The following is a 72,089-nucleotide window of genomic DNA, read 5'->3' on the forward strand; positions in this document are numbered from 1 at the left end:
TCTGTCCCACGAAAGCTCAACATCTAATAAATTATTTTGATAGTCTTTAAGGTGCTACATGACTGCTTTTTTGTTTTGTTAGGTGCTTGAGTCCCTCTGAGCAGCAAAGCTGAGTCCTTATTCCTCTCCTTAGTTTTTATTGTCAGCTAACTCAGTATGCTCACCTGTGTGAAACCCATTGTTGGGCACCTCTTCCCCCCCATGGGTTGTATACAGATGATGAGTGCTTAACCCAGGATAGTGTATTCCACTATTTGTAAGGCCTCTAAAATGTGCACTAACACTTAAACATAGGTACTGCAACATTTTATGAATACCAAAGAGCTAGCAGCTTTTTTAGTGGCTAATGATAATGGCTGCTGCATGATTGAGGTTGAGGACCAAATTCATTCACACAAGTGATGCTTCACTGAAGTCAATGTTACTGTGTCAGGGATGAACATGGACAGAGAGTCTGCATGATATCATGATATTGGGTTTTATGCCAGTTTTCAAAAGATGGTGAAGGATTCTGAGCTAATTATAAATTGGTACTTCTATACTGACTGATTATAGCTTATATTGTTTAATATTGAATCCATCTATTTACCTGGTTCTCTGATTTACATGATCAGATGAGTGTTGCAAACATAAGTGTGATAACCACATGTCCAAAATTAAGAGATCATGTAGTAAAAGAATGTCCCTAAAGTTAATTTTAGAACTGATATCAGCAGGTATAACTTTGTTAAAGTCAATTAAATTGCATTCACTTCCATCACATGTTTTGGATCCACTGACTTGATTATTGCTTTAATTTACATAGTGTTACACCACATCAGTACTTCTGTTCATTACAACAGCTCCACTGAATGCTAAGTTTACATTAAGAAATAAGACAATTTCAGATATGGAATTCTAGCTATGACATTTGCATACCAGAATTGAGGTATCAGAGCCAACTTACTTCCCTAGTGAAGTCTGAGCCTCTTTAGTCTTGCATCGCCGTCCCTTACTCAATGCGATAGCGTGGAATACAAGGGTTAACAAAGAAGCCCAGAGAGGTTGATTTTTCTGCGTCTTCACCAGATGCTCAAAATCAGGCCCTAGAAGATCACCCACAGCGCATCAATCTTCTGGTAAGCATAGATAGGCCCCCTAGGCAATAGAGAGTTGAAAGATAGGAAGCGTTTCCACTGATTTTAGCCATTTTCAAACACTTTTTGTTGTTGGTGGTGGTTTTTTTATTTTTTGTTTTTTAAGTTCTGCATCTCTGCTGTTAAGTATGAAACAAGCATTACATCTTTAGTGAAAATTGATGGACTGGCCACCCAGCTTGGTTAATTTTGTAATTATACAGTTGCTTTGTTGGAGGCTCTCATGGCCATTTTAACAGAGACTGTAAATAAGCTGAGAGAAAGTTCTACTAACAAAGTGCAGTTGGTGTTACTTGATAGAAGCACACTGCAGATTTATAAGCACTTACAAGAATACGTACCAAGGTATGTGTAAATATAACTTTGCAATTCTAAGTATCCATTTAGTAGCTATAAGGAGGTTGGGTCAGATTGTATTCCCTTTATGTTTGGTGGCAAAAAGTTAATTGTGCAAATGATCCCATTGATTTCAGTGGCACTATTCTTGGAACTGTTCATCATTGTCTCAACCATTAACAAAAGGAGAGTCAGAATCTGGCTCTTCGTAAACTGAGCAAATGGGTTTTTAAAATGCATTGTACAAAATGTCCAAGAAAAATGATCTGTTCCTCAATCTCTATTATAGCCCATTAGGACATAATTTATTTTTCACATCGGGATGAATAATAGATTGTTTTGGTTTACAGGAAATTTGAAAAATTTGGTTTAACCCAAAACAATTAAATTCTTTTTGATGAAGTGAAAGAAAATCAGTTTGGCTGAACAGAAGATATCTTTTAAATATGAGCACTTTTACTTTTATTTGGAAAAAGAAGTAAATAAAGGACATTTCTAAAGTCAGTTTTAATTGAAAAAAAATTGGTTTGCAAAATGTTAAAATATATTTTAGTGTTTCTAAATTTTATTTTAGGTTAGTTTTCCATATAAACTATTTAATTGAAAATACATAAATTCATAAATGTTTGAGTTGTATCTGAATTTTTCAGCTAAGAAGTTTTGGTTGAAATATTTCAATCAACTCTACGGATAAGTCTGCAGTGTCAATGGCAGAAATTTTTCCACTCCCGGTAGACATATGCATGCTAACTTTGATAGAAGTGTTGTGCTAAAAATAGAAGCATACCTTTTCACAGCCTGAGTGGTTGTTTGGACTAGTTGCCTGAGTACATACCCCAAGGTCAGACATGATATTGTAGCAGGACACCTTTCCATCCTGACAACTCTTCTGTAATGGCTGCACTTCTATATTTAGTGTGCTATCTTGATAAAGATTAGGACACCATCACTATGTCTACACTATCCCAAAACTTCAAAATAGCCATGCACCATTTCGAAGTTTACTAATGAAGCACTGAAATACATATTCAGCGCCTCATTAGAATGCTGGCGGCTGTGGCACTTGGAAATTGCCGTGGCTCATCGCTGTGTTCGAATCGTCCAGATGGTTCGAAATCCCCTTATTCCTATGGGGAATTATCTCTATGGAATAAGGGGATTTCGAAGTTGCAGGGGTCCTTTCGAAAAGGACCCCTATCTGGACGAGCCATGCAGTGGCGAACTGTGGCAATTTTGAAGTGCTGCAGCCGCCAACATTCTAATGAGGCGCTGAACATGTATTTCAGTGCTTCATTAGTAAACTGTGGTGTCCTAATTTTTATCAAGATAGCATGCTAAATATAGAAGTGTGATGGTGTCCTCATCTTTAGCATGCTAAATATAGAAGATAGTGATGGTGTCCTAATCTTTATCAAGACAGAATGCTAAATATACAAGTGCAGCCATTACAGAAGAGTTGTCAGGGTGGATAAGTATCCTGGTTCAATCTCATGTCTGACCTTGGGGTATCTGCTGATAGGAATAAGGGGATTTTGAAGTTGCCGGGGTCCTTTCGAAAAGGACCCCCATCTGGACAAGCCACGTGGCGGTGAGCCATAGCAATTTCGAAGTGCCATGGTCACCAGCATTCTAATGAGGCACTGAATATATACTTCAGCTCTTCATTAGTAAACTTCGAAATGGCCATTTGCATGGCCATTTTGAAGTTTTGGGTTAGTGTAGATAGGGCCACATGTCTAGCCAATCTGGAAGTTATACCTCCAACTTGAGATAAATTTGATTTTATTAAATTCAATTTTTTAATGCTGCATTCTAGAAATTCAGATTTGAGTATCCTCACCTCCCCACAAAGTCCCCACAAAGCACAAGCTGACTTAGTGCTAACACATTAAATTGCCAAAAAATGACTGTTGCACCAGTGCATCATGGGAACCTATCCCACAGTTCCCTCAGCCCTGTAGCATTCTGTGTTGTTGTTTTTTGTTGTTTTTTGCTGGCACAGTATGGTAAAAAATGCTGTGCAATTGGTTGTGGGAATATGACATCATCTTCCCACATTGCATTGCCCTCATTCCCCTCCTGTGGAAAGCAAGCAGCAGAGGGAAAGAAGGGAATCACAATGTGTACATACCCTGGGGTCACCCAGGTGACTATGCCATGTCAGATGGTCCCTCAGCTACTCTCCCCACCACAGTGAAACCACACTATGGTATGACCTTGTCTTGAAGAAGACATTTGATAAGGATTTTGTCAAAAGAAATGAAGATTGGAAAGAAAGCATCAACAAGTATCACCACATTAACTGAAATCTCTTGCTTTTGTAACTGAATTATCAAAGATTACACAAAAAGCAGATTCAACATTATCTCTGAAAATATTACAGGAACAGATTACAAGATTATAACTTGATATCTTTCTTCCATCATTTATTAAAGCTCTTGAGGAAAAGCAAGGGTGCTTATTTAAACACATCTTAGTTTCCTGAGAATTACTGGTTTAAAGAAAGTTATGGACTAACTGTGTTAATCTAACTTAAAATCCTATGCTGTTGACTCACTGGCTGAACTGCAAATAATAATTCAAATGATTTTGTGCACCGAAAACAACAAAGTTCTTTCTTCGAAGGGAGCCAAGTTTCTGAAGCTTGCTTTGGTACAATGGTTCATGCTACACTGCGGGGCAGAAGCTGACTTGTTGTTTTTGAAGATACAGACTAATTTGGCTACCCCTCTGCTACTAATACAGAAATCTATCCCTGCAACAAGCCCTCTTGCCAACTCTGTCCACACATCTACCCTAGTGACACCATCACAGAACCTAACAGCATCAGCTTTACTATCAAAAGGTCATTCATGCAGATATCTACGAATGAAATTTATGCCAACGATCCCACTCTGCCATATATATTGGACAAACTGGACTGTCTCTATGTAAAAGAATAAATGAACTCAGACCAGACATTAAGAATGGTAACATTTAAAAACCAGTTGGAGAACACTTTAACTTTCCTAGATACAAAATTTTGGATTTACAAATTGCAATTCTCAGGCCAATAAATAAATAAATAAATAAAACATGCTGCAATGAGAAACCACTGAGCTGGAATTTATATGCAAATTTGATGCTGTAAACCACGGACTAAACAGATACCTGGAAGGGTATTCACATTACAGTACTTCAAGGGTGGAGAACCTTTTTTCATGCTGCCTGGGGGGGCAGAGCTAGTACATTTTGTGGGCTGTCGAGGCTCTAGGGCTGGAATGGGGGCTTCAGTGTGGAAGGTGTGTGTCAGGAAGTGTGTTTGGATTGTGGGGCCTGGGCTGGAGGGAGGGTGCAGGAGTGGGCCAGGGTGGGTGATCTTGGCAGGAGTGGAGTGCAGGACTGGGCTGGGGTGCAGGAACCTGACTAAGAGGGAATGCATCAGAAGGGTGGATGCCTGGGTGGGAGAGGGTGCAGAAGTGGGTTGGAGGTGCAGGGTCTGTGTGAGAGACAGAGTGCAGGAGAGAGTTTGGGGTGTGGGGTCTAGAAGGGAAGGGTCTAGGAGGGAGAGTGGAAGAGGAGGGGGAGGAGTCAGGGTGGGAGTGAGGGTGCAGGAAGTGGGCAGGAGTGGGGATCTGGGCAAAGAGGGAGGGTGCAGGAAGGGGATGGGAGTGGGGATTTGGGTGCGAGGGGGATGCAAGAGCCATCCCAATAACAGGGGTTCAGCTAATGTAAGCAGAGTCCCAGGATGTACATGACACTGCATCCCCTCCCCCTACTCTCAGGCACCACTGTCCACTGCTCCAATTGTCCAGAATTTAGGCAGTGCTACCACTCCTGCTCCCAAATACTGGAGCTGGAGGGAATGGTAGTGAGCAGTAATGATGCTGGGCATATCCACTTCCTGCCACCCTGCTCCCCGGAAGAGCCCATAGGCCAGATTCAGCACCTGATCCAGCATGTGAAGCTTGGGCTCCACACCCTCAACCTGCTGGATGCTGGGCATGGGAGATCCGAGTTTCAGGGCTGCATCCAGACAAGCCACAGTCCACATCCGGAAGGCAATCTGGGGGTTCCACACTCCTGGAACAGGTGATTCCCCATCCAGGTTGTTCCACTTTCTCATCTCTTTTCCTTCTTGTATCTCTGTTGGTGATGAGACACATCCACTCTGGCTTTATTAGTACTGATATCAAACTCCCATCTTTATAGCCCTGTTTTCTGTTCAGCACCTGAAGAAGTGGGTTGTAGCTCACAAAAGCTTATTCCCTAACACCCTAAAAAATGTGTTACTTTTGAAAAAGGCACCAGAAGCCTTATTGTTTTTGCTGAAACAGACTAACATGTCTCTGCATCTGAAATGTCTCATTTCAGCATGTTTACATATACTTAGTCCTCTGTGTCAATTTTTACAAACCACTGTTCTCAACATTTAATTATTTGCGCATCATTTTTGAAGGGAAAAAAAACCCTATATTTTTATGGGCAATAGAATGCTATTATAAAGATGTATATTTTAGGGCTATAAAATTTCAAAGTATATTTTCCTGTGGTTCATAAAAATAACTACAAAAATATTAAATTCTACCATTTTATGGAGAAAATGCCAAAATACAGTATCTTCAAAGATTTTTGTAGGGTAACTAAAAATTATAATTTTATGAAAATTCTACAATAAAACAATCTTCACAGTTCAATCTATTGAGAGGTCACAGCTTCATAAATTTGCCTGACATCTACATGCTTGCTCTCTGTGATGTTGTGGAGTGCACAGCAGGCCAGGACCACCGCAGGGACATTGGGGAGGCTGACGTTTAGGTGCATTTTCAAACAATGAAAGTGCTCCCTTCAAGCGCCCAAAAGCCTGCTCTACAGTATTGCGGGTGTGGTATAGGTGCTCATTAAAAACATCCTGGCTGCAGGTGGTGTGTCCCATGTATGGGCGCATCAGCCATGGCCGCAGGGTGTATACAGCATCTGCCATGATGCAGGGTAGCATTGTGATGGCTCCCATGGGGAGCACCCAGGCAGGGATGTAGGTGTCCTCCTCCACTGGGTACCCCAGCCAGGAGTTCCAGAAGACCTGGACATCGTGGGCTCATCCAGACCCGCCTATGCAGATGGCATCAATGAAGGACTGCAGCATTACAGAGTGGTACCCCTTCCTGTTGAGATATTGCCCCGCTCTGTGGTCCAGTGCCCAGATTGCAATATGGGTTCTGTTGCAGGCACTGAAGCAGTTTGGGAACCCAAGGGAGCAGCTGGCTGTGAGCTCTGGAAGGGCTTGTCAGCCCTGCAACCCCATCTGTGGGGTTTTCTGACTCAGTCTTTCAAAAGGGAGTGAATTTGTCTGGATGCTCCCTTTTGAAAGAACAGGACAATCTTTCCAAAGAGCAGATTGTAATTATGATCTGCTTTGTGCATGTAGACACGATCTTTTGAGATATTCTCCTTTGATCCCCAAATTTGGACATTCTAACTTTTGAAATTTGGGTGTAGTGTAAACATAGCCTGTGTGTGTAGATGTTTGGCAGGTTCTTTTGGAAAAGAGCCTGCTTTTCTGAAAGAACTTGTTAGTGTAGACCTAGGCTAAGTATTTCAAAATAACTAAGTGCTATTTCAAAATAAATGTTTGTGTGTAGCAGCCCTATTTCAAAATAACTCTTTAGGAATAGCTATTTCAGAATAGTCTATTTCAAAATATGGCTGCTGTGTAGAGGTACTTTAGACTAAGCCTCACTTTTTAGCTTAACTCCTTTTCTGTTTCTCCCCTATACTTAGCATATCCCTGCAGGACACATTACCCACTTCTCAGTTAGAGCAGGTTGCTCCTTGAAAACCTCATAGTGACTTTGTGTCAGGTTTGGCACATAACATCCTCTTTTAGCGTCAATGGTGCACTACAAATCCCAGGTGGATTGCTTGAAACTGTGGATTTCCAATGCCTGAGTTTCTCTGCAAATAAAATATTTCATGAAACTTTATGATTTAGATCTCTTAAATAAAGGTGAAATAATGATTGATTTTAATTTTGAATTTTCGAGGGGGGGGTGGATTTTTCTGACGAAATGTTACCAAAATCAATGCAATATTGGTTTGAGGCCTTTTAGTAAAAAACTGAGGCTTGTTTGGCTGAATGTACTTCAGCATGCTAGCAAGGCAACTAGAGTACACAAGTAAGAACAAAAAGCAGTCAAGTAGCACTTTAAAGACTAGCAAAAAAGTTTATTAGGTGAGCTTTCATGGGACAGACCCACTTCTTCAGGCCATAGCCAGACCAGAACAGACTCAATATTTAAGGCACTTAGAACCAAAAACAGTAAGCAAGGAGGACAAATCAGAAAAAGATAATCAAGGTGAGCAAATCAGAGAGTGGAGGGGTGGGGGGGAAGGTCAAGAATTAGATTGAGCCAAGTATGCAGACAAGCCCCTATAAGCTGTGTCTACACGTGCACGCTACTTCGAAGTAGCGGCACTAACTTCGAAATAGCGCCCGTCGCGGCTACACGCGTCGGGCGCTATTTTGAAGTTAACTTCGACGTTAGGCGGCGAGACGTCGAAGTTGCTAACCTCATGAGGGGATTGGAATAGCGCCCTACTTCCACGTTCAACGTCAAAGTAGGGACCGTGTAGACGATCCGCGTCCCGCAACGTCGAAATTGCCGGGTTCTCCATGGCGGCCATCAGCTGGGGGGTTGAGAGATGCTCTCTCTCCAGCCCCTGCGGGGCTCTATGGTCACCGTGGGCAGCAGCCCTTAGCCCAGGGCTTCTGGCTGCTGCTGCGGCAGCTGGGGATCCGTGCTGCAGGCACAGGGTCTGCAACCAGTTGTTGGCTCTGTGTATCTTGTGTTGTTTAGTGCAACTGTGTCTGGGAGGGGCCCTTTAAGGGAGCGGCTTGCTGTTGAGTCCGCCCTGTGACCCTGTCTGCAGCTGTGCCTGGCACCCTTATTTCGATGTGTGCTACTTTGGCGTGTAGACGTACCCTCACAGCGCCTATTTCGATGTGGTGCCGTGCAACGTCGAAGTTGAACATCGACGTTGCCAGCCCTGGAGGACGTGTAGACGTTATTCATCGAAATAGCCTATTTCGATGTTGGCTTCACGTGTAGACATAGCCATAGTGACTCAGAAAGTTCCCATCACAATTTAAACCATGTGTTAATGTGCCAAATTTGAATATAAAAGCCAGCTCAGATGTTTCTCTTTCCAAAATGGTGCGATAATTCCTTTTCAGTAACACACATACCTTTAGGTCATTGACAGAATGCCCCATTAAAATGTTGACTAACTGGTTTGTGGATCTGGAGTGTTTTGATGTCTGTTTTGTGCCCGTTGACCCTTTGTCTAAGGGAGTTAGAAGTCTGTCCAATATACAAAGCATTTGGGCATTGTTGGCACATGATGGCATATATGATGTTAGTGGAGGAGCATGAGAAAGTGCCCGTGATTCTGTGAGTAACCTGGTTAGGTCCAGTGATGGTATTTCCAGAGAAGATATGTGGACAAAGCTGGCAGCGGGCTTTGTTGCAGGGAAAGGTTCCGGGACTGGTATTCCTGGGGTATAGACTGTGGCTGTTAGTGAGGATCCTCACGAGGTTGGGAGGTTGTCTGTAGGAGAGAACAGGCATGTCACCCAGGGCCTTCTGGAGTGTGGCATCCTGATTAAGGATAGGTTGTAGGTCTTTAATAATTCACTGCAGTGGTCTGTGTTGGGGGCTGTAGGTGATAACCGGTGGTGGTCTGTTCTTGGCTTTTTTGGGCCGATCTTGGAGTAGCTGGTCTCTGGGTATTCATCTGGCCCTGTTGATTTGTTTTTTTTAACTTCTCCTGGTGGGTAATTCAGGTTTATGAATATTTGGTAAAGTTCTTGTAGTTTTTGGTCTCTGTCAGTTGGATCAAAGCAAATGTGATTGTACCTAAGAGCTTGACTGTAAACAATGGATCTAGTCACGTGTGCAGGATGGAAACTAGAAGGGTGTAGATAAGTATAGCGATCAGTAGGTTTTCGGTACAGTGTGGTACTGATCAGGCCATCCTTGATTAGTACTGTAGTGTCCAGGAAATGTATCTCTTGCATGTTGTAATCGAGGCATAAGTTGATGGTGGGGTTTTATTTTTCTATGTTATGTTCAGAGAAAGGCCTTTGATTTTATAAAGTTCCCAGGGAATTAGAATCCAGTTGCATTACCATGTCAGGATGGACCTTCCAGAATTCTTTGCAGAGGGAAATGTCACCTTTGTAAATAATAAAAATAAGTTCAAACCTATGAAAAAATAAAGGAACTGACCTTTAAATGTTCCAAATAGCTTTGGTTTTATGGCAGTACAATTTATTTAACCTTTATGAGTGTTCATTTAAGTCACTCCAGCTTTATTTTTTTAAGTGTTAGAAAATGAGTTATGTCGTAAAAATTGTGCTTTATTCTTATTGCATAACTGATTTCATGTGCATACTGAGTGTGGACTTTTTATTATAGTTTCTTTATCAGATGTGAATATGTCATTCTCTGAAGAAATCCTACTTTTTTTTCCATGCTACTCTTTTCAAGGCTCTGTTAATGCTTCCTATAAAATCTTTCAACACTGCCCCATGACCTTGCCTTTCCAGTACCCCATTGTAGAAGCTTGGGTTTATTTGTAAGAACATCTTACTTAGCTTCTGGGTCCTGTACATGTAGCAGATAACTTCTTTCCAGAGTCTTCATCCCTTACAATGTAAGTATAATCTTCAGAGCTCTTGGTGGCGTAGGTGTAAGAAGAAACATAAGATGCACCTGTAGTTCAGCTTTCTGGCTTTTTCTTCTACAGATGCTTTCTCTCTGATCCACTAGGGATCTTCATTTTAATGGCAATCACCTTCTTATCAATATTCCATTCAAAGAGGAGTTGGGTCTATACTTTCTTCCAGCCTACATTGCTAGGTTTGTGAGGGCAGCCCATTGCTCAAAGTCCACATTGTTTATACTTTTTTATTTTTTAAAACCTTGTAAAAACACAGGATCTGAAGGGTGGCTTGGAGAAATAGTTTCAATAATTGGGTAAATTCAACACTGTTTCTCCTTCACTCTGATATCTCTGTTGTGAATTCTGTTTGCCCAGTGCATGGTACCTGGATTTATTTTGTGAAGAGTAGCTTTAATGGATCTCTCTTTAGCATAATCACAAACAATGTTACACAAATTATTGTATAATTTTGGAGATGCGAAAAATGTGATCCTCCTGGGTCAGTTCAGAGCCATGGGACCACTCTATTCCTTTTATCATGGCTTTGGGAAAAAGATTATACCTATTTTTGTCTGGCTTCGAGTCCCAGACTGCTTGTGAATAATGTCTATACAGTCTAGTTCTTCAAAACCATTTTCTTCTACATTGTCAAACAGGATTTGAAACTAGACCAAAAGACTATTTATCAATCTATTATGGACCTTTTAAAGTAGTGTACACACTCCTCAATAGGGGAGATTCCAGAGAACAATACAGTATAATTACTTCAGACCATTAAAGGAGAGGGAAGTTTCTGAAGTGTGTTCTCTGATGTAGGTCTCTGGTCTGGAAGTTGTGATTTGACTACAGAATCTAGTGTAATGTTTGAGGTAGGGGGTAATGTAACTGTCGTATTGTTTAACAAGTCCTAATAAAATTTCTAGAAAGTTGAAGGTAACACTTTAGTTTGGCATTAAGTTCAATCTTTTCCTAGGTAGTAATATTTACACTATTGGTCCAGACGCAACTTTTGGGGTTTTTGCTTTGGTTGGTATAATAATAATGTATTTTCATCTTAATGGTAATCCTCATTCTGCTCATTTCTGTCACCTGCTGATTGAAATAAACTAACAAATTTATTGGAGCATAAACTCTCATGGGGAAAAGCCCATTCCATCAGATGAATGTAGTCCACATCTGACAAAGTGGGTCTTTGTTCACAAAAGCTTATGCTCAAATAATTTTTTTAGTCTGTAAGGTGCCATGGAACTTCGTTATTTTTGCAGATGAAGACTAAGATGCCTACCCCACTGATACCTCCTGACTCAAGTGTAGAAAACTTGCAGTATTTCTAAAACTGAAGAAAACGGTTACTACATTTTGCCTGTTCAATGGGTATGAATGATTCGTTGCAGTATTTATGTTAAGTGCAATATAAGACTCTTAATGCTCCAGGGAGTGGGCTCTGTTCCTTTCACCTGCATTTGATGCTTGCCCAGATTAATTAAGACATCTATCCACTCTAGCCTAGCCAGTAGAGAAATGTTCTAGACCTTAGCTTCATGCCAGATATAAATCAATGCTCATATCATTTTATATTTTCTGAGTATTTCCAAGCTAAGAGACATTCATCAAGAATAACAACATGGTTGAATGCCTGGATGATAACAATTTTATTTTGTAGTCCCAAAGAAGGAACAACAAGAATGCAATTGGACCATATAGTACTTGTTCAGCATCTGTAAAACAAAACCAACAATACATCTTTCACTGCATAGTCTATCTCAGAAAAGTAAAACTTTCTTGCAGCAAACTTTGCAGATTTACCTATATGTTACTCCGCTTTACTACACCACTGTTCCCTATTTTCAGGTATCATACTGGAAATAGCCCATAAGGTTGAATAAAACTTCTTTAAGAAATTTCTGCATCAGATAAAAGGTTATTTTCTTTGTCAGTTTAACTGCTGTGGTTCTAGATATGTTTATTGCTAGCTTGCCTTGCATACATCTTAAAAATTGTTTTTCTAACTGACTGACTTGCCTTATCTTCATTATACCACATTAAAAGGTAATATATGTATCTCAGTTTAAAATAGTTATATAACAACTGACAGGGAGGATGACCCAGGACTAGAGAAGACAGGTGGCTGGGAAAGGTTGAAGGGGAAAGGCAGAAGTGTGTCTGACCCATCTTTGGAGACCACAATTCTCAGTCGCACTATTCTTTAACTGTCAGACAAATACTTGTAATATCTACCAGTTATCTTCCAGTGGTGGCAATCTATTGCTGTTGTTTAGTCCATTGGGTCAAGTGGCAGAAATCCATGTAGCGGACATAAAGGGTTCAGCTCTGCTTATCGTAGAATCCTAGGGCTAGAACAGACCTCAAGAAGTAATAGAATCTAGCCCCCTGGTCAAAGCAGGACCAATCCCAAATAATAATCCCAGTCAGGGCTTTGTCCAGCTAGGATTTACAAACCTCTAAGTATGGCGATCCCACCATCTCTGTAGGTAACCTATTCCAGTGCTTCACTTCCTCCTTAGCTGTGTCTACACTAGCCGGCTATTTCGAAGTAGCCGTGCCAACTTTGAAATAGCGTCCGCTGCGTCTACACACGCCGAGTGCTATTTCGAAGGTGAAATTGACGTAAGGTGGCGAGACGTCGAAGTCGCTGTCCTCATGAGGAGATGGGAATAGCGCCCTATTTCAATGTTGAACGTCAAAGTAGGGCACGTGTAGACGATCCGCGTCCTGCAACATTGAAATAGTGGGGTCCTCCATGGTGGCCATCAGCTGAGGGGTTGAGAGATGCTCTCTCCAGCCCCTGAGCTCTATGGTCGCCGCGTGCAGAAGCCCCTTAAAGCTCCCCGCCCCCTTATTTCCTGTGCAGGAAGCTGAGAGCTCATGCAGGCAGCAGCACTGCCATGTGTACAGCCTGCACGGACCTCAGCAGCCCCAGCGTGCACCCTGAACCTCATGGCAGGCAGGCAGCCAGCCCCCCAAGCGCCCACAGGCCACACCCCCCAAGGGGACCCAGGGCTCCCAGCCTGCCAGCCCGAGGGGGAAGAGGCAGAGGGGCCCCTCCTGGACAGAGGCCAAGATCCGGGACCTGCTGGGGCTCTGGGGCAAGGAGGAGGTGCTCCAGGTAATGGGGAGCAAGAGGCGGAACGCGGATGCGTTTGCTCGGCTGGCCAAGGGCCTGGCTGCCCGGGGTCACCCTGCCCGCACTCCTGACCACGTCAGGAGTAAGGTGAAGGAGCTGCGGCAGGGTTATGCCCAGGCCCGGGATGCGGCCAGCCGATCTGGGGCCGCCTCTGCCACTTGCCCCTTTTACAGGGAGCTCAGGTCCATCCTGGGCCCCCGGCACACCACCTCCCCACCGGCCACTCTTGACACATTGGCTGACAAGCCCCAGCAGGCCCCAGAGATGGAGTCCACCCTGGAGGCAGGCCCTGTACCCCAGGTGCCCCTCCAGGAGCCCACCCCTGGGACGCCGGAGGAGGAGGGGGAGTCCTCCAGCGACAGGGGGGTCCACATCGCCCTCCCGTCCCGCAGCTCCAATGGGTGTCCCCCAAACGTGGGAGTGGAACGTCAGGTATGTACAACACCCCAGGTGCACACCCCCGGGGTTAAGGGGCGGGGACAAGAGACATGACCAGGGCCCTCCACACGCCCAGATGACCATGGCCCCAAGGACAGCAGTGGCATGTCCCTCAGAAGAGTGCATCAGCCCCTGCTCCCCAGCAGGACAGCGCCATGGCCCATCCCTGGGGATGGGGGGAGTGGAACCTAGGGTCCCCTGTGGCGGGAGGGGGCACCCATCAGCAGCAGCAGCAGCATCTCCGGGGGACGGGGATGGGGAACCAGCAGCAGAGGGGTGGGGGGACAAAGGCCACAGGTCAGGGCTCACACTAACGGCTGTCTCCACTCTTGTTCCCCCGTGTTCCGCAGCTGCACCATCGGAGGGCCTGGAGAGTGCCAGCGAGGTGTCTGTGGTCCCGGAGAGCCCACCGGGGCCACCTCAGAAGGCCAGCCCCTCGGCGGAGCACAGACAAGCCCCAGGACAAGGCCGATAGAAGGGGAGCCACCCACGGATGGCCACGGACCCCCAGCTGCTTGCGACCCTCCGCCGTCAGCTGGAGGTGTGGGAGTGGTGCCTGCGGGTGGAGAAGTGGCGGCTAGAGCTCCAGAAGCGAGCGCTGGCCTGGCACCAGGAGGCTTGGGGGGCACTTCATGTGCACATTCCACCAGATTGTGCAGCACCTGGCCCCCCCACTGTTCCACCCGCCGCTCCACCTGCCGTCCTTCCACCGTCTGCCACCCTGGGGCCTGCCGCTGAGGGGGACCATGGACCTGCGGACACCGGCTGGCCCTATTTGCCAGTTCTCCCAGCCCTCACCCAGCCTCGACCAGGGCTCCGGCCGAGATGTGGGTCGTGCCCCCCAACACCGGGCGCTGGACAATAGGGTGCGGGGACGAGGACATTGCCCCCACCTTTGTACATATTCCCCCCATGTTTGTAAATAGTTTTGTTCTGCACCCCCCCATGTACTTAGTTCCCCCCTTCCTTCTGTTAATAATAACATTGCACTGTTTTGTTTCAAACAACATTTCCATTTATTTCAAAGTGTGGGTGTGTGTGTGCTCTCGGGTGCTCTGTGGTGTGGGTGTGTGGGCAGGGAGTGTTGTGGAGGATGGGAGGGTGCAGTGGGTGGCTCACCAGAAGCTGGCCCTGCCAGCGTTCACTACGCAGCCTGGTCAAAATTGGCCAGCAGGGCCTCCCGGACCCAGATCCCCTCAGGGTCGACCTGGCAACTGGAGGCAGTGGGTGGCTGGATGTCAGCCCTGCCAGCCTCCACAGCCCAGCCCTGGAAGAAGGCCTCTCCCTTGCTCTCCACCAGGTTGTGGAGTGTGCTGCACGCACCCACAACCTGGGGGATGTTGGTGAGCCCTGCATCCACGTGGGTGAGGAGGCAAATCCAGCACCCTTTGAGGTAGCCAAAAGTCCGCTCGACCTCCTGGCGTGCATGATTCAAGCACGTGTTGAACCACTCCTGGCTGGCTGTGACGTGGCCCGTGTAGGGGTGCATGAGCCAGGGCCGGAGGGGGTACGCCACGTCTGCGACGACACAGAGGGGCAGTGTGATGTCCCCCACAGGGATCTCCTGCTGGGGGATGTAGGTCCCTGCCTCCAGCCGGTGGCACAGGCCCGAATTTCTGAAGACCCGGGCATCGTGGGTGCTGCCAGGCCAGCCGACATAAATGTCCAAGAGGCAGCCCCGGCTGTCCACCAAGGACTGCAGGACCACGGAATGGTATCCCTTCCTATTGAGGAAGCGTCCTTCTCTGTGCTCCGGGGCACGGATGGGGATATGGGTCCCATCCAGAGCACCAAAGCAATTTGGGAAGCCCAGGCTGGCAAACCCCGCGATGGTGGCATCTGGGTCCCCAAGCCACGTGAGCCTGTGGAGCAGCAGGGCATTGATTGCGCGGACGACCTGCAGAGGAAGGACATGAGAGAGCACCAGTGAGGGGTGTGCAGGGTATGTCCGGCCCTCCCCACAGGGCTCTCCCTGTCCCCACAGGGCTCCCCCACATCCCCCTTGGTCCTCTTATCTCCATGAGGACAGCTCTGACGGTGGCCTTGCTTAAGCTGAACTGCTGCCCTACGGATCGGTAGCTGTCTGGAGTGGCCAGCTTCCAGACAGCGATGCCGACCCGTTTCTCTACTGTCAGGGCACGTCACATGGGGGTGTTCTGGTGCCATAAGGCAGGGGTGAGCCACTGGCAGAGCTCCAGAAATGTCTGTCAGCTCATCCGGAAGTTCCGGAGCCAGCGGTCGTTGTCCCACTCGCCAAGCACCAGCTGCTCCCACCAGTCTGTGCTCGTGGGGTATTTCCACAGCCGGCAGCGTGTGCGGCAGGGGGGGGCTGGGAGGGCAGCCAGGTCTGGGGCTGCTTCCTCATCCCCTGAGGACAGCTCATCTTCCTGAAATAAAAGATGGTCATCTGCCTCCTGCATAGCACTGAGCAGGGCAGCCACTGGTCCTGCAGGGGCAGGTGTGGTGGCCGCTGGTGGCGGCGGCTGCTGCTGCTGCTGGGGGTCCATGCTGCTTCCACGGGGTGTGCGGGCTTGTGGCTCTGCAGACCGCGTGCTGTGCAGGCTGAGTGTATCTGGGAGGGGCTCTTTAAGGGAGCGGCTAGCTGTTGCCCTGGAAGTGCTAGTCTGCCCTGTGACCCTGTCTGCAGCTGTTCCTGGTACCCTTATTTCGATTTGGGCCACTTTGGTATGTAGACGCTCCCGTGCAGCGCCTACTTTGATGTAGTGCTGCCCAACATCGATGGCACCAGCCCTGGAGGATGTATAGACGCTATTCATCGAAATAGCTTATTTCGATTTCGCTACATCGAAATAAGCTATTTCGATGTAGCATCCCAGTGTAGACGTAGCTTTTGTGAAATAACTTTTCTTACTATCTATGCTAGACCTCCCCCACTGTAACTTGAGACCATTGCTTCTTGTTGTGCCATCCCTCATTACCCCCACTTCAGGAAGTTGAGGGCTGCTATCAAGTTGTCCCTCACTCTTCTCTTCTGCAAACTAAATAGGCTCAGATCCCTCAACCTGTCCTCATAGGTTATATGCTCCAGCCCCCTAAGCATTTTGGTTGCCCTCCACCAGACCCTCTCCAATATTTATAATTCATGTCAATCTCATAATAATGCCGCATAATGGCATTTGTTTCAGTTTTCTTAAACAAAAATACTCAGGAAATTATACAAGCAAACTATACTAAAATATCATGATCAACATGGGAACTGTGGCAGAGTCAGAGATAGAATCTACTTTGCTCCCTCCTTACAAATACAAGACACAGGATTTAACCCTACTGCCAAATCACCACCAATCCCCAAATAATGCTAAATTTGTATATAATGAAATATAAATAGTTGGCTGGGTTATCAAAAGTGTTAAATAGCAGACTTGGAAATGATTTAGTATAGCACAGGGCCAATACATTTGTGTAAGATCTTGATCATGTGATCTCTTTAGGCATTGGTAGTGAAGATGGAAAACAACTATGTTGCACAGAGTACAGTATTTAGAATACCCTCTAGTCATGTTGACAAAATAATCTTTAGTTTTAAACTTGCACAAGAGGGGAAGGTAGGAACACTTCAGTTTCTGAACTCAGGTCCATATGCTGGTATTTTGCATGTATAAAATCCACCCTTAAAATCCTTCTCTTCTAGAAATAAAATGCAAGAACATTTCTGTGCTCGCATAATTTTGAATTAATATTCAGAAATAAAGGCAGTCAGAAACTCATACAGACTAAATTTTTTAATTAACAGGATCAGGATCAAGGATCCTGTATGGAAAAAAAAAAAGATTTAACTAACATCTAAGCTACATCTACATGTGAATGCTACATCGAAGTAGCTTATTTCGATGTAGCGACATCGAAATAGGCTATTTCAATGAATAACGTCTACACGTCCTCCAGGGCTGGCAACGTCGAAGTTGCGCAGCACCACATCGAAATAGGCGCTGCGAGGGAACGTCTAGACGCCAAAGTAGCACACATCGAAATAAGGGTGCCAGGAACAGCTGCAGACAGGGTCACAGGGCGGACTCAACAGCAAGCCGCTCCTTTAAAGGCCCCTCCCAGACACAGCTGCACTAAACAACACAAGATCCACAGAGCCGACAACTGGTTGCAGACCCTGTGCATGCAGCATGGATCCCCAGCTGCTGCAGCAGCAGCCAGAAGCCCTGGGCTAAGGGCTGCTGCACACGGTGACCATACAGCCCTGCAGGGGCTGGAGAGAGAGCGTCTCTCAACCCCTCAGCTGATGGCCGCCATGGCGGACCCTGCTATTTCGATGTTGCGGGATTCGGATCGTCTACATCTGCCCTACTTCGACGTTCACCTTCGAAGTAGGGCGCTATTCCCATCCCCCCATGGGGTTAGCGACTTCGACGTCTTGCTGCCTAACGTCGATTTCAACTTCGAAATAGTGCCCAACACGTGTAGCTGTGACGGGCACTATTTCTAAGTTGGCGCCGCTACTTCGAAGTAGCGTGCATGTGTAGACGTGGCCCTACTGATTTATTTCACAACTGGTGCTCAAAGTATGCAGTTCATTATGTACTCAGTCTGAAATTTGTTTCCATAACTAGTTTGAAACCTCACCCCCCAAAAAAATCTAAATCCAAAAAATTCAAAGTCTGTTTATGAACAGTTTTGTTCAGAAAAAGATGCCATCAGATTTATTTGCAGATAGTAATTTGAAAAAAAGCTCAAATCAAAACCAAAAAAATAGGTCACATCTACACTACAATTATCTTTCAAAAGATGATCTTCTGGAAGAGATCTTCTGGAAGATCTTCTTTCAAATGAGCACGTCCACACACACAAAAAAGGAGCTCAAAAGAGCAATCTGCTCTTTGAAAGACAGAGTCCACATAGCCCCTACTCTTTTGAAAGAATGGGCCATGAATCGAAAAATTCAGCACCAGGCTTCTTTTCTTTTTCTTTTTCTTTTCCCCAAAAGAATCTTTTAATGAAAGGCTCTCTTCCTCATTTGTAAGAGGAAGCGGGCCTCCAGAAGAAGCGCCACATTCTATTGAAAATAATTCAAAAGAGAGCATTTTGTGTGTGGACACTCTCCTTGCTCTTTCAGAAGAGGACCTGATTTTCTGAAAGAACTTGCACTTGCTAAGCCTGTGAATTGATGCCAAATACATACTAGTAAGTTTGGACTTCTTCTCTTTTCTCACTTTGGCATGACACTGGGCTGGGATAAAATTTGAAACTGAATGCTTCATTTTGTTCTTGCTTTGGGGGATTTTGTTTTTGCTTTGTTTTTTTACCAGATGTTGAGATCAAATCCTGCAGCTCCTTACTTTCAAGGAATGGAGAAGCATAAGTCATGACATTAGCAAGGAGAAACCACTCTCTATGGAGCTTCAAACCAAGTGCTCAGCTCAGACCTATCTCTAAAGTGATGTCTACACTAAAAGATAAAGTCAGATTTTTTCAAATTCGACTGTGTAACACTGGTTTTATAAATTTGAAGATGGGTATCCTCACCTCCCCAGTCACCATAAAGTCGACTTTAGTGTTTCCCCACTAAATGGCTAAATATTAACTGTTGCAGCATTGCATTGTGGGAACCTAACCCACAGATCCCTCAGCGTCATATCATTCTGGGTTTTTTCCACTGGTGCAGTATGGGGAAAAATACAATGCAAGTGGTTGTGGGTATGTGATATTATCATCCCACGTTGCATTGCCCTTATTCCCCTCCCTGTTAAAGGCAAATGGCCATTTTTTCAGAAGAAAAGTAGGAAATCTCAGGTGAAAGAAAACTAAATAGGCTGGCTTCAAAAGATGACTGAGCCATGTAAACTGGTTGCTCAGCTACTTCCCCCTCCCCCCTTGAAAGAACACCTTACATGTGAATTAAAGGCAAGTATTCTCTTTAGGTATGATTTGTACCTAATCAATCAAATAGCATGTCAAGGAGCTGTCAAACTCATGTACCACAATGTGTATGTGCCCTGGAAACACCCAGGTAACTGTGCCATGTCAACTGGTACCTCGGCTATTTTTTCCCCTTCTACGATAATTATACAGCAGAGACTGTAGGTCCCCCGAGCCACACGCTTTGGGAAGGGAGAGTACAGGAGCAGCATGCAGGTTTATTTTTAATGGGGGCCAGCCCCAAAAATCATCTGCGGCGAGGGCTGCCCCCACCACAGAAATTGATCAGGTCAAGCTGAGGGAACAGAGCAGATAAGATTCCTATGAGCAGATAGGAATAAGGGGACTTCAAAGCAGCCGGGGTCCTTTCGAAAAGGAACCCCATCTGGATGAGCTGTGCAGCAGTGAGCCTTGTCAATTTCGAAGTGCCGTGTCTGCCCGCATGCTAATGAGGCATTGAATATGTATTTCAGTGCTTCATTAGTAAACTTTAAAATGGCCATTTGCATGGCCATTTCAAAGTTTTTGGCTCGTGTAGACATGGCCTGTGGGAGCCAGCCCTCTGGCACTTGATGAGTCCCCACAAACAGAACCCTTCAAAACATGCACAGGCCAGGCCATGCTGCTGTCTACAAGCCTTGTCTGCACTGCACTGCTATCATATGTTGTGGTGGGGAGGGGGCTAGTTATATGGTACAAGTTGCAGGCTCTAGCCTGTCATCTGGGTGGTACTCATGGGGGAGGGCTGGGCTGCTCTGTAGCAGTATGAATTGAAGAAAAAGAGTTTCTCAGCCTCTCTTGCTACATATCCTGCACTACCCTCACAACCCAGCCTCCATCTGGTGTGATGGGCTGACCTGGCAGCTGAATGGTGCCAGGAAGTTGGGGAGGGAAGCCACAAGGTCCGGGGGGCGGACTAGAGCTTGTCTAATGTCATCATCCCAGAGTGCGAAGTATCCCACCACCCCGCCACTAGGGGAAAAAAAAAGGCCAATCCAAGGAATTTTGCACTTATAGCCATTGCACTGGGCGTAATGGCCACTACTTGATCTGTCATGCAGCATTTTATTGTTGAAACTGAGTAGGATGATATTATGGATGTAGATGTAATGATATGGAGGAACTGGAGAACAGGAAGGCAGAGTTACTGGCTGCCCAGGCTGTGTTACTTACAGTGGAGTGCTTTTTCTGGATATGTGAAACCAGCAGCACACCATATCATTTTAGAGGTACATGACGACAAACAATGGCTACAGAACTTCTACATTTGCAAGGCCACTTTCATGGAACTTTGAGACTTGAAGTCCCCTGCCATGAAGCACAGTGATACAAGAATGAGACCTGCTTTGACAGTTCACAAGCGAGTGGCCTTTGTTCTGTGGAAGTTTGCAATGCCCGACAGCTACCAGTCAGTGGGAAATCAATTTGGGTTTGGCAGATCTACTGGGGAAGCTGCCCCTGCAGGTAGCCAATCCACAGCAGGTGGTCACAGAATGAAAGACCACAACTCTGGAAGAAGTGTAGGATGTAGCGGATGGCTTTGCTGCCTTGGGGTTCTCTAATCACAGAGTGGCAATATAGGGGATGCAGACCCCCATTCTGACCCCCGACCACCTGGCCTTTGAGTACATAAACCGCAGGGGTAATTTTGAATGATGTTGCAGGCTATGGTAGGTCACAAACACCATTTTACTGATGTCTGTGTGGGATGGTTGGGAAAGGTTCGTGACGTGCATCTTTAGAAATGCCACTCTGTACAGAAAGTTCCAGGATGGGACTTTATTCCTGGACCACAAAAATCAAGATTTGTGATGTGATCTAGTCCAGTCCCCTAACCACTTTGCAGGACCAAGCACCATCCTTTATATCTGTTTGCCCCAATCTGTAAATGGCCTCAAGGATTGAGCTCACAATGCTTGGTTTAGCAGGCCAATGCTCAAACCACTGAGCTATCCTTCCTATTCAAATTCACAGGTTTCTGTTATCTACTTTCTGCACACCTCAGCTACGTCTACAAGTGAATGCTCCATCAAAATAGCTTATTTCGATGTAGCAACATCGAAATAAGCTATTTAGATGAATAACGTCTACATGTCCTCCAGGGCTGGTGCCGTCAACGCTGGGCAGTACTACATCGAAGTAGGCGCTGCAGGGGAGCATCTACACACCAAAGTGGTCCACATCGAAATAAGGGTGCCAGGAACAGCTGCAGAGAGGGTCACAGGGCGGACTCAACAGCAAGCCGCTCCCGTAAAGGGCCCCTCCCAGACACAGTTGCACTAAACAGCACAAGATCCACAGAGCCGACAACTGGTTGCAGACCCTGTGCATGCAGCATGGATCCCCAGCTGCCGCAGCAGCAGCCAGAAGCCTTGGGCTAAGGGCTGCTGCACACAATGACCATAGAACCCCTCGGGCTGGAGAGAGCGTCTCTCAACCCCTCAGCTGATTGCCGCCATGGCGGATTCCGCTATTTCAATGTTGCGAGACGCGGATCAGCTACACGTGCCCTACTTCGACGTTCAGCGTCAAAGTAGGGCGCTATTCCCATCTCCTCATGAGAATAGCAACTTCGACGTCTCGCCGCCTTATGTCGATTTCAACTTCGAAATCGCACTTGTCATGTGTAGATGTGGCGGGCACTATTTCGAAGTTGGCGCAGCTACTTCGAAGTAGCCGGCACGTGTAGATGCGGCTCTACAGAGCATTGGAGCTAAAAGGGGCCAGAACAGACAACTGCAGGGCATTGTGGGACTCCTCTGGAGACCAATAAAACTGGCTTAAACCAAAGCTGTTTCCACACGATCATTAATCTGTCTGCTTGAATTAAAACTTCCTGTTAATGCCACTCGGGTTGTCAGAGTAAGCATATCAGCTGTAGCCATCCCTAATATTGACCCAATGATATTTGCTGTGTGCACAGTCATTATTTAAAAAAAAAAAAAAAATCAAGCTAACTGCGTTAAAAATCGAATTTATGCTGTAGTGTAGACATAGCTTAGGTGAAATAAAAGAAAAAGTAAGCACAAACACTTAATCACTGCACAAAGATTAAGCAAAGTAACTAATAATTTTAAAGTGTTTAGTTAGACACAGAAGCCAGAGTTTTAAAAAGTGGGAAGCATCTTCACTCCTAAATTTTTCCCCTTTAAATTGTACCCCTATAGGCACCCAGAAATCATTATTCACAAAATTTTGGCTACAATATCAATTCTAAAGCTCACATGTAAATAAATGTGTGTGCCTTATAAAGTTTTCCTCCTTTGACCCATCATCTCCATTGATATTTGTAACAAAATGCTTGTGTAAGAGATTTTGGTAATTGGGTTTTATTATTCATCCTCACACAGTGAAATATATTAGATCAGTGGCTTTCTTAAGCCAGACACTACGAATATTAAAGGGCAACCTGATTTTATAATAATTGAGTGGATATACAAGCTATTTCTTCCAGTTTAATATTTGCATCACATGATGAGGCTCTGTGAAGTACTGCATATTACTTGGAAAACAGGTGTAGGCCTCTCCTCAAGACAAATAATTTTTCTTTCAGCCATTACTTATGGCTAAAGCAGTTGAGAAGTGTTTTGAATTATTCTACTCTTTTTGACTGCACATGCTCATTTCATAAATAAGTGTTATGGATTTAAAATGTCAGATCATCAGTCAGCATGTTATGCATATAAGAAGTGCACAGGATGTTTTTTCAGAGAAAAAAAGGAAATGTGCATCATTTATTACACACATAGCATAGAAATCTGCATATTCATTCACTCACATACATTTCCTGCAGTTGGTGTCCTCCCAGCCTTAGGGTTACATTGCTTCTCCTCCATGAGTATTCTCCAGAAATTCCTCAGTCTAACCACTACTTCCTGTAGCAATGTGACCTAGCTCCTGAAAAATTGCACCAGCAAGCACCCTTACCACTGGTTGGTTCCCACCCAGCAGCATGGTTTTCTATGAGTAGCAAATGCCAGCCACAGTCTCTGCAAAACCACACTAGGATATGGACAGAGACCTCAAAGATCAGATTGTTTGTCCACATATAGACGCTGGTGGAGGTGACAGGCAGTGACCCTTCTTAACTACAGTAAATACCTTAGAAGTCCTTCTCAAGCTATCTTGTTTGCTGTCACCTGGTCATTTAGCCTCTGGCTTTTAAGGCCTTCTCTACCAGGTTAATCCTATCTGGTTGTTAACTGCATTGAGCATTGAGTGATCACAAGGCTGATTGAGTCTGATCAAAGATAGTCAAGGGTAATTAAGGGAGCAAAGGCTCAAACAGTCCCCAGGCACACAATCACAGTTGACATAGATACTGAAATAACCTGAAAGAGAGAGAAAAATGAGAAGAAACAATTAAGCAAACTCACTCACCCCAAGGCTAATACTCACACCTTGTTTGTTCAGCAGAGGGAATCTCCTTTTCTCCCTTTCAAATTCCCCTTTTGGCAGTCCTTGTTCTTTAGCTCAGGAGAAATATAGGTTTAACTGGCTGATTTCACATTCCCACTTTCTCAGATCTCCACTTGCAAAACAGCAGATGTCTCAAGGGCAAGGTATGACTCCTCTGAGATGCATAACTGCTGTAAATTGCACTGCAAAATGATTGGGTGTTGAGGTCAGCAAGAGAGTTAGAAGGCTGTGCCCTACAGTAGAGCAACGTGAGTAAGATTTCTAAATGGGGCAAGAGAAGGGGACAGTGGAGGAAGGAGAGGATTTTTTTACTCAGCTAGCAGGTTGTTATTGTGTACTGTAGGTTGGTTGCCATGATCTCAGCTTTAGCTAGAATAAATGTTCTGGTTTTTCTCCAGTCATGCTAGCAGAAATATAGAGTAATACTATTCAAATTGTGACCACCTATGTTGTTCATTTCTGCAGTTATCTCTCTTTAGTATTTTGTAACTTCACTGAGATGCAAGGAAAAAAAATTATATGTAGTAGAAGATGTTCTGTATTTTTTCAAAGATATCTATAACCTGATTTAACCTGATATTTTAAGTCTGAACATTAATAGTTATCAAAGTTATGGTAGCTTACTCTTTTTTTTTTAAGACAAATTGCATTTGCTTCTAGGCTTTGTAATCTGGTCACATCCGAATATCGCAGTATTGCAATCTGTCCAAAATATAAAAGTTTCTGATGCACCTGTTCCCCCATCTATTATGTATTATGAAATGCCTTTGCCTTTCTCATTTATTCCATATTGGAAGCTTACCCAGTGTTGAAAAGTTGCTGCTACAAAGTTATAGCAATGAAAGAAATAAACACTCCACTACAATTGTAAGCCTTTTAAAATGAATATTTCATCTAAAATCAAATGTATTGTGCTTATTGCATTTTGTGGCTGCACAGATTGCAAGACTCATGTTCTTTTTTTCCCAACACAACATCAATAAACTAGTTTCTGTAGCAGCTGTTCTCAAGTTCAGTTTGTTGTGACTATTAGCTCCAAGTAAAGCTGCTTCAGTATTGGATCACACTGATGAATTCTTCAGGACCATTGATTTCATCTAGTACTCTTTGGCTTTCATTAGTTAAGGAAATTTAGATTACTACCAAATGGTTTGCCAAATTGTAATAACCATAACCTAAACAAACATTTTCTATTCATTTCATTCCTGTGCACTCTAATTTCTTTCATATTTTCTTCATATTTTATTATGACTTATAACCTTCTTCCCACCTGCGTATCAATGGCAGCAGCTGGCTAGAACATCATCTTCCTTGTGCTTGATTTCAATTTAAAATTTGGCTGAGTGGTAATGTGTTTGTTGCTGCAGAGTAATAGTAAATCACATTTTAGAAAGTGCTGATGCTTCACAATTAAGTGTTCTGTTCTCTCTCTGGTTAGCAAATTAAAAAAAGTGGCTGACCCTCCATCAGCATAGATATAAATAGAGGAATGAAACAAATAATATCCATTATATAGGATTTTTCAGATGTAATTGAAGAATCTGATTTTTCTAAATTTTTTTTTTTTTTGATTTCATGGGGATGCAGTCATTATCAACTTGTACCATATCTGTGCCATCCTGTGTGAATGAAAGAACTCCATTCTGTGGGTGGATATAATTAGGAAATGACTGAGTAAAAACCTTTGTTTTGATAGTGTATAGACTAGCACGGCTTCCTCTCTGTTACTAATAAAAGACATTTTTTCTTCACACAACGCACAGTCAACCTGTGGAACTCCTTACCAGAGGCCGCTGTGAAGGCCAGGACTCTAACAGAGTTTAAAAAAGAGCTCGATAAATATTTGGAGGTTAGGTCCATAGATGGCTATTAGCAAGGGGTAAGGTATGGTGCCTAGCCTTTTGTTGAAGGTGGGAGATGGATGGCAGGAGACAAATCGCTTGATCATTGTCTTCCGTTCATCTCCGCTGGGGCACCAGGCATTGACTATTGTCAGCAGACAGGATACTGGGCTAGATGGATCTTTGGTCTGACCCAGTATGGCCGTTGTTATGTTCAGTGTGAATAAAGCCAGGGAGATTTTTAAAGTTGTAGGAGGTGGCATAAGAAAAATAGTTTTTTTTTTTTAAAGAGAAGGTAGGGGGAAAGGGTACAACAGACTGCAATGGTGGCAAGGTAAATGTGAGTCTTGTAGAAATGGAGATGATACTTGGGTCAGACTGGGGCAAGGATGTGAATTAAGGTGAGAATTAGAAATTTCAACAGGAATGAGTAATGGTTTGGAAGTTAGAAGTGATGAGAAAATGAGGGATCATGCTGGAGTACTGAAGCAAGGTAAATTATGAAAATAGCATGTTGTGGAGATTCATACATTGCACTCTTCAAGTTAATGAAATCAGACGGTAGGATGAGGTTGCAGAAGACAAGTTGAGAGATGACTATAGTATGCATCAAGGTGTGGTCACTAAGCATGGACAGGAAGAGGTGAATTTAGGGATAGTTTAGAGAAAAGCACAATCTCTCAGTTATTTACTAATTTTAAAATAAATTTGGGGCTCACTGAAATTTTTAACTTAGTGCCAGAATAATTTGTATATATTATTACATGCTGAAGAAGCACACACCATTTAAATGTTGTAATTATACACAGGAATTTTCCATCCAAAAGGTACATTTTAATTCAAGCATTGTTTCAGAATTAAACTTTGTGGTAGGAAAACTTTGATGCTCTTTTGTGATGTACTACAAAGTAATTCATCTGACAGTACCAGCATGACTCTACCATTATCAGTGAGATTAGAAAGGAGCTTGTAGATCCATCTTACTCTCAAGAGAGCCTGGAGTATGTTTTCTGGAGATAAAAAAAAGCCCATCAATTGAGAACTGCACCCAATAGTTCTGAATCAATGCCTTGGTGGAAACCTTAACAGTCCAAATAATTACCACAATTCCTTTCAAAATTGCTATATAGGCAACAGCACATGATTTCTATTTTCAGCCTAGATTTAGAATTGTGTTCTTCATTGGCAATTCACAAAGGTACTTCTTTGGTAGTACTGTTAATAAACAGACTGATTCTAATGCTGCTTTAATTAAAAACCTTATTAAATACTAGTAAACATGAGATGAATGAAAGAGGTAATGAAAATGGACAAAAATGATTGCAAAGAAGAGGAATGGGGGAAATAAGTATTTTTATTCAGGCTGCACAAAAAAAAAACAGTTGCCTATTCAACACGTATAATGGCAAATAGCTTGCCTACTAGGAAAACATTTTATAACTGCATATGTGATCTATGTGTGTATACAGCCAGTAGGAAGCATGCAGCAAGTATTAAATGGATAAATATGCATAAAGATTGTATTTGGCTAGGCAAGATATAGAAGGTTGGCAGAGGAGATCTTGGTGACACAGCACAGTGAGCACTTCGCGTCTTTTTGGATTAAAGACTAAATCTGTGTCTTAGCCAATACAGTGTCATGTTGAGTTATGTAAATCCCATCATAGACATGCAAACACAGTGCTGCAGCAGCAGCAGCTTTCCTTGGCATGGGCTCCTCAGCTATTTTGCTGAGAGCAATTTGATGTCTTGCTCCAGATTGTTTTTCCCCTTGCTACTCAAGCAAATTCTTAGTTGAAGTCAATTCATTCTTACTGTACTATGATGTAAATTATATAGTTTAATAACTGAAACATATTTCCTTAAGTAAACGTTGTAACCGTAAGTTTCAATAAATTTTCTATTGCCATAAACAATTATTCTACTATCTGACCCTATTGTTGTAGAGTGCTAAGCAATCATGTTGCTGGTGCATTGATGGGCTTCTCAGGAATCAATAGTTTGTTCCAAGCTTAAAATAAAAGTTTTCTTTGAACTGCACTTGGGTGGGATTTTTCAGAAGTGCTCAACATTAACATAACCCTCTTCCCTTTGAAGTGAATGATAGAACTCCTCAAACCATCAAAAGCCTCCTTACTCATTGGTCACTCTTGTTTTACTGCAGGAAAGAGGGAGGAAATGATGAGTAGAAGGGATACATGGTATGCAGGGATTTGAACAAAGGGATTGAAACTGGGGAATTTACTTATTGGCCCAAGCAGCTGGGAGGGTACCTTTTAAACTGCTTAGGAAAGCTGTGGAATAGCTTAACCCCTTCTAGAGCCAGATGAAGCAAAAGAGGAATTGTGACGGACAATGTATGTCATTTTCTCTTGCAGTGGTCCAGCCATGAGTTGGCTTTGACTTCAGCTAGACTTTAAAATTAGTCTAGCCCTGAGCACTAAGAATTCAATCCTGCCTGCTCCCCTAGCAATTTATTGACCAACCTCTGAGTCATTCTCCACAACTGAAATGCGGTGTGGCCCCATTTTATCATCATCATCATCCAGGAAGGGCAATGGGTTTGTTTAAAAAACTGGACAATTGGCAATATTTGCTGTTTTCATAAAGTATTTGACAGGATGCTCTTCTAAATTTGATTATGTTAAAATAAATATAAAAACCCTGAGGTTGTCATCTTTTCATTTGTAAAGATGCATTTTATTTCACATCGAATGCATGTATAGTACAAGCAACTTTACCAGTCCTTGCTGTGTGGAAAAATTCATTCTCTCTATTGCATGTTAAAAAAAAAAAAATTGAGAGCTTTCTCTCCAAGCTGTGCAGCATTTGTAGGCAGGCTTATACTAATAACAACACATCAAGATTATACCATAATCTTCTTAAGCTATACATATCGGGACTTCATTTTTCTTTGCATAATAGCAATTATGATTAAATAGCCTATCAATGTTAGAAATGAGCTTGACAGCATCTAGTATTTTATCCCTAGTCCTAGTTGTTTAGTTATGGTTCCTTTATTTCTGTATTTGGGAGTTTGTATCCTGTAGATTATATTTGTTGCATGCCCTTCCAAATCCATTTGCTGTCCATTGTAAAACAAATATTAAAATGTTTGAAAAGTCACCATTCTCTTGCACAGCAAATATGGTACAAGCTTCCTGTTCATAAGTCATTTCAGTAACATTTTTAATTTGCATGCATCACATATTCCCATTCAGAATATTTTTCTGTTAGTAAATTGGTTGGACACTAATTATACAGAATGGTTGTCTGGAAACATGCAACAACGCCAGCAATTAATTTCTGCAAAGTCATTAATGACTGCACCATTTGCTGTAGGTACAGTAGGTTGATTGAAACTATTGGCAGCAGTGAAAACAGACATCATGCTGAGAAAATCCAAAGCTGACTTGGTATGAAAAGATTGTAAACAACTGCACATAGAACTAATTGAAATATTGGATTAGTGATTTAGCTGTGAAGTCAGTGGTTAAGGTCATAGGTAAAATGATTTGGCTTTGCTTAAAGATAATAGTTCATATCAGCCCCCACAAAATTTAACAAACCACCACAAAATAACAATTAGGCCCAAGTCCCTCCTCCCCCGTTATAATTGGTTTATCAAGCATTCTCAGGCCAATGTTAATTCAACACTCACTTAGAAGTTTAGAAAGATGGCTTTGTACTGCTCTGGCGTAGAACATTTCACCTGGCAGTTGCATACCTTAAACATTGTGTACAGCATTGTCCTCTAGCATGTTTAATGGGAGCTATGTGAAAGAGTACACAGAATGATCTAAGAATCGGAATGTACCATGTGGATCTGAGAACTAAATCTTTCCCTATTTACAGTAATAATAAATAGCCATAATATTGCAAGCCATAACCTGGGTCTATGTTTAAAATATCTGTTACATTTTATAAACAAATAAAAGACCAACATTTGTATAGTTATATTAGTTATATGTATATATTTTAATGTTTTTAACAGACTCAGGTTAACATCACATTACATGAAGAGGTTGTGCCTTGCAGTGTTAAAAATAATATTTACAATGACTGATACAAAGCAACTAAAAAGGAGTGGTTATCTTTGTCAAGTCTTCATCCTGCAATCATACTTAACTTTAAGCACATGAGTAGTTTCACTGAAGTCAGTAAGATCAGGAGTATACCTAAAATAAGTAAGTATATAACTGTTAGTGGGATTGTGACCTTAATTAGTCGTCTGAGACTTTGGAAAGTGATAAAGAGAGACCATACATGAGGTACCTGGTTCAGTTAGGCTGCAACATTGTTAATTTAAATCATCTGGGCTATTAGCTGGAAATAACTTGTAAGGTGCAGATTTTCCTTTTTAAATCACTTCTACATGCTGAAGGTTTGCTGTCAGCCTGAATCTACTACTGCAGCTGGTCTGTTCTGTGCTTCCCTCATAAGAGGATTAAGAGGCTCTGGAAAGGGGGTTGTCTCTCCACTGAGCTAGACAGTAGAAGCCCAAAACCACTTGCCACCTTCTCTAGAGCCTTCTGTTGTCTGCCTCTATTCCAGTTCATCAGAGAACTGAACTCCTTTAGTAATGAGTAAGAGACAACTATCACAGTAAGAGACCTAACAAAGAACCACCATGGCTTAACAGCCATGTTAAAAAGGCAGTGAGAGAAAAAAGGGCAGCTTTTAAAAAGTGGAAGTCAAATCCTAGTGAGGAAAATAGGAAGGAACATAAACACTCCCAAATTAAGTGTCAGAATGTAGTAAGAAAAGCCAAAGAAGATTTTGAGGAACAGCTAGCCAAAAATTCAAAAAATGATAGTAAAATGTTTTTTAAATACATTAGAAGCAGGAAGCCTTCTAAAGAAGCAGTGGGGCCCTTGGACGATAAAGATATAAAAGGAGCGATCAAGGAAGACAGTGCCATTGCGGAGCGATTAAATGATTTCTTTGCTTCAGTCTTCATGGCTGAGGATGTCACAGAGGTTCCTAAATCTGAGCCAGCCTTTTTAGGTGACAAATCTGAGGAACTCTCCCAGATTGAAGTGACATTAGAGGACGTTTTGGAGTTAATTGATAAGCTGAATAGTAACAAGTCTCCAGGACCAGACGGTATTCACCCAAGGGTTCTGAAAGAACTCAAATGTGAAATTGCGGAGTTATTAACAGTGGTTTGTAACCTATCCTTTAAATCCACTTTGGTACCAAATGACTGGAAGACGGCCAATATAACACCAATATTTAAAAAAGGCTCCAGAGGAGACCCTGGCTATTATAGACCGATAAGTCTAACATCAGTACCAGGCAAATTAGTGGAAACAATAGTAAAGAATAAAATTGCAAGGCATGTAGAAGAGCACGAATTATTGGGCAAAAGTCAGCATGGTTTCTGCAGAGGGAAGTCGTGTCTAACTAATCTATTAGAATTCTTTGAAGGGGTTAATAAACATGCGGACAAGGGGCACCCAGTGGACATAATATACCTAGATTTCCAGAAAGCCTTTGACACGGTCCCACACCAAAGGCTTTTATGTAAATTAGGCGGTCATGGGATAGGAGGAAAGATCCTTTCATGGATCGGGAATTGGTTAAAAGACAGAAAACAAAGGGTTGGAATAAATGGTAAATTTTCACAATGGAGGGGGGTAACTAGTGGTGTTCCCCAGGGGTCGGTCCTGGGACCGATCCTGTTCAACTTGTTCATCAATGATCTAGAAAATGAGGTAAGCAGTGAGGTGGCAAAGTTTGCAGATGACACCACGTTGTTCAGGACAGTCAAAACCAAAAGGGATTGTGAAGAACTACAAAAGATCTCAGCAAACTGAATGATTGGGCAGCAAAATGGCAAATGAAATTTAATGTGGGTAAGTGTAAGGTAATGCACATTGGAAAAAATAACCCAAATTACAGGTACAACATGATGGGGTCAAATTTAACTAAGGCAAATCAGGAAAGGGATCTTGGAGTTATAGTGGATAGTTCTCTGAAGACATCCACGCAGTGTGCAGCGGCAGTTAGTAAAGCAAATAGGATGTTAGGAATTATTAAAAAAGGGATAGATAATAAGACAAAAGATATCATACTTCCCCTATATAAAACTATGGTACGCCCACATCTTGAGTACTGTGTGCAGATGTGGTCTCCTCACCTCAAAAAAGATGTATTGGCATTAGAAAAGGTACAGAAAAGGGCGACTAAGATGATTAGGGGTTTGGAATGGGTCCCATATGGGGAGAGGCTAGAGAGACTGGGACTTTTCAGTCTGGAAAAGAGGCGATTGAGGGGTGATATGAGAGAGGTATATAAAATCATGAATGGTGTGGAGAAAGTGAACATAGAAAAATTATTTACCTTTTCCCATAATACAAGAACTAGGGGACACCAAATGAAATTGATGGGTAGTAGGTTCAAAACTAATAAAAGGAAATTTTTCTTCACACAGCGCACAGTCAACCTGTGGAACTCCTTGCCGGAGGAGGCTGCGAAGGCCAGGACTCTATTAGGGTTTAAAAAAGAGCTCGATAAATTTTTGCAGGTTAGGTCCATAAATGGCTATTAGCCAGCGGTAAAGTATGGTGCCCTAGCCTTCAGTACAAGGGCAGGAGATGGATGGCAGGAGATAAATCACTTGATCATTGTCTTCTGTTCTCCTTCTCTGGGTCACCTGGCATTGGCCACTGTTGGCAGACGGGATACTGGGCTGGATGGACCTTTGGTCTGACCCAGTATGGCCATTCTTATGTTCTTATGTACAACTAAAACATGGCCAACAACAGGCCAAAAACTCCAGCCATACAATAACCCTGACAGTGGTAGCTCCAATTTGAGCATTAGCTGGAGCTCAGGCTGCAGGAACAGGATTTAGATATTCTCCATTGAAGTGTAGGTGCCAAATTGTTTCCTATGGTTCACCATCATATCCACCTGCCTTAATCCCTTACTGATCACTTCCTGTAATCCAGGAGGGATGGTATCTCTTAAAAGAGATGCTCCTCTTCCCCCACCCCGCCCACCAGTCTAAGAAAAAGGCTCTCACCTTGAGTTAGTGGGTGTTCTGTTACATAAATTTCAGTGGGTCTTTCATATAGCAACAATGGAGAGAGAAAACATTCTGAAAATAGGAATGTAGAATTGCAAAATTTGGCAAAGGGATTAAGGAGATATTAGAGTACTTAGCACTATTTTTAATTGACTGTGTTTGATGTTGTCCCTTCAGCAAGTGCAGAAAATATTATTTGAAAGAAATTAATTTGTCAGAATCATACCAAATGTGTTAACAAAAAACTGTGTTTGTGCTGTCATTGTTTGCTGGCCTTCCGACAAAAAACTTTACAATGCAATTAATAGAATCATATGGCTGGAAGGAACCTTGGGAGGTCATACAGTCCAAGCCCCCTGCTTCAAGCAGGATCAACCCCAACTAAGTCATCCCAGCCAGGACTTTGTCAAGCTGAGACTTAAAAACCTCTAGGGATAGAAGTTACACCCCATCTCTAGCTAACACATTCCTGTACTTTACCACCCTCCTGGTGAAGTAGTTTTTCCTAATATCCAACCTACTCCTCTCCTTCTGTAACTTCAGACTATTGCTCCTTGCTCTGTTATCTGTCTCCACTGAGAACAGTTTCTCTCCATCCTCTTTAGTGCTTTCCTTCAGGAAATTGAAGGCTGTTATTAAATCCCCATTCAGTCTTCTCTTCTTCAAACTAACTAAGCTCAACCTCTCCTCGTAGGTACTGTGTTCTAGCCCCTTAATCATTTTTGTTGCCCTCTGCTGAACCTGCTCCAGCACATCTATATTCTTTCTATACTAGGGGGCTCAAAACTGGATGCAGTACTCCAGATGTGGCCTCACCAGTTCCACACAGAGATGAACAACTTCTCTAGATCCACTCAAAATTCTCCTTCTAATGCACCCCAATATGCCATTAGCCTTCTTGGCTATGGGGGCACACTGTTTACTCATAGCCAGCCTTTCATCCACCATAATCCCTAGGTTATGCTGTTTTGCTGTACTGCTGCTTTGCTAGTCGGTCCCCAGCCTATCACAATGCTTGGGATTCTTCCATCCCAAGTGCAGCTATGCTTCACCTTGTTTTACTGTATCACATTTATTTTGGCCCAATCCTCCAATTTATCCAGGTCACTCTGGACCCCATCTCTATCCTCGCATCTCTTCCTTTCCCCCTAGTTTAGTGTTGTCTGCAGACTTGCTGAGGATGCAATCCAGTCCCTCATCCAGGTCATTAATAAATATTAACATCACTGGCCCCAGAAGTGAGACTTGGGGGCACTCCTCTTGAAACTGACTGCCATCCAGATATTGAGCCCATTGATCACTACCTGTTAGGCCTGACTGTCAAGGAATTTTTCTATCCAGCTTATAGTCCATGGATCCAATCCATACTTCCTTAACTTATGGGCAAGAGCTTTATGGATTTAAGAAAACTAGAACTAAGATGGTGACTATAGTAACAGTAATTAGCATAAAACCCAGAGTCCCATAACAAAGATCACATATTTTTATTATAAGGAAAAAAAAATATGAGTTGAAAAAGCTCAAATTAATTTCAGCACAAATGGGAGAAAAAATAGGTGTCAATGAAAACAAAAATAAAAAGGGACAATATGAGCTTCTCTCTCTCCTTAAAATTTCTGTTCTTCTCAGGTCAATGGGAATGGTCTTTTCTCCTGCTGCAGAATAATTCATCATGTCTTATAGTTCTGGATAAATGATCTCTTACCTAACCATCACTTTATTATTAACTACCAAAGTTATTGCCTTATCTTGGAAACATCCTCTCCATCTGGAAACAACCCTCTGGTTGAAGGATCTAGGCAGATGTGCTTCAGCAGAAAGCATACATTTATGCTAAATCATCACACCTGATGAATATACTAGGCTTTGATTTCATGGTCTTATGCAGTCTGCACAAATCTCACTTGGTACAGCTTTTGCTAAGAAATGACATTCAGCACTGGGTGGCTGGGAACTCAGTATACTGTAATTCCAAAAAGATTACTGGCTATAGGCTTTATTTTAATTGGCTCCATTGTTAGTATTTTTCCTTGTTGCAAGACTAAAAACTCTCTCTGACAGAACATAAAAACACTTAAACATACAGTTCAACAAGGTTATATGTTACAAAGAGTTTATTCTTTGTTTTTCTTGAAGTTGTACAGAATAGTTAGATACTCTGAAGAATATAAATATTTAAACCTATGCATGCCTAAAAGGAATGTTGCTAGGGATTAATGACTGAAGTATTTTTTAAAAAAATCAGAATTTGGATTTAGGAAAGAGGCCAGATTTACTGTCCTGGATATTGAAGGTCTTCCTGTATTGACAGAGCAAGTATAGCACATTTTCCAGCAGAAAAAGCTTCCTCATAGCATATCAGTGGTATGCTGTAACTCTGACTGAGGGAATGCTCTCTAGTGGTAGGAAGTAAGATGAGTTTGTGCTCTCTTGGTCTCTTTTCACCTTTTGAGTTTCTTGCTTGTAGCAATTGCAAGGAGAATGTGGGATCTGAAAACTAATGTTCCAAGAGACCACCTCATTTCATGTAAACTAGCGAACAGCTACTAGTCAGATATTAATTTTCATTAACTATAATGATGTGCATTTGATGCACTGATGACCTAGAGATGAAAGGCTCCTTATGTTTTTGCCATATTCCCTAACTATTCAGTCATCACTAACTATTCAGTCACCAGTAAACCCCAAAATATGCAGCTTCAAGTTTCACATAACTCGCTTTAACGAGAGTTAAGCACAACTTGAAGATGCTCTGAAGCTGTTAGCCTGCCTAGCTGCCTGCAGCTACGGGCAGCTAAGTGGGCTAAGTGATGCTGCTGTCAGGCTGAAAGCCATGGGGCTGGGGTAAGGCAGGGAAAAGCAGCCAGGAAACTGAACAACCCTGGTGGGCTGGTCAGTTTCCTGGGTTCCACAAGTGGTAGGGACCTGGGAACCAAGCGGTAGCCTGGTTCCCAGCTTTCCACCCCAGCATGCACAAAAAAAATTGTTATGTAGGGGTTGCAGAAACATTAAACCAATTAAACTGAGTCCCATTTCAGCATAACAGGCAGGGGAAAGGAGAACGAGGACTGGGGAGAGCCACATACAGGAGGTGGCATCGACATCCCGGTGAAGGAACAGTGTGTGGCAGCAATGGCACTCATGTAAGATAGGTGGTGGGTGGCATTTTGGGGCTGAGGGATTTAAGCCTGCAGATTGTGGGAAGTTTTGGGGCTCACAGCTTTAAGCCTGGGGGCAGAGGGGAAGAGGTAAGTTGAGGTTTTATATATATATATGTATCTTTTCCCCCCCAAGGGTGAACCTTCCTCCCCATCCCACCCCGTCCCCAGTTTTGAATTGCCTTGGGTCACAAAGTCTTACTGAATTGTCAAAATGGGTTGCCATCTCAAAAAGGTTGTGAACTTCTAGTTTAAACATTACCATTGGGGCGGGGGGAGGGTACAGCCAGCCAGACAACTCCCTCACCAAACCCATAATAAAAAGTAACCATATCACACCAAACTAAACTTTTCCTTTCTACTTACATATCAGTATTGCTAGCTCTCTTTTGAGGCCTTGATATTTATTGAAATTCTCCAAGCCTGATTCAGTGTTAAACCATTTCTGTGTCACACAAAAGAGTCTCCCAGCAGGTAACTGCTTCGGTTCAAAAATCTCCCATTTTTCTTCCCATTGGCTCACCTGGCTGGCCAGCAGAGAACCTATCATCTCCAGGTTTAACTCTTTACAGGCTTTCTTTCATAACACCACTTGCAAGTTTGAGTGCTTCATAGTCATTAGTAGAATATATTTTCAGAGTGCATGATATCAGATCTTTTTCAGATAGCGACTTGAACAAAGAAACTCTCATAGTCAAAAGAAAAAACAAATTTTGGATGACCATTCTGAGATATTTAGGCCTTGATTTCTTTTCCAGAGTGTTTAGCATTTTTAGAGCAACTTCTTACATTCAAAGTACAGATTCTGTGATCTTGCTGTTATGAATGTACAGCATTTCTACAGACTTTTGACCTTACATGTTGGGCAACCAAAAAATCAAGAATACAACTCATTTCTTTTCATACTAAAGGGAAGAAAAAAAAGTGAAAGGGGGGAAGAAGGGATATAAAGATGGGAGTGTGACATCATCGCCAATTAAATCGGAGTGGAATTTGGTTCATCTCTAAGGCTGTGTCTTCACTTGCCTCCTCCTTTGAAGGGAGTATGGTATTCAGGTTGATGGGAGCACTTCATTAGGTTAATTCTCCCCCGTGGCAACTTCAAAGGGTCATACTTCGAAGTTCCAGCATGATGTGTGGCCTTGGGCACTTTGAAGTGCCTGTGCTACTTTGAAGTTTTCCTTTACTCCTAAATTTTGGGAAGTAAAGGCATTTTGAAGTAGTGCGGGCACTTCAAAGTTCCCGCGGCTACACGGCATGCCAGCACTTTGAAGTTGCCATGGGGGAGAATTAGCTTAATGAAGTGCTGCATATTCAGTGCAGCATTTCATTAGTAATCTCCCATCACCCTGATTAACTGTCACTCCCCCACCACCTCATGTTTGTATGTTGCCATTCTTAATGTCTGATTTGTGTCTATTTATACTTTTGTGTAGAGACACTCTGGTTTGTCTGATGGCAGTATGACATACTTGGCACATGATGACGTATATTACATAAGTAGATGTGCACATGAATGAGCCTTTAATGGTACAGCTGATGTGATTAGCTCTCGTGAGGGTGTCACCAGAGCAGATATGCAGACAGAGTTAACAATGGGATTCGTTGCTGGGGTTGGGTCCTGGGTTAGTGTTTCTATTGTGCGGTAAGCAGTTGCAGGTGAGTTCTTTGTCTCAGATTGGGGGGTGTTGTCTGTAAGTGAGAACTGGCCTGCCTCTCAAGGTCTGTGAAAGTAAGGGATCATTATCTGTGACGTTATAGATCCTTGATGTGTAGAGGTTTCAGTGAAATGGCTGTAGGTAAGGACTAGTGTGGCATTCTGTTGCTTTCTTTGCTGCATATGTCCTCTAGTATCAAAGTTCTGGGTATCCACCTGGCATTATCAATCAGATTCTTCACCTCTCTGAGTATTGTAGTTTTAAGAATGATTGATAGAGAGCATCACAAAACAAAAAAGCAGTCTGGTAACACTTTAAAAACTAACAAAACAGTTTATTAGGTGAGGAGCTTTCATGGGACAAACCTACTTTTTCACAATGGATCATGTGATTTGTTCTGGATGAAAGGAGACGTAAGTAAGTACTGAAGTTTGGTAGGTTTCTGCTATACTGATATTTATGTGACCATCACTTTATTTGTGCAATAATGTCCAGGAAGTAGATCTCCTGTGTGCAATGGTCCAGGCTAAGATTAATGGTGGTGGGGTGGAAGTTGTTGAAGTCCTGGTGGAATTCTTCAAGGGCCTCCTTCCCTGGAGTGCAGATGATGAAATTGTCAATGTAACTCAAGTAGAGGAGGGGCACTGCGGGAGAGGATCTGAGGAAACTTTATTTGAAGCCAACCACAAAAATGTTCTGGGGTTACATGGGTACCTGTGGCAGTGCCTCTGACTTGAAAGTATAAATTGTCTCCCAAACTTGTAATAATTGTGGATGAGGACAAAGATACAAAGTTCTGCAAGTAGTCGTACATGACCTCTAAGTCCTTAAGCATTATATAGAACTCCTTGGCCTGAACAACGCAACTGTTTAGGATTCTCTCACCCTTTTTAAGCATGTGACCTTCCTTTCAATTTCTGCAATCCCTTGACTGAGTACGCACCTTCCAAATTCTGTCACAAACAAAACATAAATACTATACAGTTTCTTTCAGTATATGACTAATTAATTTTCTGAGTGTTGAATGGGGCAGAGTTCTGAAGAAAAAAATAGTATGTGATCATGAAATTAATAAATGTCATAATACACAGAGGCCACGTCAACATAGCTCGTTAGCACAGCACTGCTGCTGGCAATGCTCTGCTAATGACATTTCACAAAGTTGCAAATGAAGGACCATTTGAAAACTTTCATGGCTAATTAGCATAGCTGCATGAGATTTCACTCTTGGCGGGGAAGTGGGGGGCATTTAGCACTACAGAGGCTGTGTGAACATGCCTTTGCTGGCGAAGACCCCCTCTGTCGCCAACCCCTTATGCCTGGGCTATGCTAATTAGCTGCCTGAATTTGTAAAATGGCCCTCTCTTTGCAATTGCATGAACTGTCGTTAAAATAGCACTGCCAGCTGCAGCGCTGTGCTAATGGGCCGTGTAGACATGGCCATACATAAAATGGGTTAAATTAAACTTCCATGGGTAACTTTAATTCTGGCATTTCTGAACATTGAAATTTGCAAAGTAAACTGTTTTTGCTATGATTTCCTAGGTTGTTGGGGGAGCAGTTTTTATTTAGGTTTGGTTTTTAACAGAATTCCATCTTATGGATCCACAGTGACCCCCAAGCTTGGTCCAGAGCAGGATTTGGATCTTTTTAGTTCAACAGCATAAATGTCTAATACTTAATCAGTAGCTGGTAACAATTGTATGTTATAATTCTCTTTGTGGACAAGTCACTAGAGGGGAATGACACACACATTTTAATAATGGGCTTCACAACAACTTTTGACCCCAGAGGAGTGTTGAATTCTTCAGTTTCAATAGACAAATGGTCTCTAGTGGTTGAAGAGTCTGAAGAACCTGTCTTGTTTCTGCCCTTTTCCTGTGCCCCTCCCTCTGCTCCTTTTCAACCCACCATTCCACTCCTCCCTCATGCTGAGGCTGCCTGTGCACCCATCCCAGTCCTTTCCTCCTGCCTCTCTACTTCGCTTAGTCCTTTCCACACAGGCCTCTGTCTCCTTCCTGCCCTGCTCCTAGCCAATTATTCCACCTGCTCCGTTGCAATTTGTTGCCTGTGTCCTTTCCCTTATGCAAGTTTCCTTCTCTCATCCTGCAACTGCCACTTCCCTGTCCCCATTTCTCATGCCTCTGTATAACAATGTGACTGACATGGGTTTAATCAGGTTGCATCTTTGTTATTAGACGTCTGGAACTGACAGATAAAAGTATACAAAGCAGGTGACCCCGTTTTTATCCCCTAATTACCCAGGAGGTTTTTACTAGCTCCCACTTCTTTTTCATCCCTGTCTCTGCAGCAAAACCATTGCTGGGATCTGACCATCCCCATCTTCCCATAGGAGGATTGGTGGAGCTATAAGTTTGGGGGGATGGCTCTCTGCTGTACAAATTATAGGAGTCCCCAACTGCCCGCATTCATGACTTTTAATGAAGACCTCTTTTTAAGTCCTTTTCCAAGCTACTCGACCTTCCCTATGGAATACTTGCACTGGACATCATTTAAATTATGAGTTTGACATGTAATCTACTGCCTGTCATGCCCCATGCATGAAAAAAGCCCTTCATGAATCCCTCCAGCTGCACCAAAGTCAATGCAGTGGTGAAGGAAAACAAATCTTTCCCGCACCCCCTAAAAAGAGCGGGTTAGTATAATGCCTACAGAAGGTTTTAACCAAACCTGTTGTTTTACCACCCTAGCAGAGAGAGAGAAGGTGGGCCTTGCTTCATCCAGCTCCAGGTAAAGGGAGGTTTCAGGTGCAGAGGTGTCTCTTTCAAACTCCCCAAGCATGACTCAGAGACCATGCTGACACTTTTGTAACAGTTTTCTTCCCCCTTACCCCTCCAGCCATAAAGCACTGTCCCCTTCATTTGGTCAGTCAGTCAAATTCTCCCCCCATTGCTTCCTGCTTAAATGTTCAAGCCAATAATTGGTCAGCATATAGGAGCGGTGAAGAGAATTTTCCTGCTAATATCTAAGGAATGTCTAGTGATTATGTCTGAATGCAGATTGTCTGAAGCCTATAACTCAGCAACATTTGGATGAATTTTCAATGGGAAGGACGTACAGGTTGAATGTCTCTTGTCCAGCACCCTTGGGACCAGTCTTCTGCCAGATGAGAGTTTACCAGACCACGGAGGTTAATATTTTCTAGCACATTGCTAATACTTCCTCTTCTTACTGGGCTCTTAGAAGACATTTGGGGTAAATTACAGCTAAATAACAGCACAGAACACAGAGATGGCTGTAACAAAACTTTATGGGATCATGGGAAATGTGGCTATGCTCTTGTTAGGTGGTCATCTGGCTAACTAAAATCATGCCAGGTTACAGAAGTTGCCAGCCAAGAGACTTCAAGATTTAGAGAGTTTCAATCTGTACCTCCTATTTGTCCCATTAAATTTCACATCCCTGCTCCAAAGCTTCAAGTCTGTAGAACATCTCGTTGAACTAGTTTTAAAAATTACTTAATATACATAAACTAAATCAAACTAAATATTTTCTCTTAAAGATACTCTCTGAAACAGCTGAATCATTTTTGCTGAAATTAAAAAAAAAGTCAGTAAGGCACAGCGAGAAGAGAACTTTAGCTTCAGTGGTTAATGTGTGGCAAAAGTTTTATACAACTTCAATGTATGGCTTCGTAAATAAGAATTAAGGGTTACTACTAGCTGCACCTATAGAACTTCATACTCAAAAGCATTTGAAGATGCTGAAAAAATGTGAGGAGCTTAAGTATTTATTCACAAAATTTCTAAGGGTTCTTTATGGTATTATGGAAATTATTTTGATGAATTTGAGAAAATAACAAATGTTCGTATGGAAATTATTAAAAATTTTGCACCATTAACAAACGTTAACATTATTCTCTTTTAGTGTTTTTAGAAATATAAGCAGTTGGCATGTGGAATCAGTTTATTTCCTTACTTATGTGCCACTCCCCCCTTAAGATTCATGAAGAAATGCAAGTATAAACTCTCTAAGCTAGTGAAAACAAACATTACTTCCCTGAAATGATACTCAGGGTGACTTAACGTTTAACAAACTATTGAAGCTATTTTACTATAATATTTCTATGAATTAAAATATTGTACCGTCTTTCTTTTTGTACCACTTGAAAGACCGATGTTTTCTTCAGCAAACATTTGAGATATTTTTTTTGTTAAACAAACAAACAAAAAACCTATTAAACTTAATCAGTTTAGTAGAACAGGTTAATTAGAAATCTCTTCAGGGCTGCAATCACTAATGTAGATCACTACACAATCACTAATGTAAGCCAGTAGAGCAAGCAACTTCAAGATGCATGAAGACCGTATGACATTCTGTTGAAACAGATATGGCAAGTTCATACCTTTTACTGACTTAAACCAATGATGAATTTGGCTTTTCACATGTGAGATATATTTTTTTTTTCTTTCAGCTCATATTTTTGTCTTTTTAGCTGTTCAAAGAGGCTCCAAGCCACTGAAGATCAGGGGAGTGTCTAGAATAGATTAAGTATGCCTCTACACATACACATTTTTAAACTAAAACATGTAGATTTGGCACACTGATTCTGAAGAGCAGGGTTCAAACATAGATGGCACTCCTTTGTCTGTTGTGTTTGAGACCTAGTTATTTTTACAGCTCTGGCAAAAATGATCTTGCATAAACAAGGAGGCAGGAGCTTGGTTCAGCAGTCTAAGGACATGAACCAGAGCGTGTCTGCCCAGTAGCCATGGGAGTAAGAAAGCCCCACTCCACTTACCCCTCTGGGAAAAGGAAGCACCAGTGAATGGATTCTGGACTTTTGGTACCAAAACCAAACTTAAGGAATTGAATAGGGAGTGGCTGGGCCAGGAACATACAGGGTTGCCACTCCCACTTCCTCAACCAAAGCACTAGGCTACACAGCTTTCAGGGACCTGGCCATATGTCTACATAAATTTTATAACCGCTTCAGGAGAGCGGTATAATAAATAAGCTTCCCAAGATTTGAAATATAAAAGACCAGTAGAATTGACATGGGACCTGTACTTGAAGGGTGCTGAGTACCCTCAGTTACCTTTGGCACTGAGCATTTGACTGTATTAAGCCCATTGTCCCTAATATGGTAACTACAAAAAGACTGTGACCATTGCTTTGCATTTGCTTTTTAGAACTGTTTATTATACAGTAATTCAAATAAGGTGCATAATGGCTCTTCTTCTATACAAAGTAGGTAAGTGGGCTTTGTGGGCTTTCTTACCCTTGACATCTATAAAAAGAGTGCTTTGTTGATTGACCGTCATTCCCCTTCTGTAGCTGCCATATCATACAACTACACTTGCTAACTGTAGTTCACTTTAATATTTCTGTTTTCCAGTATTTTGTGCAATATTTTGTACTTTCACTGTCAGAAGGAAGTTAAGACATGTCTATTTAACAGAAGAAAGTTTGGTAAGTGTCCTTTGCTGCTTGCAAATAATAATAAAAAAAATAGCTCTTCTATTTCCCATTTAACTAAATAATCCATTTGTATCTTAATACAGGCTAAAGATAAAATAAATAACACAGACAGCTACATTAACCTAACAGTTCTAATACTTCAGCAATAATTTTAGGAATTATGTAGTGTGACTTGAAGTAAATAATAAGGTCACTTCACAACCCAATGAATGACATTAACTAGTTATATTTCACAGAGAAGACAGTCATGTGCCTATTTAGCCATCAAACCTTATTTTTAATTCATCATAACATACAGCTTACATTTATGGCTTCATAGGTGAGAATAAACCATCAGGGTGTACCTGTTTCTTGTAGTACATATTGCTGCTGTGTCTACTGTTTGTGTATTTGACTATCGCAGAACCATACAGCTTAAATGTTCTATGTTTATAACACCTTTTGAAAAACTCTTTCTGCTATGAAAGTCTTACCCTAATTCAAAAACCCTCTATGCTTCTGGTGTTAAAACTTAATATATCAGCAAACAATGTCTGTTTAATAAACTCTGGGCATTGTACAAAGACTGTCCTCTTAATTAAAAACTGTTTTATTTAATATATCAGCTCATTAATGTTTTACTTTCAACTCCAGTAGCATATTTAACACTTCTCAAAATTTTGCATTACTCCTTTTTTTAATTGTTTAAATTAAGTCCAAGTATATTTAAACTAAAATTACTTAGCAGTAGTGTGCAAACATGAGGGAAACCATGCATAGTAGAACAGCAATATTAGAATTATAAAAAGTACAAATGACTCACAAATATTCAAACATGTTAATGGAAAATAACTAAAAATAAAATCACACTTATTGAAGTATTTTAGTTGGAGTGGGGATTTGTGAAGAATCTTTGAGTAAAAGTGATGTCATACCCATGTTCTTCCCATTAATTGAAGTGTTCATAAAAGAAGGGAAAAGAAGAGACTAATGGAAATTTAGAATTTGTGTTTTAAAAACTAGTATGCTGCATTTTCAAGGTCTGGTATAGCGGATGACTCCAGCTGTTTCCCTCATTTTCTGCTGTTCTTCTGATTCCTGTCAGCACTTGCTAGCATCATCAAAACAATTTGTTTCTTTATAGTCTCTGTCCTCAAGCACCTTACAGCTGAAATAATTGAATAAATACAGACCTGTATATGTTTTGGATGCTTAAGTTCCATTCCTATTCCATGCACTTAAAAAGTGGCCCTGAGGGGGTTACAGCAAGTGTGTTAGACTTTACATAAGGTTATAATAGTAAAAGAACATTCATATGTCATTTCGTTCCAAAGTAGATAAGGCACTCAGCTGCATTCTCTAATGCAAATCCCTCTAAAACCTTATATGCTATTAGTAGTCTGCTAGTTATTTGATGAAAGAGAAAATTAACTTTTCAAAGAGCAAGGCAAAAATAGCAACTCAGTCTATTACACGAACCAATCCAATATTCTGCACAATGAGATAGTGTTTCTTTCTACTCATTATACTCAGTAAAAGCAATCAACAGAAGCCTGAAATGATAATTGTACAGAAATGAGATCTGATTAAAAGCAGAGATCGGCAGGTATTGAAATAACCAACCTATTTCTGTAAAATGAAGAGCAAACGTTATACAGTAGAAGTATTGGGATGTTTGGCTGAGCGCTATGGGCTGATTCTCCGCTTTCTTACAGAAGCATAAATCAGGAGTAACTCCACTGATGATGATAAATTGATATTAATGTAAAAGTGATGTAATTTGGGATGAAGCTCAAGCCCAGAATGTTCAATCAAAACAAATTCCAAAGTGAAAACACAAGGTTTGATTCTTTTTTATCCTTACAATGTCTATTCCAATGTCAGTCCAATGCATTATTTCACTTGGGAAAAGACATTGGCAATGCAAAGGAATGGAAAATCAGCCTGTAAAAGGATGTTAGATTGGTTCACGTATATTGCTAATTATTCAGAAATGTTGAATAGCATTGTAGCATCCAAGATGTTGTAATGTCACACAATAATGAAAATACACAATAAACGATATTTCAGATTTACTGATTTATGGCAATCAGCTTTATGTTTGTATGTACTTGGTCACATGCTGGCAAGTTTCGTGCAGGTCAGTACCAACCAGGCTGTCTTTCTCAGTATGTTCAAGGTTAATTTGAAAAGTATAACACAGCCACTGCTAGCACATCACATAGTATCTATTAACAATAGAATGGGAGTGAAGGATTCATCAGAAAGGAAATGCAAGAGGCAAAAGCTGTATTGTATGCAACTGTTGTCATGTATAAAGTAACCTGAGTTCTGTGTATTTCATCTTTAACTGGAGAAGGACTCCCCCTCATTATAAAGAAAGTCCTTTTTTTTTTTGTTTGTTTTTGTCTGATGGTCAAATTCAGCCTGGAATCTGAAAGGCAAGCTGAACTTTCCCTTTTTGTACACTATCAGAGATACAAATTCTGTAGGTCAAATTATATCATTAGGTATACCTTCACAGCATTGTCTTCAAAAAAATTCCTGTATACATCACTGTCTCTGTATAGTTGTACTCATGTGACTGATCAAAGAAATACAACTTTTAAAAGATATTAATACGCAAGAAGCAAAGTAGTAAGCAATATTTCATTTTGTCAGTAGAGCCATCAGACCTGCATCTGAAAACAGAGGGAGACGATTTGATGAATAAGAATGAACAATTTGCACACAGTCACCATTCAGAGTAGAGCTTCCACTATAAAAAAGGTCATTCTGCCTAAACATGTATGGGTGTTCTTTATATATTAAAAACAAAAAACCACACAATGAGAATTGTTATGATGAAGCTCAGATGAAAAACAGTAAAGAGCTCATAGAAGTCTCCTTCTTTAAAAAAAAATAAAGGGTGTGGGGATTCCATAGTGAAAAAAGAGTCTGCTTATGGTAAAATATGAAAGATTACTTGAAGAAAAAGATGAACAGCTTAGATCATAATTTTGGGACAAATGGCATAGAAGCTGATAAGGAAATAATCAGATATTGTATCACTTGTAAAAAGTGGCATTTACATTGTTGAAACAGTTATGCTTTCCCCATGAACCAGGTGAGATTGGAATATAAGAATTTATCAAAACAAGCTCAGAAATGATTACATGCCAAAACTTTAGTATGTGTGCTGTAAAAAACCAAATAGAATATAAAAATATCTCTGAACACATAGCCAATCATAAATTTTCCCATACTTATCATTTTACTAACCTTTTGTTATTAACCTTAAAGAGTGCACAGATCTTAGAAGAATAGACTGTGGTTTGATTCCTGTTTTAATCACAAGAATTCACCGAGGGAGAAGAGTTCCCAAATCAAAAATGCTCTACAGTTAGAAACTCTGCCAAGGAGATGCACAGAAATATGTGCTCATGTAGAGACGGAGTATTGAGTTAAATTCTTGGACCCTCAGTATAGAAAGGATGCAGATGCTTTGGAGAGGTTCCAGCAGAGGGCCATGAAAATGACTAGGGGGCTGGAGCACATGACCTATGAGAAGAGGCTGAGGGATTTGTGTTGTTTGGTTTGCAGAAGAGAAAAGTGAGGGGTGATTTGATAGCAGCCTTCAAATTCCTGAAGTGAAGCTCTAGAAAGGATTGAGAGAGGCTGTTGTCAGTAATGACAGATGTTACAACAAAGAGCAGTGGTCTCAAGTTACAGAGGGGGTGGTGTAGGTTAGAGTCTGTTCTGGTATGGCTAAGGTCTGAAGAAGCGGGTCTATCCCACGAAAGCTCACCACCTAATAAATTATTGTGTTAGTCTTTTTAAAGTGCTACTGGCCTGCTTTTTTTTTGTTTTGATAGTATGTAGACTAACACGGCTATCTCTCTGTTGTTATTTCACTAGGAGTGTGGTGAAGCAATGGAATGGATTAGCTAGAGAGATGGTGTAACCTCCATCCTGGGGGGTTTTAAGTCCCAGCTGGACAAAGTCCTGGCTGGGATGATTATTTAGGGTTGATCCTACTACAGGCGGGGGGGTCTTGATGACCTCCTGAGGGCCCTTCCAGTCCTAGGAGCCTATAATTCTATGATTTTAAAAGATGTACATGATTACCTAGTGCAACCTTAATATCAATTTCTTATTTTCCTTTCATTGTTGTTGTCATAATTTTTCATGTAATATCAATGGTGGTTGTTTGAAGTTGCTCAGAGGTTGAGAATATTGGAAGTAGTCTTGGCAGAGATGAGTTTAGCAGACTGCGGGGGAGGTCAGCGGTGAAGAATAAATTCTGTTCTTTAGAAAGGTTGCAGGGATAAAAATAATGTTTTCCATAATATTTTTGTACACCCAAAATGTGTAGTGCCCTGTACAATACATCGTTATGACCTCTGCCACAAAGAGTTTTTTATCAGAGAGAGATTAATGATGATGCAATCCAGACCTAGTGAGAGTCTGTGAATCTGTCCCCATATTCATGTAGTACAGTAAATTTATGTTTTAATATAATGCTATTTTATTTTGCATATTTGTTGCAGTTACACTACTTCTAATTATTCATTTTCATTGGGATAATGTTTAAGATTCCAAATCCTTTTATACAGCTTTCACTAAATGAAAGAGAAAAGGGGAAGAAAATAAGTGACAGATAAGTGCTTTCCCTATTCTGCAAATTTACAATGATTTGAGGCATGGAATGTGTAACAATTAAGTCTTGCACCAGTGAGAGGTTTAAGCTGAGATAGTTTGTCACCTTCAAGACCCAAGAAATAGGAACTGGACTGGGAAAATCTGCCCAGCCCAAGAATGGAATATATATATGTATAATATGTATGTAACTTGCTTCTGAGACTGATTGATTCTGAGAAATTTTTTGTTCCAGTCCATCCTGCCTATAACCACAGTCCAAATACCAACCTCGGGTGAGGTGACTCCAAACTTGTGGACCATAAAAATATGTACTAAAGGGTTATTTAAGGCATTCTTATAGGTTTCTAAAATGAAAAACCACAGTTGTTTGAAAAATGGGACATGGTTTCCCAAGTCTTTTTAATACTTGACTTTCGAAAAATTACCAGCTAAATAAATTAATTTTCTTGCCATTGGAGACTTGTACATCTAAACTTACAGAAACGTAATCTACATGGCTTTATAGGAAGAAAATATGAAAAATCAATATTTAAAAACTCACTACAACATTTCTAACTTTTTTTTCTTTTTTTGTAACATATGTAGCCAATACAGAATACATGATTTGCTGATGTACTATAAAGTTTATGCAAACTCTCATCTTGGCTGGCTTGTATAACTATAATAGAGCAATTCCAGACATGGTCAAATAAAATTTTTATACCTGACAATATGCATGTTCTTCCTCGATACAGCATGCCTTTAAGAGGAAAAAAACAAACAAACTTCTTCTATGTTCCTAGAAGTTCCATACAAGTTCCATCTCTAAAGTAGGAAACTTCATATCTGATAGAATCATACAAATTGTGCATGTATGTAAAATACAGAAAGAAAGTTTCCTGCAAGTAATTTTTATCAGAAAACAGGACCCTCTAAATAATGTGTACTGTGTTATTATATCACATATATCACTTCCTTTAATACTCATAATGAACACTAATTGTTTGAATCGCATTTACTATTTTGCTTATTTATTAGCTGAATATTATAACAAGCTTTGGGGTCAACAGCTGTTAAAAGGATACCTTCATTGGAAATGTTAAATATTTTTAGATATATTTGGTCTGTTAGAAATTGTCGTCATATCATAGGTTCCTCTCAGTAGGATTCCAAAAATGAACAAAATTAAGATAATGAAAGGTCTAATCTCCAGGCTGTCTCTGAAATATGTAATTTGAAAGTAGGGCTTCTGCAATTCCACAGCTCCCTAATCAGCAGTCTTTCTCACTTCTTGGTTCGTCTTTAGTAGAAATATTTATATTTTTCTCCAGTAGTGAACTTCTGAACCATTCAATGCACCTGTATTCTCACTGAAGAATTTTAACAGTAAAAAATACAATTGAAGGGGAAGACCAAATCCAGCCCTCCTACCTCTTTTTTTTTTTTTTGCAGCTATGAGTTCTAGACAGATTTTGGTTGAGGGAGAAATAAACCCTCTTCATTACTGATTGCAAGGGACATGGGAAGAATATCTATTCAGCCTAGCAATCCATAGCTCCTCAAATAACCTTTTAAGCTGCTGCCAAGTAGGGTAACCATGAGATTGCTCTGCTTATGCTGTGACCTGCAAGAGCATGCTTGTTCCAGGATTAATGAGGAGGTTATTTACAGGTAGATAATTGTCATCCCAGCTCCTACGCAATGTGCTGAGCTCCATTAATCTCAATGCAGCTCTGAAATGGGGTATTTAAGTTTCAGCTAGAAAGTCTGTTTTGGATTTAGCTCGAATCGACAGTGAGCTTCTGGATCTAAACCTGACGGTCGGAGGTCAGCTCTTTCACAGCTACATTGTATTTTTCGCAGGATGTCTCAGGAACATGTTTTTTCAGTTAATACATAATACAAGTTACTTCTTGAGCAAGAAAGCTTGTTTTTATGGAGGATTACATTTTAAAGCAATTGGGAAAGCCAACTGGCAGCTTATTCACAGCAGCCATTCCAATTTGCTATGACAGCAGCCAGCTGTGTCAGATTTGTCTTTCAAGGGATTAATGTTCTACTAATAGTTTTTATGGGACCAGGTAAATGGGGGGCGAGGGGGGAGATTGATTTGCTTTGATTTTTTAGACTTGGGACTCATGTTCTGGTTTTAGCAGCCCATAGAAGACAAGCTAGCCTTACAAATATTTCATTTTTTTGGTTAAAGATTTGAACAGATATGGCATACTGAGTATCAGTAGTGGGTAGTGGGTTAGAATCATTTGGTGTAGTACGAATCCTTTGCATCACTTCCAATACACTTGGGCCACAAAGATTGTGCAAGCAGCACAAAGACCCTTTAAGTGAGACAGCTGCCATACCCGGTATAGAAACAGTATAGGAGCTCATATGTCATACTCTGTGTTGCCAACATAGTAGAGAGAAAGGAGAAAAGATCACAATACACATGCGTTATGCTGTGCTGCTCCTATGCTACATTTTTGTTCCCTTTCATTTACGTGATAAGTTAGAACTGTGTCATTTTTTACTAGAGTGGTTCACAAACAATGCCTGCTTCGAGGCAGATTGTCAAAAAGCAGGACGGAGACCTCAAATTGGTAGTAGTTCTGTAATTTGATTTAATCAAGTAGGGAACAAATGTGAACTCCTGGATAGTGTACAAGTCTTACCTTGGAGTCACAGATGTACTGGAGTGCACAAGAGAACTCTCAAGCCAGTGGATTTAGCTGGAACAAGCTGTATTTAGTGATAAATAGTCACTTGTACCAAAGATCACAAGACATATTGCTACCAGTCTCAAAAGATCCACTTATCCAGACCTTAGATCTAGCATCAAGGATCATGCTGGTAGCCAATCCTATAGCAAAGTATGTACCCCTCACTGGAGGGTCCGCCCCTTGTCTATGTAGACCAAAAACCATTTGCCATGTATTCTTCTAAAAAGCGAATGCCTTTTGGTTAACAAATCTGTGCTAGAGAAAAGCTTGTATTTTCCCCACCTGGAAGTTATTTCCCAAATACATGGAAAGACCCTGAGAGTATATTTACATATCGCATAAACAGATCCATCAAGCAAATAAGGGGCAGAAACAACAGTCATTCTAACAAGTCAGGGAGAAAAAAGACGGTGCTTTCTCAAAGGTTTATTGATTTCTGTAAACTTCACTGACATACAGTTTACACAAACTTTCTTCATAATTCCAGCATATATTCTTACTCTTACGCTATATTCTTTCTTACTGTTAATTGGTGAGTTGTTTTCAGATGACACCTCGCAAGGCATATCTGCACAAAGATGACTACAGGAATGTGAAGGATGAATACGAAAGTGTAAATACAGGGTGTTTAGTGTCACGGAGGCACATACTAATTTAAAACATAGCTGAACCAGTCTCACCTCAGGCTTGAAAAACACTGGAAAAGGATTTATAAGAGTCATAAATAGATAAAGCAAGTGGAACTGATGTGTTAATCATATACTTGGGCTTAGATCATTTGTTTCCATGGAAAGCCTTTCAGGAGGGGGATTCTGAAAGGAAAAAATTCTGCATTCCTGGAAACGTTTTACTAAATTCTTCCATTGGCAAATTTGCTGCCCTGTAGTAAAAGTAGGATGGTTGATGCTCCATGGATTGATGCTTCTCAAGGTTTAATTCAAAGAAGCTGAGAATTTCTGTAAAGCTTACATATCTCCACTTTACACTCACTGGTGGCTCCCCCGCAGCAGTGCAACTTTAATTCCCCAGTGTGAGGGCCCTTTTTGTGGCAGCCTTGAGTTTCTTGTCCTTCACAAATAGGGTTGTCTCCCAGAACTCCAGCAGAGCACAGCACAGTTTAGGGAGCAGCTGACCAGCTATAAATAGTAAAAGGGCCAGTTAAGAACTATCTAGAAAAACTGTACATGCCCAAGTCTATGGGGCCAGGTCGAATACATCTGTGAATGTTGATGTGATTGGAGAGACATTGGCCATTATATCTGAAAATTCATATGAGCTGGAAAGATTTCAGGTGATTGGGAAAAGGCAAAAAAAGACAGACAATCCAGGGAACTATAGACCAGTCAGCCTCACCACAATCTTTGGAAAAATCATGGATCAAGTTCTTGAGTATTTTGAAACACTTAACAGAGAGGATATTTATCAGGAACAGTCAGCACTGATTCAGTAAGGGCAAGTCATACCTGACCAACCTAATGGCCTTCTATGAAGAGAGAACTGTCTTGGTAGATATGGGAAATGTGGTGGAAGCAATAAACCTTGACTTTACCGAAGTTTGTGATTCAGTCTCCCACAGTATTCTTTCCAGTAAGTTAAAAAAGTATAGTTTGGATATATAGCCTATAACGTGGATAAACAGCTGGCTACATCACTGGGCTCAACATGTGATCAACGGCTGTTATCTCGAAATAGTGTTGCTGTGTGGCCATAGCTGAGGTGACCTTCTGAGGTCTCTTCCAGTCCTGATCTTCTATGATGTTTGGATTCCACAATTCTGTTTATGGGCTGGTTCATGGCTATGCCACAAGACACTTAGCTGGGACAGCATATAGCTATGCTGCCTCTCTGAACGGATTGTAAAGTAAATCATGATAAAGAGTGATAATTCTCATCCTGTCATTCACATGCACAGTTATGGGAGTGTAGCAACTCAGCATAACTGTTCCGTCCATACTGTATGATACAGGTAACCAGCACAGGAATATAAGGAAGTAGCCTTCTGTTTTTTCTCCTATGTGAGTGGACAGTAGATGTTTTACTCTGCCCTTTAATTTTTTTTCTGTGAAGAATAAAAATATGTGTATTTGCCCTTCGGTATATACAAAATATAAATAGCTAAATGATCACTTTCATTTGTTGTGTTTTCTACTTGACTATCATATTAAAAGAGCACCCTACTGTCCTTTTAGTACAGTACTGTCACCTTTGATATCCATTTTTAAATGGTGTTGTTTAATTTGACCACAAGGTCTGATTCTGAGCTCACTCATGCTAGTGTAAAGCAGAAGTGATGATGTTAACTAATTATCATATGCCAAATGAAAAGCTGTGTAATTGAGACCAGAATTAGAGCTTTGATTTCATTTCATATGAATGGGGGATGTGTGGCATGTTTGAAATCGGTCACTGCAAGGTTATGAGCTACAGTGGTCTGGAGAGTAAAAAACTCAAGGACGTTTTTATGTCCCTTTAACAGTGTCATGAATTCATGATAGTAGGGCTATCTTAAAAAAAAACAAAACCAGACACTAACCTACTCTAAATGGGAAGCCTCAGGTCACCTTATCAAGATGCGGCCAGACCCTGTACTGTATGATGACAGTCACTAATGCTGTCAGTCATCTTAATGTGATACTGAAAAGAGCTGCTCATGAAAGAGCTAAATGTTTGTAAAACTGTCAGTATGACAGTTCAGAACTAAAAACTCCATGGAAAAATGCCAATGGGTGTAGTTGCTTGCATGAACCCATTCTTTATGTAATACAGGCAAATTGGGAGAAGGAAAAAAGAACACTTGGCTCTAAGCAAATATTGAATACCAACTCATGAGGGTCGAATGAAGCTCCTGTGGTAGCAGCCTCAGGTAACTGCTATGATGTAATGGAATCCAGGTCTTCCCTTCTTCCCTTGGTACTTGGTTCTAATCTGGGGGGTGGGGTGGGGTCTCTAAAGCACCATGAAGATTTAGTCCACATGTGGCTCAGATAGTGCTTTCTCTGGCCCTCTCCCTACCTTTCCTTGGCTAGCTGTTGTCTCCAGAGACCTGGTTCATGGGTTCCAGCAGGTTTTTGTGTCCAAGTTTAAATATATTGGCCAGGTTTCAAGATCGTCTCAGAGGAGCACCAGATTAGGAGGTATGTGGAGGAGCTTTTAGTAGCATTTGTACTATACCAGTGATATGGCCAGCTGTGCTGTCTGGGTCTATGATGGAAGTAATATTAAGGCATGTTAGGTCTTCTTTAATTTACACCCTCAGCTCTAAGGTGGGCATTCTGGCTGCTAGGAAACTTTAGAGGAAAGGGATGCTTTGGCCACCGCTCCTTTGATGTGCACCTGCACAAAGGGTATTTTTATGTTACTCACAGATTCTCTGGTGTTAACTGCTTTGCACCATCAAAATGCAGCCCCGAGTCACAACTTGCCATAAAATCAGTAACCTATTACAAACATACTAAATTCAGGCATACATGTTATATGTCCAGTGTTCAATTCATGACATGAAGGCCACATTTTCAAGAAAGGACTTGATGTTCAGACACTAGAAATCTGCAAAATGCTTTGTTATTTGTACATATTAATAAGTGGTTGTATTTGCAAGATGCTAATTAGGTGCCTAGCTAGTCTTTCATATGTTCAGTTACCCAGTTTAGGTGCTCCATCATGCTGATTATGCATGCAATCAAGCATGCACATTCACAGATTTTGTGCCTCGACTACCTAAAATGTGAACTTTTTACACTAGGAAGAGTGAATATTTTTAATGGCATGCTAATGGTGGTCCCATTACTCAGTCATATTGACAGTATAGGGAAATGATTTGTTTTACTACTTGGTTTTTAAAGGTGTTCTGAAATGTTAGAGGAACATTTTCACATTAAACAGTACTCCATTCGGATGGCTTTCTTAAAGTAGACAATGGCATAAACAGTGGGGAGGGGAGCCAGTGTACTTCAATGACTACTTCATGTTGCATATGTGAAATGACTGTCTTATTCACTGCTGTGATTTCTTGTGGAAAAAAAAAGTCTGGAGAAATTCATTTTCATTACAATTCATTTATCATCTGAAAACCCATTTGAATGTTTTGAAAAGTATTTAGAAGACCTAGCAAAGAAACCTAATTAGATAAACAAGGCCTCACAACACAATTACTGTGAACTGCCACGGGCTGGCTCAGCTTTTCACCTATCTCAAGCTATTCCTTACCCTATCATAAACTGTTAAATGCTGAATTGTGGATTGTAATTGATTTTTTTCCCACTTTTTCAAGTATCAAAAGTAATGTGCGTAGATCTAAAGTAGATCTAAAGGAACTATTCATTTCTGTATAGCAACATACATAATGCAGTATTAATATAGTAATTTAATTTTCTGATTAAAGCTAGATTAATAAAATACTGGAAATTATTAAATATTATATAAATTGGTAAATCTCTATTTAAAGTACAACACTGAGGTGGTTCTTACTGAGTAACGCTGATTTATTCCTCTACAACTAGATTTGTGCTTTGTAATGATAATGTTGGTAAACATTTCTAAAGCAACTCTGAATCAAACGACAGCCTTTTAAATAAGGAACTTCTCATAATACTATTGAATTTATAGTAAAATGTTTAATCTAGTTTAGGATAAAATTATGTAACTTGTTTACAAGATGAAACTTCAAATAAGTTTTCTAAATTATTTTTTTCTAATTGGTATGCAGGATCTTAGTTATTCGTTTTACATTTGACTGAGGGGAATGTTGACAAGTATAAAAGCGTTTACAATGTCAGATCCAGTGCTTTTTTTTGCCAGTACTGAGTACCAGCACCTTGGCAGCCCTAGCCATGGGAATGGCTGAGGGTGGGGGAGCGGAGAGTGGGGCCAGTACTGGCTTTTTTTTTAAATAACAAAAAAGGCACTGGTCAGATCTTTATATTTATAAGCACTTTATGACAGGGGCTTTCTCTTTATCTGTGTACTAAACAGTCACATTGTCAATATCAAATATATAACACAATGACCAAGATTTTTAAAAGTTAATAACTAAAAAATATCATGATTTGGTACTTAGATAAGTGACTTGACTTTCAAAAATACTTAATGTCCAGTATCAGTCCTTGTGAAATCAGGCCATTTATTTAGGAGCCTACATATCAATTTTAGTACCCACTCATGGGCCATTTCTACACATGCCACTTTGAAAGTGGCATGCTAATAAATGGCCCGAAATATGCTAATAAGCTGCTCGTGAACAACTGTACATCTTGGGTGACTTCAATGCAAGAGTTGGAGCTGATTGGGCCTCATAGCCTTCCTGCTTAGGACACTTCGGTGTGGGAAAAATGAATGAAAATGGACAGCGTCTCCTTGAACTGTGCACGTACCACAATCTGTGCATCACAAACACATTCTTCCGAACGAAGCCACAGCACAGTGTCGTGGAGACACCCACGCTCGAAGCACTGGCATCAACTAGATGTGGTCATCACTAGGCGTAACAACCTCAAAAACGTCCTTCTGACACGCAGCTATCATAGTGCTGACTGCGATACAGATCACTCGCTAGTTTGCTCCAAGCTCAAGCTGAGACCCAAGAAGCTGTACTGCTGTAAACCTGCTGGAAGGCCCCGCATTGACGCCAGAAAGACGGCAAACTCGGAGAAAGCTGACAAGTTCAGAGAGACCCTCCAGGAAAATCTACGCAGCGGCCATGGGGGCGTTGATGCAACATCCAAATGGCAACATCTGAGGGATACAGTTTACAACACGGCCTTGTCGGTGTTTGGAAGAAGAGCTAGAAACACGAACGACTGGTTCGAAGCTAACTCTGATGAGATGATTCCAGTCATTGAAAAGAAGCGCGCTGCACTCCTGGAGTACAAACGCTCACCGAGACAGAGTACCCAGCAAGCACTTAGAGAGGCCAGAAGAACAGTACAGCAGACAGCCAGGCGCTGTGCCAACAACCACTGGCTCCAGTTATGCAGCAGCATCCAGACCTGTGCCAACTTTGGTAATCTCAGAGGAATGTACGAGGGTATGAAGAAGGCATTAGGACCCACCCAGAACAAGATGGCACCTCTGAAATCCAAATCTGGTGAAGTCATCGCTGAGAAAGCCAAACAGATGGAGCGCTGGGTCGAGCACTACTCTGAGCTGTACTCATGCGAGAATGTTGTGGTTGACGCAGCCCTTGATGCCGTCGAGCTCCTACCAGTAATGGACGAACTGGATCAAGAACCGACTGTGGATGAACTGAAGACAGCCATCGACAGCATTGCAGCAGGAAAGGCCCCTGGTCAGGATGGTATACCACCATAGGTAATCAAATGTGCCGTGGACACACTCCTGGAACCCCTGCATGAGCTGCTGTGCCTGTGCTGGAAAGAGGGTGAGGTTCCACAGGATATGCGTGACGCTAACATTGTAACGTTGTATAAGAACAAAGAAGACAGAAGTGACTGCAACAGCTACTGTGGAATCTCCCTCCTAAGCGTCACTGGTAAACTGTTCGCTCGCGTCATCCTTGGCAGACTCCAGCAGATTGCTGAGAGGGTGTACCACGAATCGCAGTGCGGATTCCGTGCAGAGAGGTCTACCGTTGACATAGTCTTCTCTCTAAGGCAGCTGCAGGAGAAGTGCAGAGAGCAGAGAAAGCCACTCTACATAGCCTTCATCGACTTGACCAAGGCTTTTGACTTGGTCAGCAGGGATGGTCTGTTCAAACTGCTCCACAAGATAGGCTGTCCTCCACGGTTACTCAAGATGATCCAGTCGTTCCACGAAAACATGAGAGGAACCATCCAATATGACGGCGCATTATCAGATGCTTTCAGAATCAGGAGCGGCGTCAAACAAGGATGCGTGCTTGCTCTGACATTGTTCGGGATCTTCTTTGCACTCCTCCTGAAGCATGCCTTTGGATCTTCAACAGAGGGTGTCTTGCTGCACACAAGATCTGATGGGAAACTGTTTAACCTTGCAAGGCTGAGAGCTAAGACTAGGGTGCGAGAAGTCCTCATCAGAGACATGCTGTTCGCAGACGATGCTGCTGTAGTGTCTCACACAGAAGACCAGCTTCAAAAACTGCTGGATCGGTTCTCCAAAGCGTGCAAGGACTTTGGGCTTACCATCATCCTAAAGAAGACAAATGTACTTGGTCAAGATGTTGCTGAATCCCCATCAATCAGCACTGACAACTATACGTTAGAGGTTGTCCAAGAGTTCGTTTACCTCGGGTCCACCATCACTGACACCCTGTCGTTGGACACTGAGCTAAATAGGAGGATCGGAAAAGCGGCCACAACTCTGTCCAGACTCAGCAAGAGAGTGTGGAATAACAACAAGCTGTACACTCACACCAAAATGCAAGTCTACAGAGCCTGCATCCTCAGCACCCTCCTTTATGGCAGCTAGACTTGGACCCTGTATGCCCGCCAGGAAAAGAGGCTGAACGTCTTCCACTTGCGCTGCCTCAGGCGCATCCTTGGAATATCATGGAAGGACAGAGTTACCAACACAGCTGTCCTCGAGCAAGCTGGAATCCCAACCATGCACACCCTCCTCAGGCAGCGTCGGCTCCGCTGGCTTGGCCACGTCCACAGGATGAACAATGGAAGGATTCCAAAAGACATCCTGTATAGTGAGCTAGCCTCTGGCAAAAGACCCCCCGGACACCCCCAGTTGCATTACAAAGATGTCTGCAAGAGAGACCTCAGAGGGGTAGACATCGAGCTGGACAACTGGGAAGAACTAGCAGACGACCGTGGCAGATGGAGGCAGGGGTTACACAAGGGCCTTCAGAAGGGCGAGTTGAAGATTAGACAGCTAGCAGAGGAGAAGCGAGCACACGGAAAACACAATAAGGACTTGCCAGACACCCACTACATCTGCAAGAGATGCAGCAAGGACTGTCACTCTCCTGTGGGTCTTTATAGTCACAATAGACGCTGTAAATGAAGTCTTAAATTGAAACTTTAAAGGGCACGATCCATAGTCTGTGCAGACTGAAGGATGCCTACTATGCTAATAAGGTGTGGATGCAAATTCCCCACACCTCATTAGCATAAGGCCACGTGATTTGGAGTCCGGAAGGCATTTTTACAGACTCCAAAACGTTGTTTAGAAGCATGGCCCTCGGGGGGTCTTCCGGAAGGAAGTCCTTCTTCTGGAGGCCCCTTCTTCCTGAAAAGCTTTGGGAAGAAGGGGCCTCCAGAAGGAATTCCTTCTGGAAGATCCCCTAGGGACCATGTTAATAAACAGTGTTTTGGAGTCCAGAAGAAAGCCTCTAGGACTCCAAATCATGTGACCTTGTGCTAATGAGGCACATTAGCATATTTCGGGCCATTTTTTAGCATGCCACTTTTGAAGAAATGCTGAAAAGTGCAGAAATGGCCATGGAAATTGTGTCTACTAATCATTAATAGAGTTGATAAGGAATTGAGGTGGGTGAGGTACAGTAGCAAAGCATAATCAGTTTTTTTCACCTTTGGAAGCATATGATTACAATCAGCTTTAGTGACACATTTAAAGGAGTTTGTTTATCCCTGTATGGATCTTATTGAATGTTCAGAAAATCAAAAATTTTACCAGATTTAGCTGCAGAAATACCTATTCAGGGAAGTGCTATGGTCTACTACTGCATCAAGTTTATGATTGAGATGGCATTGATTGATCTGGTTAGAGAAGTACACAAAAGGTAATATCTATTTTATGTTTGGTTTCCTTCTCTTCAAAGCTCAGGAGTACCAAATTTACATACACAAGAGTGTGGTCTGAGTTCTCCTGCCAATTCAATGGGATTTAAGCCATGCAAGCATGGCCAGAATCTTCAGTTCACTCAGATCATTTTTGCATTGTTCAAATTGTCCTTACTGCTGATGAGATTTCCAAAAGAAAATTCTTTCTGAGATTGAATCAATGCTAGTATGTAGAACTAGAGGAAGTGGCACAGCCATCTTATATTCAATTCTTCTGTAACAAGGGGGAGGAGTTGCATACCAGTTTGATGTTAAGAAACAGGATAAGGTGGAGCCAAACTGTAAGTGAAAAGAATTTTGCCCTAGATGCGTAAGCTGTAGAAGGACCTTTCCAATTCTTAATTACACTTGGGGATAGCAGACCTGTTTCAAAGAGTCATACCCAGCTTCCCATAGCCATGCCTTTCTTGAGCCAAATGAACTGGGTAATCAATCTCAAACGTTTCTTTTGTATCATCCACTGGTATATAAACTGCTTGTCTGAAGACTGTTCTGTTTTTTTAAATTTTGACCTATTATCCATGCCTTGTGGTGGGGAAAATAGGGCTTATGGTCCATTTAATGTACTTTTCAGGATGGCAAGGCAGAATAAAAAAAATAATTTAAGATGGCATCTAAAAAAGCAATTTTTGAAATATATTTATATATTTTGTGGTAAAAGAATACTATGTCTCAGATAAGATATCAAAGCCTTGAAATAAGTATGGAGAAGAAACAGAGCATAATTCTTATTGGAAGCAATGTTCTTCTAAACCTTGTCTTTGACATTAGCTAGAAAAAGGAGAAAGCTATTGCTGAAAATCTGAGAAATATAATTGCAATGTTTGTTTATAATTCAAATATATAAGAAATAACTTGACCTGTTAGGTGCAGTGTGCTCTGCACTGTTCAAGGACAATACAGATTGTTGAACTATGTTACAGTATCTTGCCACATTACACCAGAATGAAAAAAAATGATGAAAATACTGTAAGCAAAAATATCAGCTCAACATTTGTGTTGTTAATTTGCATAAAATTATACAGAGCTGGTTTTTAACTTTATTTGGCATCTGCAGCAGCATTAGAATTTCTCATGCTGCTATGACAGATGAATGCCTAGAGTAATGGATACTTATTTCTGCTCTCTAGTAAAACTCACTGGAAAATAACGGATATGATGAATAGCACAAATACAAAATGGTACATTTATGCTAGTATTCAGTTATAGGATGACAGGAGACAAAAACAACACTGTTTTGACATCAGCTGTCTAATTGCAACTACAAATTAGCTACAAATTCAGGAACAGGAGCCTGCCAGGCAACTCTCCAGCATCACATTCTAAAGGCCATTATCCTCTGATCCCACTGAGGAGTACCCAAAGAAACTACTATCTGCTCAAGAAGTTCCCTGCAGTATCATGGGACCAAATCTATACAGACATACCCCTAAAGCCCTGACAAGGGGTACTTTATCTGCTACCCAAGATCCATAAACATGGAAATCCTGGATGTCCCATCATCTCGGGTATTACCACTCTTACAACAGGGTTGTTGTCGAGCTATATGGACTCTCTCCTCGGACTCTCTCCTCAGACTCTAAACTACCAGCACTTTTAGCAAGTTTGAGATACCACTGAGTTCCTGAGGAAACTCTCAGTGATCTTCCTGAAAACACCATCTTCACCACCATGGATATAGAAGCTCTCTATACATAATATTTCACACAAGGATGAACTACAAGCTGTCAGAAGGAGTCCAATGGAATTGCAACAATTTCCACACCACCATCAACTTCAGCCTGGACTAGTCCAAACAAGAGATTCACTTCCTGGGTACTACAAGACAAATTCATGATGGTCACATAAACACCACCCTCTACCAGAAACCTACTAACACTATTCTTTCCTAAATTCCTCTAGCTTCCATCGAGGATACCTCACATGAACCACTGTCTACAGCCAAGCCCTAAGATACAATCATATCTACTCCAATACCTCAGAGACAACACCGAGAAAATATTTATAGAGAATTCTTAAAACTAAAATCCCTACTTCGGGAAGTGAGGAGACAGAGTTAAGCAAGTATCCAGAATCAACCTACTACAGGACAGGCCCAACAAAGTATATAACAAATCAGTACAGGCTACCGGGTACAACCTCAGGCTGAAACCCCTGTATCATTATATTGACAATCTATCCTGGCAAGTGATCCCCTACTCTCACAGACTTTGGTAGGCAAGCCAATGCTGTCCTACAGGTAGACCCCCTTCCCCAACCTAAAGCAAATACTCATTAGTAGCCACACCACAGAAACACTAAATGAGGAACCTATCCTTAGAACACATCCCATTGACCAGTCAGTGCACATATGTATACAAACAGCATCATCACAGGACCTACTCACAGAAGCCACACCATCAGGAGCACATCTACCTGTACATCTATTAATGTGACTAATGTGATATATGCCCTCATGAGCCAGCAATGCCCCTCTGCATGTCCGTTGCCCAAACCAGATAGTCCTGTGCAGTGCTTTTTCTTTTAAAGTAAAAATTGAAAATAGCAGCTGGTATAGTTCCACACCTCTCCCAGTTCCCCATTGGGTTCTCATGGCTGGAGCTGCCAGAGGGGCAGTGAGGGCTCCAGGATCTGCAGGGCAAGTAGGGGCTCGGACAGATGACTAAGGAGGAGAATGTAGGGGAGTAATCAGGAAGATGAAAGCACAATTGGAATGGTGGCTAGCAAAGAATGTGGAGGATAACAAGAAGGGCTTCTACAGGCATGTTAACAATAAGAGGGTGTTTGGAAAACTGTGGGACATTACAGGATGAGGAAGGTAACCTGGTGACAGAGGATATGGGAAAAGCTGAAGTACTCAATGCCTTTTTTTGCCTCTGTCTTCATGGACAAGGTCAGTTCCCAGGCTACTGCATTAGGCAATGAAGCATGGAAAGGAGGTGGGCAGGCCTCTGTGGGGAAAGAACAGGTTAAGAGCTATTTTGAAAAACTAGATATACACAAATCCATGTGCCCAGATTTAATGCATCCAAGGGAAATGAGGTACTTGGAAAATGTCATTGCAGAGCTTTTGTCCATTTATCTTTGAAAACTCATGGAGATCAGGAGAGGTGATTGGAAAAAGGCAGATATAGTGCCCATCTTCAAAAAAGGAGAAAAGGACAATCTAGAGAACTATAGACTGATCAGCCTTACCTCAGTCCCCAGAGGAATCCTGGAGGGAATCCTCAAGCTCTTGAAAGAGGGGAGAGTGATCAAGAGTAGTCAATATGGATTCATCAAGGGCAAGTCATGCCTGACTAATCTGATTGACTTCCCCATGTCTAAAGAGCTTGCTACCTCATCATCTGATATACCTTGACTTTAGCAAATCTTTTGATATAGTCTCCCACAACATAGTTGCTCATAAACTGAGGAATTATGGATTGGATAAATGGTCTATAAGGTGGATAGAAGCTGGCTAAATGGTCAGGCTCAATGGGGAGTGATCAATATCTCAATGTCTGATTGACAGTTGGTTTCAAGTGAATTGCCTCAGACATCAGCTCTGGGGCCTGTGTTGTTCAATGATTTTATTAATGATCTGAATGAGGGGATGGATTGCATCCTCAGTAAATTAGTGGATGACGCTAATCTAGGGGGACAAGTAGACAAATTGGAGGGTAGGGATAGGGTGCAGAGTGACCTAAATAAATTGGAGAATTGGGCCAAAAGAAATCTGGTGAGGGTCGTCAAGGGCAGGGGCAGAGTCCTGCACTTGGGATGGGAGAATCCCAAGCATTGTCACAGGCTGGGTACTGACTGGATAAGTACCAAAGCAGCATAAAAGAACCTGTGGAATACAGTGGATGAAAGGCTGGACATGAGTCAACAGCATGCCCTTGTAGCCAAGAAGGCTAATGGAGAATTGGGGTACATTAGAAGTTATTATTCCCCTTTATTCGGCATTAGCGAGGTCACACCTGGAGTATTGCTTCCAATTCTGCCCCCGCCTCCTGTAGAGAAAAGATGTGGATGCACTGGAGGGGGCCCAGTGGGGGGCAACAAAAATGATTAGGGTAGTGAAGCACATGACCTTTCAGGAGAGGCTGATGTATTTGGGCTTATTTAGTTTGCAGAAGAGAAGGTTGAGGGGCTATTTGATAGCAGCCTTCCACTTCCTGAAGGGGTGACTCTCAAAAGGATGGAGAGAGGCTGTTCTCAGTAGTGAGAGCTGGCACAACAAAGAGCAATGGTCTCAAGTTACAGAGAGAGATGGGTAGCTTGTATATTAAGAAAAAGTATTTCACCAGGAATGTGGGAAAGCACTGGGATGCTTTACCAAGAGAGGTGGTGGACTCATCATTGCTAGAGGATTTTAAGTCTCAGCTTGACAAAGTCCTGGCTGGGATGATATTGTTATGGTTGTTCCTTCTTCAGGCAAGGGGATGAAGTCAATGACCTCCTCGGGTCCCTTCCAGCTCTAGGATTCTTTGATTCTATAAACAGATAAATTGAGCTCATGATTTGCCCACACGCAATGTTTATAACTCTTTGGGTGAATTGAGAATTCCATCTTTAGAATTATGTGTATATATTCATATCCTAATATAGTGCGAATATATGTAATTAATGTAGCTGAGTGCAAAATACTGTCAGAGATATTCATTCCAAATATAGGGGTATATATTCAGCAGTGTTTGCCCCAATCTAAAATGAAACAATAAGAAAAAAAAAAACCTCGAGTGTCCATTAATCAAAGATCCAGTCAAACAGAAGCAGTGATGAGTAACTTTATGTGTAATTGTTTAAGTTCAAGAAGACATTCTGGTAGCTGCTGAACATTTTTCAAAATAAAGGGGTCACCACTCAGAAATCTCTAATAATATGGGGTTGAGGGTGGAAGTGTTAAGGGGCAGAGGACTTGAGAAATAAATTATTTTTTGCACTGCTTAACTATCAAATAAATGAATTGTGTAAAAAACCAAATAATGAAACAGCTCTTCCCTTTCTTTTCCCTTTGCTAGTTTAATATTAGAGAGAAGTGAAGTATGCAGCCCATGTTACAATACTTCTCAAACATTTTATCATTTAGCCTAATAACTTTTTCAAAAAGCAGATAATTAATAAGAAAAGTTTACAGATGTGTAAAATTAGAGGTCTGCTCAGAACTTCTGTAGAAATGTAGGCAGCAGCAACAAATCTACATTTCCTGATAAAAGTAGATAATTATTTCACAAGTAATTACTCATGTATCTTTTGTGGTTAGAAACTTGCCCCCTTGACAACTGGCAGCTAAGGTGATACACTTTTTCTCTTCAGTTTTTGGCCTGTTGATTTTTTTTTTCTATATGCTGTCATAGGAGCCAAAAGGATATTGTATGATTTGATATTCAAATAACATGCAATATAAATGAGGTATTAATTCCATTAAGTTAAGCTATGGTTTTGCATTTTGCGACAGGGTCAGGCCAGAGGGCTAGCTTAGGGGGAGAGAGGCAACAACTAACTAATGAACAGAGGGACACTTCCCGGAAGCAAGGAGCAGCTGACCTGGGGAAGCAACCAAGGAGGGGCTGCTACAAATCACTTAAGGCCAGCTGAGCTCAGTTGGGCTGCCACAGGACTGTTTAAAAGGCCTCTCCCCCCTGGCAACAAGGGCAAGAGTGGAAGAGGAAGCTGGAGGGAGGTGAGAACAGAGAAAGAGGTGATAATAGAATTAGCAAGCAGAAGAAAACAGCAGTGCAGACAGAAACTCCTGCAGAGAATTTTTGGACTCCCCTCACCCCAGGCTACCAAGGGTCCCCTACCCTATTCAGACAAGGGGCTGGGGACAAGGAGTGGGACCGTCCCTGCCACAGTTGGTAATCTTTGTTAATCACTCCCTCTAACATCTACTCCTGTCTTGTTTTCCCTTGACTTTTTTTAATTTTATAATCTCCTTGATTTATATGGACCTACTAACATGAATAGGTCCTTGCTGATTGGACCTGTAGACTGGAAAATCTGGGGGGTACAAATGCCTTTTTTACACAAAAGATTGTACAGTGATTACGATTTGTTTACTCTATTAACTTTTTTGCGGTAGCAAGCACTGTAACTCTCAAGGTCATTGAAGGGTGGGTTTTTATTTATTTATTTATTTTAAAGTGCTTTGAGGTCCCTGGATGGAAGATGTTACAGAAGAAACAGGTTTGCTAGGGTTTATGAATTATCCGAAATAACCTGTTTCAATGTACGGCTAAACATTTTTTTAAAAAAAAGTCTGTTTTTTGCCCTGAGATTTTGCATTCCTTATGTACCTCTATAAAACAAACCATTAATTAAAACAAAGGAATAATTTTTTTTGGCTGAACTCCTGTGAAGCAAAACCTCCAAATTTCATCTCTCTTTAATAAGAAGTAAAAATATATCTCAGTTTCAGCTACAGTAGCCAAGGGAAAGTCGCTGTTGGTATTTTCTGCAAAAATACTTAACAAATTCACTATGGCTGCATCTACACTAGCAAGTTACTTTGAAAAAACAAGCCTTTTCTGGAAGAACCCACAGCGCATCCGCACACAATGCACTCTTTCCATCTGAAAATGAAAGAACGGAGCAATTTCTCTGTCTGTCCTCTTCCTCTCCCAGATCAGAAAGAGCACCTTTTTCCAAAAGATTCTTTTGTGGGTGGGGGAGTGAGTGTGTAGATGTCTAGAGGGCCCTTTTTTTCAAAAGAACAGTTATCACGGAAGTGGATTTTTTTATTTTTACTCTTTTGAAAGGGAAGGGAACTGTGTGGACTCTCTCTCATAAGAGCAGATCATTTTTTTCATTTGTTTTTGTGTGTGGACATGCTCTTCCAAAAGAAGCTTTTATCAGAAGAGCTCTTCCGGAAGAACTTCTTTTGAAAGATGTCTGTAGTGTAGATGTAGCCTATGAGACTGTTGCTTTCCTCCATGAGATAGGTCTATGGGCAAGGGGAGGATGAAGCAAAGCAAATCTCTGCATTCTCCAACCTGCCTAGCAAAATCTGCAAATCTGAACCTAATTATTCTATCTTTATATGCATCTTAGTTAAGCCAATTATCTTCGTTACCATGGCTAAACATGTTTTACTAAAATACTTGGCACTTATATAATCTATTTAATACATAATCAGATTGAGGTGGTAGAGTAACATACCCCTTTTTCATACATAGGAAAGCTGGGACACATAGAGGTGAAGTGACTAGCTCAAAGAAATACAGAAAATGAATAGAAAAGTTAGAAGAACCGTGAGGTCCCAGATTCCCATCTTATCCTATGTCAGCTGAGATCCTCAGATAAAAAGAAGAGTGAGATGCCTGAGATGAAAACTGTAGATGCATTTGGGAATATTTTTTCCCAAACAAATGGAAGGTAATTGAATATGTATTTGTTAAAAATAATATGTCACTGACTGGGTTAAAAAGGACCTTGCTTAAAAACTAGGGAACAAATCCAATTTAATAAGTTAGTTCTAAGCAATGTCATCAGTACATCTTTATTTAAAATTCTCTGTTTTATACTCATGAAGAGTTAGTAAAAAGTACAAACTTTTAGGCCTACTTCCGCCTAGGTTTTAAACAAAGAGAGTCCTGTGCTCCTTCTCCACCTTTACTATTTGCTCCAGAAAACAAGGGAAACTTTGTGGATTCTAGGGTCTACATTAGAGAAAGTACCATATCTGAAAGCGTTAACCTGAATGTCTCAGGGCACACCTACCAGATCTGGCCTCGCACAAATGCTAGCTGTGGGAAATAAATTGGGAATTTTCTGATGTGGGGCATGTGCATGTATGTCCTATAGTCCAGTGGTTAGTGCATTTACTTGGGATGAAGGAAAACAGAATTCCAATTAATATTCATATATGTATACAACATGGAATCACTTCACTAGGACAAACTGAGAGAATCCTAGTTCAGAATATGAAATTGCTTGTTGGTCAGGGACTGTGCAGGGATATGGGAAGCCTACTTTAAAATTCTTGCTCTGCATGTGAAGCTTCTCATCTGAAGACTATGTTGTAGTCTAGAGTGCAGCTTATGGTCCTCTCCGTTCAGGTTGTTGGCATCTGTGAATTCCATTTATAAGTGACTAATGTTGCCCATGGAATGTACTGGGAGATGAGGTAACTGATTCAATCCTGAGGATTCCAGTGGGCAGCCAGGTTACTAAAAGCTAGGTGCTGCTATGCCTAGCTCCCTTTGTGGATGGAGAGAAGTAATCAATACATAACAATGTTCCATGTTTTCAAACAAACAAAACTTTTACTAAAGAAACCAGACTTTAGTGTCAAATATTGTAAAGCCGCTGTATGTTGACAAATGTATATTTATTTTGTTTCTTGAACAACAACAACAAAATCCATCCTTCTCTGATAAGATTGTTTTGGTAGTGGGGAGAGTAGAAGGTGGTCTGCTTTTGGGGGCTGGGGTAATATTAAACTTTTGTTAGCCTCATAATTGCCCTATGAGTCAAACTCATCTCTAGGTTACACAAATGAAAAAGAAGCAGATATGTCTGATGAGGGCAGAAAGGATGCGATGGAATATAATGCTAAAATCACATTTAACAACTCTGATTAGATTATAATTAGCTAATCAATTCTGCTAACCCTGTCGCTTGAGGAATCTTACGAGTTGATTTACAAAAAAAAAACATGATACATTTTTGGGTATTCTCAATATTCCTTCACCCTCTGTGTGATGTTCTTTCAGTGTAGCACTTTCTCCTCCAGCATTTAAATTTACCATATCTTACAGGACTACAATTTCAAATTGCATCTGCAAAGCAACAAGAATTAAACTGTGAACAATCATGTTTTTGGACAAAGATCAGGTCATCTTATTTTAATTTTATGAGGTTTGAAACCCATTTTTATACAGCAACACAATTTCAGCGTACTCATTAAAGTGCTTAATTTCCTTCCCCCTTGACAAAAACTGACTCTTTCAAATGATCTCAACATTAAATTGAAGCCTAGTGAAATCTAACAGTTTGGTGTTGAACCTGGGAGACATTTAAAGAGAAATTGGAAACTCTAACGATCTGCTAACTTTCCTTCATTTACACTACATTTGCAAATTTAACTTCCCGTACATTTAATTTTCTGTCTGGTGCTTTAATTTTGGCTGTTCATTATCAGTAGCATTAAACTGCTGTCTAACTGCATCAATATATAGTTAAAATTTCCTAAATTAGCACAAATGAAGTAAATCAGTTTATTTTACCTGATATTTTTGTTACAGTCAAAATTCACAGAAGAGGTTCACTGAACAAATAACAGAGATGTTTATTACATAAAGATCAAGTAATGTGACCTATGTATGAACAGAACATGAATGGGCACATCAATCACTGAAGTAAACCAACTGTAGTCAGTGGATTTCTACTAAGAGTGAATTTGGTTCACTCTCCTTTAATTTATCTCACAAGAAATTTTTGACATGAATGAATTCTGATCAGGTTATTGAATTCAGACTCCTTTAATTTTTACTTTCATCCACAAATGGATCATATAAAGCACAATGCACAATTGTTAAACTTAGATTTTCTTTCATTTTGAAAGATATTTGCAGAGGAAATCACTATTTTAAACACAAGGGATGTTTCTTAAACTAGTAGAATATTTCAGTACAAATTAAATTAAAGGTCCCGATCTTCCAAATAGTTATGCTTGTCTTCAGCTGAACTACTCAAGTTCTAAAAGTTAAGCATGTGAATAAGTGTTGACTTCATTGAGTCATAAGTGCAGGCACTGTATGTTTTATGAGCAAAAGGAACAACTGTTCCCTTTTGGCTAGGTCTACACTACAATGATTTATCAGCAGAAGTTCTTGTTGTAAGATATCTCCTAACAAAACTTTTATTGACACATCTCAGCCAGACTGCCAAGCGGATGGAAAGAGCAATCCTCTCTGTTGAAAGAGAGCAGCCAGACTTTGTCGACAAAGCTCTCTAGTGTAGACAAAAACCTTCCTTTGCAGATGAACCACTTAGGTATGTCAGCAGAGCTATTTACTAAACATCAGTACGATGTTGGAGCTCAAGGTTCACAGGCTTTTTTCCTGCTTCGGGGAGATGATTGTGATCCTGTTCTTGAACTTTAGTTACAGACAGGTAGAGAGCTTAAGTATAGTCACAGAAGAAGAGAGGAAAATATGGAAGGGAAAAAAAAATTCAAAATCATTCTAATTCACTCTAGGGCAGCAAACACTAAACCCATAATTACATGGCTATTTTGTGGTATCACTATAAAGCAGACTAAATTTTGTTTGCAACTTTTAATTGCGCGTTTCCTTGACATATGGCATTTAAGCTGCGTCTACACTAGGCAATTCTTTTGAAAAAGCAGGACCCAGTTCGAAGTAGCGCACAGCACGTCTACACATGCTGCATGCTCTTTCGAACATGAAATCAACAGTAGGCACTGCAGGAATTGAAACCACTCTTCCAAATAGAAAAGAGGGGGAGGCTACCCTTTCAATGTCTATTTTTGAAAAAGGACTTGTGTAAACGCTCCACATCCTACTTTTTAGAAAGAGTGGGGTCTGCCATGGAAGTGATCAGCTGTGAGGTGGAGATGTGCTGCCCAGCCCCTGTGCGGTTCTATGGTCTGTGTGTGCAGTGGCTCTTTAAGCCATATGGATCTGGAAACCCCATTGCAGGAAGCTGAGAGCATGCAGGCAGCAGCCCTTGCATGTGACTCCTCAAGGCAGCTGCCAGACGGCCATGGCCAGCACCTGGGAAGGTCAGGAGCCCCAGGTCCCCCACTCCAAGCGCACCTAGGGCTCCCAAGGGTCCTGCCAGTGGGGGAAAAAACATACTCCCTCCTGGACAGAGAACGAGCACTGGGACCTGCTGGGGCTCTGGCAGGAGGAAGAGGTGTTCTGGGTGATGGGGACGAAGCAGCAGAACATGGCCACCTTTGCCCAGCTGGCCAAAGGCCTGAATACCATGGGTCACCCTGCCCACACTCCTGACCAAGTCAGGAGAAAGGTCAAGGAGCTGTGGCAGGATTACTCCCGAGCTCGAGACTCACCCACCCACACTTCATGCCCCTTCTATCAGGAACTCGGAACCATCTTGGACTCCCTAGGATGCCTTCTCTCTGCCAGCCCTCCTGGACACCTCCACCAAGGAGCCCCAGCTGGGAGAGCAGAAGAAGCTGGGACCATCATCCAGCCCCACTCTACCAGGGCTGGATGCAGAGCTGGGTGCAGCAGCAGATTGGTCCAGTGAGGAGGGGGACCTGGTCATTGACTTCCTTTTCTGCACCTCCAGCTGGGAATCAGGTATACACCCTGGATCATGGGGAGGGGCCACCATACCTGATCAGGGCCCCCACACCCCTAGCAGACCCTGGCCCACCAAGGCCCAGCTGTTCCACAGTCCTGGGATGGTGGCACAGTCACTAGTGCCTGTCATCACCTGCTCCTGTGGACAGTGCCACACCCTGCCCCTGGGGGGCGCAGATTGGACAAGGGGCCTCTCAAAGGGCCACTGCACCCATGGATGGGAGACAGGGGAAGGGCACCCGGTGCCAACAGGGGCGTGGGCCACAGGGCAGGGGTCAGTACTCATGGCCTGTACTATTGTATTTTTTATATAATAAATTGCTTATTGCTTCAGATACCAACGCTGCATGTTTGAACATGCCCCAGAAATTACTATTTCCCAACAACCTGGGCTGCTGGAAAAAATATTTTCCTAGTACTAGAAATTGTACCAGACATGAAATATATTGTGATCTTATACCAGTGGTGGAATAACTTTGCATTATATAATAGCACAGGCAGATGCACGTTATTTTTTAAAAGCCTAGTGATGGGGAAAAAAAAGGCATCTAAATAGATAGGTATACACAGCAGCACCAACAGCTGCTATGGACCCCAGAGCAAGGTGGAAGGGGGGCCCCCAGAAGGGCCTGGCCAAAGCCAACACCAGTCGGCACTCAGGGCTGCCCAGACTGGAGAGCTGGCCTACCCGAAGTCCCTGAGAGCCATGCACATCTGGAGTAGAGCAGTGTCATTTCAAAGGGGCCCGGAGCTCTGAGCAACTGCCCTCTTTCCCTTCCCCCCCGCCCATTGCTCATTGGTGGGCCTGGCTATACAGTAGAACCTCAGAGTTATGAACTCCAGAGTTACAAAACTGACTACTCAGCCACACACCTCATTTCTAGCTGGGGGAAGGGGGTAAGCAATCAGGCAGCAGCAGAGACAAAAAGCAAGTAAAATAAAGCACATACACGGCAATACTCTGTTTGCACATAAACTACTAAAAAAATGTGGGGGAAATTTAAAACAAGATTTGACTTAGGTAAAGAAATTATTTCTTGATTGCGTTATTGAAGTCTGGATGTTTCAAAGCAGTATTTCCTTTTGCCTAGTAAAGTTCCGTAACTGTATTAAGTCAATGCTGATTTGTAAACTTTTGACCATAATGTGCTTTGTTTTGTATAATGAAAATTATAGTTGGTGTCCAATGTGCAGAGTGTGTTTTCTACTGGCAGCAGCATGGAGAAGTAATTTCTACGCTATAGGCTGAGTTGGCTTAGTTGAATGTTCTGTTCTAGTTAGCCATGATCACTGTCCTTTTGCCTTTTATGATCTGACAGTTTTGCCAAGTAGCATGCCCCTCTTGCTTACACTAGAGAACTTGTGTGTTTTGTGGTACATGAGCTGTCTGTCTCTGCTCTTTAGAAAGACCATGTAAACATCATCTTAGTGGGAAATGAGCTCATCTGGGATTTCTGCTGCTCTGAGTTATCCACACAAGCTTCAACTTAATCTTTAGCAGATATTAAGCTATGTTCTCACAACAAATGCCAATACAGCTTACTTGAGATGT

This window comes from Carettochelys insculpta, chromosome 4 (assembly GCF_033958435.1).
Source record: "Carettochelys insculpta isolate YL-2023 chromosome 4, ASM3395843v1, whole genome shotgun sequence".
Lineage (NCBI taxonomy): Eukaryota > Metazoa > Chordata > Testudines > Carettochelyidae > Carettochelys > Carettochelys insculpta.